The following is a 72,089-nucleotide window of genomic DNA, read 5'->3' on the forward strand; positions in this document are numbered from 1 at the left end:
AAAAGTCTATATTCTTTAAAAGGCCAGGCCTAGGCTTTTGAAATAGCATGTTGGGCCTGTCAGGCCGGCCTGAGCCTGCAAATATATATAGAGAGTTTTATTATACTAGTAAAAATGCTATTGGAAGGCCGCGACGGATTAGTCCTTGACCTGCCGGGTTGGGGGATACCGTGGGAAACCAAAAAAAAAAAAAAATGCTATTGGAAGGATTTGAACTTGGGTCTTCTATCTTATGAAAATACCTTTATCCACTCAGCCATTTGTCTCTTTAATTATATATGTGTATTTTGTTTCAATATTATTCATAAATTTATTATTTTATATTTTATAATTTTAAAAATTAAATTATATCTTAAATTTAATTATTATTAAAAAAAAAAACAGGCCTATTGACAGGCTTCAGGCCAGGCCAGATTTAACAACAAGCCAGGCTCAGTACTCATTAAAAAGTCTATACCAGGCTACAGGCTAGGCTAAGGCCAATAAACTCTATTACATGCCTGGCCTGTTAAGAGTAAAGCCTGGCCTGGCCTGGCCTGTTTCCACCCCTAATGGTTACCAAAAGGCTAAGGAGGATATGAGATTTATGAGGTTTGATTGGGACGCAGTGAAGCGGACTATAGCTCTTGATCCTACTGTCCCATGGGTCATGGGCAAGTCAACAGTGGCCCCAAAGGGAATAAAGATTATCTATTTGAATGATGAGGCTCGGCTTTGGCAACAAATTCTGAGTAACTACGTGATGCCGAGCACTCATGAGACTGAGGTGCCAGCCGCCATGATCACTCTTATCTGGTGTGTGACGGAGGGCAAGGACCTATATCTTCTCTGCTTTATCTGGTACTACATGGCCAGGGTCCATGTCAGAGGCACTCTGCCCTTCCCATATTTGATCACTCAGCTAGGCCGCCGAGCTAAGGAGCCCTGGGAGCTTGCAGATGAGAAGCCAACCGCCGCCGATTGCAAGAAGATTATCCCACACAGCAGGAAGTTCCAGGCTTTAGGCTACAGACCTCCCTTTCTTACTGCCTCCGCTGATGTAGCCACATCTTCTGCTGCTCCTTCAGCATCTGCTGGACCAGCCACCACCACAGCACCCTCCCCTGCTTTCGAGCCCGTTTACCACTTAGTGCACCGCCTCTTCAAACGACTCGACCAGATGGAGCACCGCAACCAGCGACGATATGAGAGGACTGAGCGTCGCAGCAAGCGGCGCTATGAGCATTTAAAGTTGATGATCCGATCCGGCCACCATGACATTTTCTCCGAGCCTGACACACCATCAGAGCCATCTGAGGAGGAGGCGGATGACCAGGAGGAGCAGGCACGAGCCGAGGCTGAGCAGGCAGGATCCCAGCAGGCAGAGCCCCAGCATGAGGAGCCTCCGCAGACACAGCCATCAGACTCACAGGCACCGATACATGCAGAGCCGCAGGCACTATCACTCCCAGAGCCCACAGAGACACCAGCAGCACATCCTTCCGGAGATGCCACTTCTTCACACCTAGCTTGATTGAGCATCGAGAACGATGCTATTATTTAAGTGTGGGGAGGTCGCCATCTCCGGCGAACTTTATTTTTGGTGAACTACTTTCAGACTCTTTTTATCCTATTTTGTTTATTTTCTGTATTTTTATTTTATTTTATCTTATTTGTCTTTCAGTACTTGTGCATTTTCTTTTGCTGTATTTCTGTTTATTTCTACTTTATTTCTACATTTTGCACTTTGATTTATATATATCTTAGACATTTAGTTTAATTTGCACTTTTAGCTTATTAGTTGTGATATAGAATATATGGATTAATTAGTTTAGTTTACCCTTTTAGCATATAATAATTTGGTTTAATTGAAAATAAAAGAGTAAACTAAAAATTTTTTATTTTTCAAGAATCATAACAATCCACACACTATATATATAGCAATAAATGTTGGTAAATTGACAACATTTTTCAAAGAATATACTTATTTTTATTTGAGCCATTCAAAGGTTCACATTGAGTTGAATGGAAACTCTTAATTTCTACTTGCATGATATACATAACTGATATATGGTTTTTGAGCCAAAGAACACACAACCCGTGAGTTTTTGAGCTTAATTGTATGGTTACATTTAACCATAATTTTCATTCCTGTGTGTTTCGCCCTTCTTTTCTATGCTTGCAATCTTTACTTTGTTTCAGTCTATATGTCCAATATAGAATGTATTTACATACTTGCATGTGATTGAGGCCATTACTTGTTTTTACTCACTCATCCCAAATAAGCCTACCTTTTTATGTCACCCTTGTTAGTCCCCTTGAGCTTTTTTAATCCCCTTCTGTTCTATAACCACATCACTAGCCTTAAGCAGAAAAATAAATTGAAAATCCCAAATTGAATCTTTGGTTAGCTTAAGATAGAGATTATGTATCAACTTAGTGTGGGAAAACTGTGGGAACTTGGGTTGATAAGAAGGTAGTAACTCTATAAATCATTTGAAATTTGGGAGCAGGCTCATGTGAAACCAAAATAATTAAAATACCATGTGCATTGATATATTATATTTATGTTTCAAAAAAAATAATAAAAAAAATAAAAAATAATATTTCCTTTTAATAAGTAAATAAATAAGGGGACAAAATTATCCCAGTATTGAGTTTAGTAAAGAAATCAATGCACATAGGATAAAATTAAAAATAAAATTGGTACATGAGTATGTGATACAAAAGTGGAAAAATTGGGTAGCTAGGCAAATTTTTAAATTGTATAGAGTATGTATATGTTAGGTGAGATCTTATACTAATCAAGGATTCAATTTATAGCTCACTTAGCCTTATATATATACCCTCACCTTTACCTTAGCCCCATTACAACCTTGAAAAAGATCTCATGATGTTTGCATGTATACATTAAATAATTGTTGATTGGTTAGATAAAAACAAAGTTTTAGAAAGCATGACTAGAAAAGAATAGAGTGATTAACCCCAAACACTGAGTGATTAGAGAGTAAACACAAATCTAGTGAGGGTTCAATAGCTCAATTCCATATATCCATGTTTAATTATTAATTGTCTTGCAAGTTTGTGAAATCTTTTAACTCAACTCAATTGTGAATGTGTTTTAATATGGTTTGGCCTTGGTTGTACATATATGATTCGTTGAAAATATGAATCAATTTAACCACATATAAGTTTTATATATATAAGTGGATAGTAATTAAGATTGCATGATTCATTCAGGTAGCTTGCATTTAGAATTGGTTGCATTGCATAAGATTCCACCATTCTACCTTCACTCTTTTCTCTTGCATTTAGCATGAGGACATGCTAATGTTTAAGTGTGGGGAGGTTGATAAACCCCTATTTTATGATTCATCTTGTGCTCAATTAAGTGTTTTTATCAATTCTTCACCCACTTATTCATAAGATTTGCATGGTTTTATAATTCCTTCCTTATTCTATGATATATGTGAAAACATGTTTTCTATGTTTTAAAAATATTTATTTTAAAATTATCCTTTATTACCATTCGATGCCTTGATCTATGTGTTAAGTAATTTCAGGCTTCATAGGGCAGGAATGGCTTAGAGGACAGAAAGGAAACATGCAAAAATGGAAGGAACGCATAAAAATGGAGTTTTGAAGAAAATGGCAGCGACGCGCATGCATGGACGATGCGGCTGCGTGCCTAGGTGCAGAGCATAAACGACGCGAACGCGTGACTGACGCGTACGCGTGGCAAGGAAAATCTCCAATTGACGCGTAAGCGTGACCCACGCGCACGCGTGACGGACGCCACGTGCAGAAAATTGCAGAAGTCGTCCCAGCGATTTCTGGACCCTTTTTCGGCCCAAATCCAAGGCCAGAAACACAGAATAGAAGCCAGAAAATGGGGGAATCAAGGGAGAATGGATACAACATTCATAATTCACAAATTTTAGGTTTTAGATGTAGTTTTAGAGAGAGAGAGAGAGGTTCTCTGCTCTCTCTTAGGTTTTAGAATTAGGATTTCTCTTAGTTTATGGTTATTTCTTCAATCCAGGTTCAATGTTCCTTTAAATTATTTTCTCTTCTACTTTTATTCTATTACTTTAGTTGATTACTTGATGTTGCCAATTTGGTTTATGGATTCCTATGTTTAATTTTATTTCCTATTTAATGCAATTTGAGGTATTTCAGATTTAAGATTGTTCCTTTTATTTATGATATAAGTAATTTAGATTTTTTCCTTTTGGCTTTGATTGAGTAATTGGTGACACCTGAGTTGTCAAACTCAGTGATTGATTGAAAATTGGGAATTGCTGATTGATTTGGATCCCTCTAAAGCTAGTCTTTCCACAGGAGTTGACTAGGATTTGAGGAATCAAGTTAATTGGTCCACTTGACTTTCCTTTATTTAGTAAGGGTTATCTAAGTGGGAGCAATAACAATTCTCATCACACCTGGTAAGGATAACTAGGATGGGATTTCCAGTTCTCATACCTTACCAAGAGTCTTTATAATTATTAATTTATTTTTTCTGCCATTTAAATTACTTGTTCTCTATTTCAAGAACCCAAAAACACACCTTATTCCATAATCAATAATAAATCACACCTCCCTGCAATTCCTTGAGAAGACGACCCGAGATTTAAATACTTCGGTTATAAATTTTATTGGGTTTTGTTACTTGTGACAACTAAAGTTTTTTTGTACGAAAGAATTCTTTGCTGGTTTAGAAACTATACTTGCAACGAGACTTTATCTGTAAAATTCTTTACTAGCAAGAATCTAATCGACACTCTGCTTCTTTATTTGTTTATTTTACCTTGTTCAATATAAATTTGTCACTAGTAACTTTGATACAAGTCACTTCAACATTATAGTTAAGTAATTTTCGAGTAAAGCTCACTCTTTTTCAGAAGAATCATATGTGCTCCCTAAATTAAGATCGTAATACAAGCTTGATTTGACACTCTGTCAAACAATACCAAAAATTGAGTGAAACAGTCTCATAATATAGTGATGATGCATTTGGATCTTTGAATTGTTTGAAGACTCTAGAGGCGATATAATAAGGATTGACGGTGGAGGTAACGGCACCAAAAATGACGAAGTAAATGGGATAATAGATAGGTTTGGGGAGAAGAAGAAGATGACATTATTCCAAGGAGGTGTGGCATCGAAGAGAGCAGTTTAGGTAACGACGGAAAGCTTTGGGTTATTTGAAATTATGAAGGATGATGAGTGAAAAGTTTGTAAATAAAGAAAAAAGTTGGCTTGGCGACAATTTACAAATAAGCAAACTAGTTTTGGTGCAGATTTTTAAATATTTCTGAAAGCTCCATTCATAAAGAGGACCATGAAAAAAAAATATCAATTACTCTATTCTCTTTTTTCATGTGTTGGTGAGAGGATATTAAAAAAAATAATATAGACTACACTCGCTTAAATATTAAACTATTTTTTCACATTAAATATTAAACTACTTTTTTCTATTTGAGATAAATTGGATGGACTCCACTCGCTTATGATAAAATTAGACTGACTTGTTTTGCAATACAAAAACTTGATTCTAATATTATATAAGTTTAAAATTATAATCATTAAAATAGGTTAAATTCGTTAGACTAATTCATTTATCTGCTTAAACGTATAAATTTTTATTTTTAAAATGGCACCTGTTTAAATTTTGACATAAGGAGACAATCCATTTATTTATTCTTTTTGTATTTTTCAAAAACTTTTCTAGCATTTTTTCAATATTTTCCTTGATTCAACCTAAAGATCCAATTCACGTACTAATAATATTTTATTTAAGATTTCTAGTCCAAAAGTGAAATTTTTATGTTCAAGTTTTTTTATTAAATTTAAGACTAAAATTGTTATTCAAAACTTTTTAAAAAATAAACATCTAATACATATAATTTCGTCGAGCTTATCATAAATAGTTCGGACCTAAAATTTCAGATCTATAAACAAATAAAAAATAAACAAATCAACTCATAATATTCAATTTTAAACGAATTGGGTCCAAACGAGTGATATTAACTTATTTGACAAACCTACTTAAAGTTGAGAATTGATCTATGATATATTAATACTGCACGGACACGGGACATGATACGATATAGTATACATCGTCCTACGAATTTTAAAATCTTACACATACATACATATAATATAAAGTATTTTTTAAATAAATTATAATGATATTTTAATATTTTATTAAAATTAAAATATAAATTAAAATTTTAATTAATTTTAATATTTTATTTTAATTATATAAAATATTTAAAATATTTTTTATTTTAATAAATAATAAATTTATAATATATACACATATCAAATGAGTGTTGATGAATATTGTGTCTGAAATATATTGGACACATAAACACGACAACAAAGTGTTTTATAGAAATTGATAATAGCATTCGATGATGTCTGACAAACGATTAGTCATTCCGATTTTTAGTAGTCATGTGCTTATAGGTCTGCAATTTTTTTCTCTTTCTTAATATTTTACATTTGTTATTTATTTTTTTTATATTAATTTTTACTAGTAAAATTTTTATGATTAGGAGAACCTTTTTCACTTAAAGTAGTTTAATTTAATTTTTGCGGTTTATGAAATATGAATAACTTCTTTTGAAATAATTTATAAGCAACATTTCATATGTTTCACATTCCTTTACTGTAAACATTGTTGTTCCAAGTATGGTGTTTGCAATTTTCTAAAAATAAAATAGAATTGATGACAAAGTTAGTATTATTTTTTTTTTTTTACAGTATTTTTTAACTAGGTAAGTTAAGAATTAATTTGTTGAAGATTAAAATTTTATTTAAGAATTTATTATTAACTAATAAATTATTACATATATAAAAATAAGATTTAAATTATTTATTCTATCAACCCAAGTGGATTGACCAAGTTAGCACTATCTCAAGTGAGAAAATATTGTTTGGACAGTTTGTAGCTGAGCCCAAAAGGGTAGCTGGACACTTGCTTATTTCTTAATGGGCTTTATGGGCCTTGTGTAGTGGACTAAGTAGACCATATCAATTCCTCATATTTTAGGGCTCTTTTCATAAATTGTCTAAAATTTATAAAAATAAAAGATTAAGTTATTTTTTATTTTATTATCGATTAATTTACTTATAATTCTTTAATATGCTAATTTGTCAATTTTTTTCGTTAGAGATCAGTTTGTCCAAAACAAAAATTATTAGAGAATAATTTGAAATATATCACTAAAAAAGCATTTAACAGCATATAAATAAAATAGTTGCATTACGAAATTCCAAATAACAAGATCATATTTGAAGATTACATAAGGAAATAATAAAGGAAAGATGCATCCTACATTTAGGGTTAATTTGGTTAACTTTATACTTTTCAAAAAAGTTACTTATTTTTGTTAACTATTTAAAGATAATTTTTCAAAAGTTATAACAGTTACATTTGGCTAAAAGAAAATCAAAGTGACTTTCAATAAACATGATTTAATACAATAATTATTTGGAGAAATTAATTTTATAATTTAAAATGAATTTAAAAGATATAAATGTAATAAAGAATTTTTAATATTTTATCTAAATCAAGCATTTTTCAAAACTTTTGTTTATAAATCAATTGCTAACATGTTCTACATCTTATAAACATTTTTAGTGTGTGTAAGAGAGATATATCTAAGCTCAACTTCTTAACAAGAATTTATCTAAGTCCTAGAACACTAAACTTTTTTATAGTCTTAGCTTGGACTTAACTTTTTTGTTTCCATGTATTAGTTTCATCATTGTCACACATATTTTCAAGTTATATTGTTGTCATTTATAAAAAAAAAAAATCAAACACTTTAGTAATGTTTGTTTTCATAGACTAGAACTAAGATTGGGAGATTAAGATTCACGATTGTATTTGGCATAAGAAACTGAAACTAAAATTTTAGTCATGAGATACAAAATTTCAATCCTTATTACTTTTAGAAAGTAAGGACAGAGGAAACTGAAAAATTTCTGGGACTGAAGACTGAAATTTTAATAATATTTTTTTTTAATTTTCTTATTTAACTTTTAAAATTCTAAATCTACTACTCCTCGATCTTTATATTTTTCTTAAACCAAACATAGTATTTAGACATAACTCAGTACAGTATATTTTATACTAAACATAATACATAGACTTAATTTACTCTTAATCTCTTAGTCTCTTTTTATTTATCTCTATCTCACAGTTTAAGTCTCTATTTTAATTAAATACAGTCTTTGAATTTATATGTAAATATTTGGTTACATAAATTATTACTTGAAATTTTGTGGCACTAAATCACTAATAAAAAGGACTGGTAAGTAAAACAAAATTTAAAAAAAAAAAGTCCCTAAAGATAATAAGTATTTGGTAAAAGGTTTTAGTTATCTTTATACTCTAAAAGTAGTAAGATATATATTAAGATTATAAATTAAAATTTTTTTAAAATATAAAAAAAATTAAATTTTAATACATTTATTTTATATTTATAAAAAAACTTTAAATATTTTATTAATAATAATTTTATTATATATTCTTAAAATATATGTTAGCTAAATTCTTTAACAAAAATCTCAAACCATCAAGTCGGTTAAAAAAAATGTGTCATTGTAACATCCTAATACACAGAGCCTTACGCTTAAGTCGTAAAGCAGAAGTGGCGAGGTATTACGACTTCTAAAAAAAACTAAAATATATACTTATAGTAGTAGAAAGAAGATATTAGACTAGGAGCCTTAAAAAAATGGGTAAAACAAAATCACAAAATGAAAAGCGCCATGCTCCGGAAACGGAACAACTTACGTGTGAGTCAAAATATAACTATCAAACGTAAGATAATAAAAGTAGGAATAGAAAGCCAAAGGTACAAAATAACAAGCTCCTAACTCAGTCTGCGAAGTCAAGACTGGCCAGAGAATATTTACATATATATATATACATATCCAAAACCCAAGATGTACATAAACAAAATCCTGCCTCTCCATAAACCCCTAAGAGGATAAAAAAGAATAAGTTATGTGGAGAGAAAGCTAAGTACGTGTATAGACATCTCTGCACAACAAAATAACACAGTAACCACTTCGCTTCAGGTGTCCAGACGCCTAATGAGATACCTTTCGACCTGCATCTGAAAAACAACAACATAGTATGGAATGAGAACCGGAGATTCTCAGTATGGTAAAGGTGCCCACATAGTTAATATAAAAGATCTCGGGAAAGCCAGAGGCATTCCTAGAACTTCGACACTCAGAATCATTCTTAAGGAAAATAAACTAAACCAAAAGTTAGGTAAGTTATCTAAGGTATTCAAGTTCTGAATCTAAATTTAACTTAATACTTCACTTTCTGTCGCCTCCAATCCTCCGAATCACTGGTGGAACAACCCTCTCCCCTCACACCTTCATCAAGAGGGATTTCTCAGAAAACATACACATACAGTTCAAGCAAGAAAAGCACAGATAGAGAAACATTTACAGCAAGTAGAACAAGTAGCGGATAAGCAGAATTAAACAGTTAAGCAAACCAAAACAATGCACACTCAAGCAAACAAACAAATGCATATGATGTATGCCTGTCCTATGGCTGATGAGTCTCATCTGTCGGTTATACAGCCAACCCGACATGTCCTGGTAGTTAACCATTGGACAGTCCCTCTGTGCGTGCATCCCCAAGCTCAATAATATTCCATGGAGTCACACTCCAAGCTCAATAATATAGTATTCCATGGAGTCGAACTCATAGTATTCCATGGAGTCGAACTCCAAGCTCAACAATATAGTATTCCATGAAGTCGAACTCCAAGCTCAAATATAATATTCAATATTCATATATATGCATGCCTATGGGGGAGTCCGGGGAGTTAAAGTGTCCGGTCACATCTTGCGACAGAGGGTCAACAAATAGTCTCAAATACACAAGCCACATAATAATCTCTTTCTTCTTAAAATACCATCTCAAATCAAAACTCCAATTCTCATAGAAGTTTTGGTAGTAACTCCTCTAAAACTCGAATTTCTGCCACCCTTCAAGGGTTCCAACTATCAAATCAAACACCTCTCAGTCCTTCAAATCATTTCCGGTAACAAATTATTTCAAAATCAAACAAATACCAATATTAAATCTTTTCCAAACCGACCAACTTCAACAACAAATTATTAACAACAGCTAAACCACACATTTTATCCAATATGCACAATCCATCAATTATACATTCAATTCATTCCTATCTTAAGGTCTTTTAGCCTAAATTTTCACGTGACATTAAACATTAACTACGAGAAACCAAAACCATACCTTCGTACGAAATCAAGATATTCAAAGCTCAGGAGAAGCTTTCTGAGTGAGCTATCGAAGAAGAAAATGTCCAGAATCGTCTGTGCCTCCTAAAACTCCCGTTGGCCAAACCCAAAAGAAAGAGGAGTTATGTCATTGTCAACTTCTACTATTCAAAAATGATTGTTGAGTTAAGAAATTAACTAAATTAATTAATGATGACAAACATTATTTTTGAGCAAAATAAATAATTAGTGTTGATTAATTTATATCTACCTATTAACTAATTGTTTATTGTTGCAGGCCAAATGTTAATAGCCCAAATGGAATAAAAGGCATTCAGCAAAGAATATTGGGCTGAAAGCAAAATAAAGAGCCCAAGCAAAAGCAAAGGAAGAAACCAAAGAAATTAAATCGGGCCATGCATACTAATATCCGATCCAAGCCCGAACTGATTTCAGAATTGAAATTCCCTCTCTCCTGCTTAACCAAAAGCAACGATCCTCTTCCTTCTAATCAAGTCACATCAAGATTTCAGAAAAAGCAAGAAAGAGAAAGAGAAGAAAAGCTTCTTCCATAAGCCATTAACCAAAGAAGCAAGAGAGAGAGAGTTGAAGCTTGAAGCACAGAAGCTAAAACAGAAATCCCAAGCTAAATCAAGCTTAAGAAAGGTAATCCATCTCATCTTGCATGCATCAAGATCCTCATCCCTTCTTCCCAACTCTCTGCACTACCTGAAAATGGCTTTGAAGGGAAAGTTGTTTTCTGCCCCATTCTGCTGTGTATCTACGGACCTAATCAAAACTTGGGGACCAAGTTGCATCTCTATGGTTCAGATTTGGTTGACCAGTGAAAAACAATTCCGGTTACTTCTTCATGGCTTTCGGTCAAGTTGGAAAAGTCAGAAGCAAAGGTTCTACTTTGATGCTTGAGAAGAAAAAGTAAGCTTGTGGGTTGGTGAAGCTCAAGGCTCAAGGTGTTGATCTTGGAAGAAGAACTCAGGCACATGCAAGGAGATATAAGAAGTTTGCTGTTCATTCAGAAACGAAGGAGAAAAAACCAGCGAGTAGAGGTTTTGTTCTGAGAGATAGCTCTTTGAAGAAGTTCATCTAACTGGACAGTGCTTCCTAATCAAAGGTGCATTCCGCCAGTATGAAGAACTAAATCAGAGGCTTGCTAATCTGGTTTTTCGCATAGCACAGAGGCTGTTGATGAAGTCAATCTCCTTCATGTTTTACTGATTGTAATGTACTTTTCTAAGCTTATCTTTCTGTAATTTCTTGAGAGAAAAGGCATTGTGAGAAAGTTTGAGAAAAAGCCATGAGTGGAAAAAGGCCGAGAGATACACTTGAGAGAAAAGCCTATAGTTATTTTCTGATTTCTTTAGGTTGATTAAGTGTCTTGTATCTAGTATCTGAATGGTATCCCTTTCTTAGTTGGGTTAGCACTAAGAGGTATAGTTAGGTATTAGCATAGCCAATGTCAAGTTAGGTTAGAACTTGAGTGTGAAAGGATTGGGTCAATCCTGTGTTATTGGTGTATGTAATACTGTTTACTATAGTGAAATTCTTCTACAGTTGTAGAGGAGACTGGATGTAGGTTGCATAGCACAAGGCAACCGAACCAGGATACATGCTGGTGTTAGCTTTTCTCTTCTCTGCTGTGTTCTGTTTTCTGATATTCATGAGACAAAAATAAATTGTCTCATAAATTTCCGCTGCTAAGTTAAAACAGAATCAGAATTGCAAATCTGTTTTAAAAGGATAACAACAGTAATTAAAAAGGAAGGCATAGATTCAACCCCCTTCTCTAAGCCTATCACAACCTTTAATGATACCAACGTGTAGAGGAGGAGGTTACGAATACTCTTACCGGATTAAATTTTTGATTGAAGTTACGGATTTCAAGAAATCTAAGGCGGAGGTTTAGAAGGATTTACGTTCTCTCTCGGTCTTCTCTCTCCGTTTTCTTTCTTTTCTTTTTCTCTCGTATACGTTAATGATATATATATGATTAATACGCCGCCTTAGCTTTCTTTATATCATATATACACTTTATGAAAGGAAATTATAGTAATAGATTATACTTATAATAGAAGAAAGCTAAGAATGAATTATAATAGCATAATATTATATTACAAAACTTGATATTATATGTATATGTATACATAACGATAATGATAATATATATATGTATATATATACACGTAACCTAATGCATAATGATAATAATAGTATATATGTAACCTAATGCAAAGTATAAACCACCTCTTATTTTCTATGCTTTATAGTTAATAATAGTAATAATAATACTAGGAATAGTAATGATGGTCACGTAATAATAATAATAAACGTAATAATAGTAATAATAATAGTAATGCAATGAATATAATATATATAAATTTATAATGCAATTTAATACTTACAGTAATTATATACAATAATAATAATAATAATAATAATAATAATAATATGGATTTGATTAAATTTAAATTATTATAAAATTGGTTCAATTATTGATAATAAAAATAATTTTCTAAAAATAAGGAACTCTAATTTTGTAAAATAAATTATAACTTATTTATATTTATATTTTTAAAACTAAGGGTTGCTACATTCTATCTACCTTATAAAAATTTTTGCCCTCGAAAATTGATATAAAATATAAAAGATTCATACTAACATAACTTCCCTTCTTGAACATGTCAAAGAAAAACAGAAAGATTTGATATGCTTTGTTTGTAAATTCAGGATATGGCTTAAAAGTCTACGCAAAGCGGAAGATACAAGATTGACTCAATGCAGAAAGGTTATAAGGCAGGTTGGTATTAGAACGACAGGTTTACTGTCCCTAATACTCGCTTCATCTAGCTCCCAAATTCTGCCGATTCTAATGGTGTCACCTTACGTAATACAATCGAAACTGGTTCAGCCTCTGACACTGAATTTATCACAACTTACTCTTTCTCTCGACACCTAACCGGTTATCAAACAGATATTTCTATCGGCCTAAACTCCTAGTCCGTATCCAAATTCAAAACTACGTCCAGTCTTTTCAATCCTAAACTTCCATATCCGGTTATGCAACCTAAACAAAAGCGGGGTCCTAGCTCTACACAGAACAAATCTGTCCTATGCATTCTGTATCATACTTACCTCGATCCTGTCGTGGCCAACCCGCATCTACGGCTCTCCCACGCGAACAATCCCTAGACATGTGTCCCGGTGCTCCACATCGAAAGCACATTCCCAGTCCGTACCTGTGTGGCTCCTCTGGAGTAGTTTCACCAAAGCCTTCCTGTAGCAGTGTCCACTTCATGGAGCAATCCTCTGCGAGCTGGCTCTTCTTAACCAACTCAGTAAAATTTGTTAGCTTTTGAGGATACACGTAATTAAAGATATCCCTCCTTAGTCCTTTATCATACAGAGCACACTTCCATTCCTCATAATCGGCTGGATTTCCTTGACAAGTTTTTGAGAAACGGCACAGATTATCGAATTCACGGGTATAGTCAGCAACGGACATATCATTTTGCTTCATCTGCATTAACTCAAATTCCTTTGCAGTGCGAAACGCATGCAAGAAATATTTACCGTAAAACTCTGTCTTGAATCTATTCCAAGGGACATCTGTTAACTCCATCTGCAAGGTATGACACAACTCTTGCCACCAATTCTGAGCATCTCCCTCCAACATATGAGTCACTATCTCCACTGACTGTACTTCAGGAACGTGCTGAGTGTACAAAAACCTCTCCACTTCTCAGAACCACTGATCAGCCTCCAGGGCATTGGCGTTTCCGTTAAACCGAGGTGGACCACTCTTGAGGAAGTCAGTAAGGGTCATAGACCTATAGTATCGACTTACGTTACTCGTACTAGCACTAGGGTTTCCACCTCGACGTCCTTGCACTAGTGCAACCTCAGAATTTCCTCTCTGTATACCTCGTTCGGATCCACGAGACGACATTTGGTCCCTGTTCACACCAAACAAGTGATATTAAGTTGATCAGTCTCAATATCGCAAGTCTAATGCTTCAAGTTCCAAATGCATGCTCATGAACGTTTATGCCACATATATCAATCAGATATCCTAATAGCACATACACACACCCAGAGTATGCCCAGAAGCATAATCAGTCCATCCCTCAGGCTCTATAGGAACGAACTGCTCTGATACCATAATGTAACACCCTACCACACAGAGCCTCTTTACGACTTCTAAAAAAAGCTAAAATATATACTTATAGTAGTAGAAAGAAGATATTAGACTATGAGCCTTAAAAAATGGGTAAAACAAAATCGCAAAATGAAAAGCGCCATGCTCCGAAAACGGAATAACTTACGTGTGAGTCAAAATATAACTATCAAACGTAAGATAATAAAAGTAGGAATAGAAAGCCAAAGGTACAAAATAACAAGCTCCTAACTCAGTCTGTGAAGTCAAGGCTGGCCGGAGAATATTTACATATATATATACATATCCAAAACCCAAGATGTATATAAACAAAATCCTGCCTCTCCATAAACCTCTAAGAGGATCAAAAAGAATAAGTTATGTGGAGAGAAAGCTAAGTACGTGTATATACATCTCTGCACAACAAAATAACACAGTAACCACTTCGCTTCAGGTGTCCAGACACCTAATGAGATACCTTTCGACCTGCATCTGAAAAACAACAACATAGTATGGAATGAGAACCGGAGGTTCTCAGTATGGTAAAGGTGCCCACGTAGTTAATATAAAAGGTCTCGGGAAAGCCAGAGGCATTCCTAGAACTTCGACACTCAGAATCATTCTTAAGGAAAATAAACTAAACCAAAAGTTAGGTAAGTTATCTAAGGTATTCAAGTTCTGAATCTAAATTTAACTTAATACTTCACTTTCTATCGCCTCCAATCCTCCGAATCACTGGTGGAACAACCCTCTCCCCTCACACCTTCATCAAGAGGGATTTCTCAGAAAACATACACATACAGTTCAAGCAAGGAAAGCACAGATAGAGAAGCATTTACAGCAAGTAGAACAAGTAGCGGATAAGCAGAATTAAACAGTTAAGCAAACCAAAACAATGCACACTCAAGCAAACAAACAAATGCATATGATGCCTGTCCTATGGCTGATGAGTCTCATCTGTCGGTTATACATCCAACCCGACATGTCCTGGTAGTTAACCATTGGACAGTCCCTCTGTGCGCGCATCTCCAAGCTCAATAATATTCCATGGAGTCACACTCCAAGCTCAATAATATAGTATTCCATGGAGTCGAACTCCAAGCTCAATAATATAGTATTCCATGGAGTCGAACTCCAAGCTCAAATATAATATTCAATATTCATATATATGCATGCCCATGGGGAAATCCGGGGAGTTAAAGTGCCCAGTCACATCTTGCGATAGAGGGTCAACAAATAGTCTCAAATACACAAGCCACATAATAATCTCTTTCTTTTTAAAATACCATCTCAAATCAAAACTCCAATTCTCATAGAAGTTTTAGTAGTAACTCCTCTAAAACTCGAATTTCTGCTACCCTTCAAGGGTCCCAACTATCAAATCAAACACCTCTCAGTCCTTCAAATCATTTCCGGTAACAAATTATTTCAAAATCAAACAAATACCAATATTAAATCTTTTCCAAACCGACCAACTTCAACAGCAAATTGTTAACAACAGCTAAACTGCACATTTTATCCAATATGCACAATCCATCAATTATACATTCAATTCATTTCTATCTTAAGGTCTTCTAGCCTAAATTTTTACGTGACATTAAACATTAACTACGAGAAACCAAAACCATACCTTCGTACGAAATCAATATATTCAAAGCTCAGGAGAAGCTTTCTGAGTGAGCTATCGAAGAAAAAAATGTCCAGAATCGTCTGCGCCTCCTAAAATTCCCGTTGGCCAAACCCAAAGGAAAGAGGAGCTATGTCATTGTCAACTTCTACTATTCAAAAATGGTACTAACGTGTAGAGAAAGATGTTACGAATACTTTTACCGGATTAGATTTTTTATTGGAGTTACGGATTTCAAAAAATCGAACCCGGAGGTTTAGAAGGATTTACGTTCTCTCTCGGTCTTCTCTCTCCGTTTTCTTTCTTTTCTTTTCCTCTCATATACGTTAATGATATATATATATATATACGCCGCCTTAGCTTTCTTTATATCATATATACACTTTATGAAAGGAAATTATAGTAATAGATTATACTTATACTAAAAAAAAGCTAAGAATGAATTATAATAGCATAATATTATATTACAAAACTTAATATTATATGTATATGTATACATAACGATAATGATAATATATATATGTATATATATTCACGAAACCTAATGCATAATGATAATAATAGTATATATGTAACCTAATGCAAAGTATAAACCACCTCTTATTTTCTATGCTTTATAGTTAATAATAGTAATAATAATACTAGGAATAGTAATGTTGGTCACGTAATAATAATAATAAACGTAATAATAGTAATGCAATGAATATAATATATATAAACTTATAATGTAATTTAATACTTACGGTAATTATATACAATAATAATAATAATAATAATAATAATAATAATAATAATAATATGGATTTGATTAAATTTAAATTATTATAAAATTAGTTCAATTACCGATAATAAAAATAATTTTTTAAAAATAAGAAACTCTAATTTTATAAAATAAATTATAACTTATTTATATTTATATTTTTAAAATTGAAGGTTACTACCGTCATCATTTATATGTGACTCATTACGATTTTTGTCAATGCAAACAAAGTAGTTTCACGGCTTTACCTTTTGTTAAACATTCATTATCTGTGGAGAGCTTTTTCATCTTTTTCTTTTTTGATTTTTTTTGTTATCATATACTTAATTTTAAGTATTATTTTAGTAGTTTATCGAAAAGAAAGAGATATTTTTTTTTTTGAAAATATCTATACTATGGATATAATAAATAGGGTTTGTCGTCTAATTATCCATTTTGACTTGTGTAATGTTTTTTTTTTTTTTTCTTGTTAACAGAGGATACCTGTATGATGGAGATGTATGGTGCAATTTGATAAATTCAGTGGCTTAGAGTTTGTTTGAGTTGGTAGCCGCACAACATGGAGATATAAAAGATAATACTGAGTCTTAGAATAAAAATTTCAATGAAAGACTTTTTGAGAAATTACTATGGTTTTGAATATGATTTTTTTTTTAATAAAAGTTGCAGCAATAGTTGTTGGATTCACATCAACTGTTGCATTTATCTTTACCATTTTTATCAATATTTTTAGATTTCAAAGACGATAAGATTTTCAGCCACAGGCGAAGCTACATACATTAAAAGGGGGGCAATCGCTCCCCCTAATTTTAATTTTTTACATATAAATTATATGTAAATTTCAGTTTAGCCCCTTCTTAGAATTTTATTTTAATCTTATTTTATTGTGTAAATATTTTTGGCCCCTCTCTAATATTTCATCTAGCTCCGCCGCTGCCCAATAATTAAAATACCTCATTTAGGATGTTAATTTAGTGTACTAATTAATTAAAGCACTAGAGTTTCTTATTTGATTTTAACTTTAGCTATTCGTTTAAATTTTCAACAGATTTCGTACATTTTTTTGGACAATTTATGTGTGACTCATGTGAAATTTCAGTTTAATTTATATTTTTGTAAGATATTTTTAAATTTATTTATTTTTCTATCAATTCAATCTGTATATATTTTATTACTCAATACATGTTATATTTTTGTATAATTATTAAAAAATATTATTCTTTCTATAAACGTTTGATAATAGTTTTAGGATAAAACCAAACAAGATTCTCCTTAATATAATTATGAGGAGAAAAAGTTGGAAAATAGATTTAATTAGCAGCATACTACTTATAGAAATATTTGATGTCTCTTGATTTTATAAAATGTTTGGAGACCGATTCATCATATCCACCTTTTGTATATAATCAGTGAATAAACACTTCTTTCACTGCACAAAGAAACACATTTAATCTTTCAAAACTAAAACCCATTGGTAGAATAGGAGACCGAAAGCTACTGGATTTGCTATTGATAACAGTTATTACAGCCTCCCTCATAGCTAGCGGTGTTCAAATTTAAACCGATCTAAATTAAACTGCTCATCCAATTCAATTCAAACTAAAAACCGATTAAAACCGTATTAATTCAGATTTAATTAGATTATATCTTTTGCAAACCGCTGGATCGGATCGGATCGGATCAGATTTCGGATCTCATTTTCATAACCGATCCAATCCAAACCGCACAATGTGCTATAATATTATTATTTTATTATTATATTTACAATTATACTTATAACATGTTCAATTTTTTTATATACTTTTATACTATTCATATATTATTATTATTTAATAAATATTTTATGTTCAAAATATTATTTATTTATTTATTTTAACTAACCTGTAATTTTATTTCTATTGTGATGTTATTGTTGGCTTTTTAAGATATTGTTGAGACTTTTTACGTCATTGTTGATTATTTAAAATTTGATGTTGAGACTTGTTATATGTATTTAATTTTTTTAATTTATAAACCGCAAATCAAATCCAATCTAAACCGCTTGAAACTGGATCGGATCGGATCGGATTTTTTTAAAAAGCATCTAATCCAAACCGCACCGCAAGTAAAATTAGTGTTCGGATTGGATGAGTTTTTGACTCAAAATCGATCCAAACCGCACCACGAACACCCCTAATCATAGCTAGTATCAATTCGTCAAGATAACTAACCTTTCATTTTTCAACTAATTAACAATTTCATTCTTTTATTTTTTCTTGTTAACAGATGATACCAATATGGTGGAGATGCATAGTGCAATTTGATAAATCCAGTGATTTGGAGTTTGTATGAGTTGGTAATTTCACAGTATGAAGATATAAAAGACAACACTGAATCTAATAGAATAAAAGTTCAAGCAAAAGACTTCTTAAAAAATTACTTCGTTTTAAACATGAATTTTTAGAAAAGGTTATAGCTATGGTTGTTGGATTCATACCAACTTTTGCATTTATCATCCATCAATATTTTTTTATTTTCAAAGACGATAAGACTTTCGCCCAATAGTTAAAATTTCTCATTTAGGATGTTAATTTTGTAACAGCCTACCACACAGAGCTTTACGCTTAAGTCGTAAAAAAGAGGTAGTGTGGTATTACGACTTCTAAAATAAAATATTTATTCATATAATAATAGAAAGAATATAGTATACGAGGAGCCTTGAAGAATAAGTAAAGCAAAGTCGCAAAATTAAAAGCGCACCGCTCAGAAACAACGTAACTTGCGAATGAAGAAAACTAAGGTTCACTAACATGCATATAACGAGAGTAGAGGATCAAGAATACAAAATAACAAGCTCTTGAATCAACCTACGAAACTAAGGCTGGCCGGAGAATATTTACATGCATATATATATATATAACCCAAGTCCAAAATACATATAGAAAACCCTAGTTCTCCATAAACTTCTAAGAGGTACAAAATAAAACAAGTATATACATGAGGAGATTCTATACATATATAACAAAAGATCAAAAGTAAAGTCCCAAAATATCCACTTTGAATGCAGAACTCCAGACGCCTAGCGAGGTGCCTTTCGACCTGCATTTGGAAAACAACATATCGTATGGGGTGAGAACCGGGGGTTCTCAGCATAGTGAAGGTGCCACGTACATAAGATATAAGGTCCTCGGAATGTCAGAGGCAATCCTAGAATGCTGACACTCAGATTATAAAACTTAAAGAATTAAAATAGAAACCATGAATCAGGGTGGTTCTCTAAGGCTTTCTAAACTTAACCAATTCCTTAAATCTAGCTAAAACTTAACTAGAACCCTAAATCTCTTCGTCTTTCCTCCGTTCCTCCATCTCCGATGAAATTACAAAGACAAACAAGCAAAAAATCACAAACACAGGTAGGATGCAAGTAATACAAATAGCAAGTATAACAATTAGCATATTATAATCACTTAGGCAATCCCAATTAATGCACAATAAAAAAATCATACAAATGCATATGATGAATGTCTATCCTACTGGCCGTGAGCTCACGTGTCGGTTAACTGCCAGAACCCAACACACCCGGTAGCTAACCCATATACCATCTCTCGACTGCGCATCTCTAGGAGGCATAAGATCGGGGGATTAGTGCCCCACCACCTACTCCTGGAGGCATACACTAGGGGAAAATAAATCGGGGGATTAGTGCCCTACCACCTTACAGACAGAGAGAAAAAGAATGTGAGGGAATATGTCAGGGGATTAGTACCCTACCACCTTCCTCACATCCGACAAAACACAATCACAATGAATGCACATAAATGAATCGAGGGATTAGCACCCTACCGCCTTCCCCACATCTCACAAAACACAATCATAAGGAATGCAGGGGAATGAATCGAGGGATTAGCACCCTACCGCCTTCCCCACATCTCACAAAATACAATCACAAGAAATGTAGGGGAATGAATCGAGGGATTAGCGCCCTACCACCTTCCCCGTATCCAACACATCAACATTATCATTATGTCCATTTATTCTCAAAATTCATCATCATTATTCCTTTACATTCGTTCATTTCAAATCTTACTTCATCCCTAAGTTATCCCCTTTTCCTAACTTCATCTTGTTACTAGACATACCACTAAGGTCTAAGGGCTAAAACACTAAAAATAGAGGTTTAGAAATTCGAAATTAGGTTTTAAAACAAAAAATCATTTTTGCTGAAAACAGGGTCGTCACGTACACAAGCACCTTGCTCGCGTATGCAAGGGCTCATTTTACCATGCTCGCGTACGCGAGATGCCAGACCCGGAAGGGTTGGTCGCGTCGCGTGCAGGTGGTCGCATACGCAACCCCTCAAAAACTACTACTCATGTACGCAAGCACCTTGCTCGCGTACACAAGATGCCAAACCCGTAAGGCTTGTTCGTGTCGCGTGCAATGGTCGCGTATGCAAGATCTACAGATTGGCAAAAATGCTGATTGCTGCAGAATTTTTAGTTTTGCACTCCAAACTTCCGACGCACATAACTTTTTTGTTTAAAAACACTTTTTATCCGTTCTTCGAACGGCGTAAACTTCATGGACTCAATTTTCATATGAAACAGATTTGAAATAATTTGGAGGTCCGGAAGCCGAGTTATGGCTCGCCAAAGTTCGGCCAAAATCTATTTTATACTAAAACCTCAAACCTCAATTTTTATTAAAAACCAAACTCAAATCCAACTTCTATACCTATATTCAGCTCAGCAACATTTCATAGCACACCAACACAGCATCAAATTCCCCACATCATACCACATTAAATCGTATTTCAATATTACACAATTTCGAACCTAAATTTCTCATTTTAAATCAACAAGATTATCATCCACCTACTCAATATATATATATTCATATCATCATGTCATTCATCAATAAAATCATCATGCATCAATACATTCTTACCACAACATCAATTGCCAAAATTCATACTCAAACCAAATCAACAATCCACCCCCAATATGTCATTATACATCAATGAAACATCAACAATAATTCATATTCATAATTTTCACTACATCATCAACTAACAATCATAAGCAACAATCATCAACCCATTACCATGCTAATTCAACATCCTTCATAAAATTCACTAAGCTTTTAACATAATCCTACAATTTCAACCTATCATATAGTCATCTAACCTAAGTTTTCACAAGACATTATATATTAAATACAAGAAACCAAAACCATATCTTGGCCGATTTCTCCCCTAAGCCAAAAACACCTAAATTGACGAGGTCACAAGCCTCCAACACCGAAATCTCAGCACCCAAGGCTTAAACAAGCTTCCAATCTCTTTAATTGAGTTACAATCTCACATATACACTACCTAACATATATTATCACATTCACATGCACCAACTTAATGCTTATTTATAATTAACCAAGGAATTCACTAGGATTTATGGATCCTTACCTTGTATGTGCATTAATCAAACAAAAGCCCGCTAATTCCTCAAGTTAACTTGACCCTAAACATCAAATTAACCAAAGATCTCAACACCCACAACACACAATATATAAAAGTTGGAGAAGAGAGCATTGGAATTAAGAATGTGACTTCCTTAACAAATTTCTTACCGGGCTTTGTAGAGCTCAACACTGCGGTCGCGTGGCCACAAACGGTGCGGCGATCGGAGCTCAGTAGGAAGATATCTTGGTTTGAAAGTGGTGTTAGGGTTTGAGCTTCATATTCATCTCCTCCCTTCTTGGTTCAATGTTCCTCATGTAATGAGGAAGGAAGATGGCTGAATGCTTTATATAATGAGGCTTGGGTTGGGTCTTGGGCCCAATGCGGGCTTGGTTCAGTTCGTTCGGCTCAATCTTTGGCCAATTTCTTTAAAATTGGTGTTAAAATTCATATTTTAATTAATTCTACCACATTAAACTCTAAAATTTTATTTTATAATTCTTTGGATTTATAATTAATTATTAGCTAATTATTCACTAATTACTCGAGGTTTACAAATTTTGTATACTAATTAATTAGAGCACAAGGGTTTCTTACTTGTTTTTAACTTTAACTTTTAGTTTAAATTTCCAAGCGATTCCATGCATCTTCCGTGCGATTTCTGTGCGACTCACGTGAAGTTTCAGTTTAATTCATATTTTTGTAAGATATTCTTAAATTTATTTTTTACTATCTATTTAATCTGTATATATTTTATTACTCAATAATATTATATTTTTGTATAAATATTTTTTTATAATTGTTAGAAAATATTATTCTTTTCATAAATGTTTGATAATAGTTTTAGGATGAAACCAAATAAGATTCTCCTTAATATAGTTATGAGAAGAAAAAAATGGATAATAAGTTTAATTAGCAGCAAACTATTTACAATAACATTTGATGTCTATTGATTTTATGGGATGTTTGAGGACCGATTTATCATATCCACCTTTTGTATATACTTAGTGAATAAACAATTTTTTTCACTTCACAAAGGAAAAATACTTAATCTTTCAAAATCAAAACCCATTAGTGGAATGGAGCCCGGAAGCTGCTTGCTATGCTATTGGTAGCAGTTATGACAGCTTCCATCATAGTTGGTATCAATTCGTCGAGATAACTAATTTTTTTATTTTTCTACTAATTAACAATTTTATTCTTTTATTTTTCTTGTTAATAGAGGATACTAGTATGGTGGAGATGTGATGACCCAAAATTGATATGCTCAGATAATGGCAAGTGCACCAAATTGTATAAAGTAATACCACGGTGAGTGGATATCATTCCTACAAGGACTAACGGATTGAATCAAGTAACGTCTAATTGAATCTCTAATTAACGGATTGTGAATCTTGAAGTAGAGCAAAGAACAGTGAAGAGAGAATTATTGTGATCGAAAGGAGGTTTAGAGATTTAAGAAAGTTGTCAAAGAATGGGAATGTCAAAGGCTTCTGAGATGTGAAATTCTTAGAAAAAACGATACTTGTGATTTTCTAATTTGACTCATGAAAAAAAATTTTCACAGCAATCATTTATAAATAAATTCCAATTCCTTAACAAATTAATTTTTCTTAACTCAATTAATCGTCAATCCCTTGGTCAACTAATTAAGAAAAGAGGTGAAGAATGGTTTCAATTTTAAGCCACACAATATTTAAAAACTATCTCTATTTGAATTAAATGTCACGTATTCAAAGACTAGTTCTAAATAATTGAAGATTATGAGATGAGTTTCAAACTAATTCTGATATTAAATTTTCCAAAGTAATAACAGAATCCAAAATAGAATTAGAATATTTTCTAATACTTTTAACCATTAATGATGAAAACGAAACTCAATCTTGAAAAAGTAAAAAAGCATAAATCAAAATAAAGAAAATATTTATATTACTAATCCATCAAATCAAACAAAACTCCTAACTAATCATTTAAATCTTGAATCTTGAATTGAGTTTAGAGCTTCATGGGAGTTGGATTGGTACTTGACGCTGGGCTTCCTTTGTTGGGCGCTGGTCTTGAAGGACTTGGCGCTGGGCCTGATGTAGGGGCGCTAGGCGCCCAGTGCTTGTGATTTGGGTGGCACTGGGTGCCAGTCTACTTTGCCTTCTCCCAGACACGAAGGCGCTGGGCTTGGAGATAGGGCGCTAGGCACCACCTCCTTGGAGTTGGGCTTGGAAGTTGGGCGGCAGCTTGGAGCAGGGGCGCTGGACGCCAGTCTTTAGAGTCGGGCTCTGGATTTTGGGTGCCTAGCTTGGAGTTTGGGTACTAGGCTTGGCCTCCTTAAGTTTGGCGCCAGCTTCTCTTGAAGTGTACTTGTGTTTTCTCTTGAATTTCATTCTGATTTGCTTAATTATATCCTGAAAATACAATCATTCTAACACAACTCCAAACATATGATTAATCATCAAAATTTACTAAAAATATAATAACTTTGATTTAAATCTAAAAAAATTAATGAAAAAGATATCTAAAAACTACTAAAAATGCCTAAGCATCAAGATGCATAGTGCAGTTTGATAAATCAGTGGCTTGGAGTTTGTATGGGTTGATAGCTTCACAATATGGAGATATAAAGGACAATACTGAATCTAATGGAATAAAAGTTTCAATACTTCTTGAGAAATTACTATGACTTTGAACATGATTTTTTGAAAAAGGTTGTAGCTATAGTTGTGAAATTCAGACCAATTTTTGCATTTATTTTTGCCATAAAAGATTATAAAAGTGATCTATTTATTTTTTTTTCTCTTTTTCCTGCTTGGTCTTGTCTTAGTTTTTTTTCTTGGAGATTAAGACAATGAATTTTGGCATGTGATGTATTAGATAAAGGGAAAAAAAACCAATTTTATGAAAAGAAAAGAGTGAGAATATAATATTTTTATATGATGTAATATTAGTGACATAAGCATTCTTGTTACCAAGTTAATTCACCATTAACATGTGGTAAAGAATGAATGAAAAATGAGAGATGAATATATGAGCGATAAAACATGTGGTTAGGATTAATTTTTGAAAGGTAATTATAAAAATGGTAATTACTTAATCACTAGTTTTTCCTATATTAAATAAAGTAGATAATTATACTAGTATCATATATTATCTCAACTCCAAAATATTTTGGTGAAGCTAAATTGATCAAGAAATACCAGTAAAAAATTTTTACCGAATAAATTTTGACCCGATAATTAAAGGTCACTAAGGAGTACTTTTTTGCCTTATATAAACATTATTATTTTAATAGGAACTTTTTTATCGGGCCCGCTTTGTTAATATGAAGTGAATCGTGATTCTTGGATTTTGCAAATTCCAGTTGTAGAAAGTTCGAAAAATGGTTCTACGAAACATCAGATTCTTACATGGACTATGGAAGAAAAAATCTCTCGAAAATAATCCTCACTACAAGAGACACGCCGAATAGCGGCAGTTTTTTAGGATTGTGCGGTGGTTTTTAACCGCTGCGAAACAAAATTCCATCGGTTCCACAAGCGTTGCCTATTAAGGGGTAGAGATTTGATTTTACAGCGGTTTTGAAAAACCGCTAGCACAACCATAGCAAATTAGATAATTGATTTTGCGGCGGTTGCAGAACCGCCGCTATCCTACACGCTAATTTAAAAAAATTTGTGGCAGTAAACTGCCACAATCTGCTATATAAGATTATAAAAAAAATTATGAAAGTCAAAGTACTTTGAAATAAGCCCTTTTTTATAGGTGAAATACCTACATACACTAGAAAGGTTGTGAATTTTATCTATATTGCAACAATCTGCAATAGAAAGACAAAATGCTAACTTAACACATCAACAAAACATCTATATAAACATAATCTTCAAAACTCAATGGATTACAAAAATCTAAAGAAAGCACTGCTGAATTCTTCACTTTCCACCTCATACTTCTTAATATCTGGATATAAAACAACAATAAAGGAGATCATATTTCGAATCATCTCTTAAAGAATGACGACTGGCACAATGTGTTCGGCAAGTAGGGTATTCATTGTTTCTGAGATAATACATGAACGATGAGTTTGCATACAGAGATTATATCCTGAAAAACAAAGAATGAATTCTTAAATCTCTACTTTAATTTATTTTTCAAACAAAACACTCCTTGAACCTTCAAAACATTTTGTCTTTGTGTAAACATTTAAGTTTCGTTTATTTTCCAAATTTTCTTTTATTTTTTATATATTCAAGTGAGGTCTGCTTTTGGCATGACGCATCTCACACAAAACAAAGCAACATAACCATTTTACCACTACTACATTCATGAAATATATATAATCCACACGATCTCCAAAAAGATCTTTGTATATCATCAGTAAATGTGTACTTCACTATAACAAACCAACTTATCATCCTAGCACACTTACTATGATTAAATGTGTACGGCAATTTTTTGCTGTGATATTTAAAAGAGACACACACACCTCCCGTAAATAGATCTAAGTTAGTATTGCCTGAGCACACAACCTGAAGGATGTTGATGAATGATAATAGAAATTTTATCATACTTATATGTTATCTTTTTTGTACAAAGCACCTATTTTCAGTTCTGAAAATAGTGTATTGCTTTTCCATGTGACCACACATGGAGTACTTGAAAATTTTTAGGGTTATGCCTTTCCAACGTCAATATTGGGATTTTCTTTGATTGGGTCTGAGTCTATAAAACAGATTATTCAATGAAACTATGGCAGAGAGATTAAAGTAAAAGATAAATTAAAAAAATAGTATTCTAAATCTTTTAGTACCAACATAGGTTCACTAAGACAAGTCTTAATACACACCAAGTATCTTCTCAACTTTGGCTCAAGCACACCAAATTCCTCGGGTCTAACTAATAGTATTGGTAGTAGATGTTTATAACTCTTATGTCTCTGTCAATCAATTGAGCAAATTTGAAAAATCTTGAAAAAAGGAAAAAGCTGTTTACATACCTGGGCTAATTGGATCATCTAACTTCTCAATTCTCTTGCAATTCTGTAGAGCTACAGAAGCATCATTTTCTAGTGATTTAAGCATGACAACACCAGGACAGTCCAGCAACTTAATGTTTTTGTCCAATTGAACCTCTTGTATCGATCTTGTTAATCCAGGAATAGCACCAACATTAACAACATGAGCTCTCTTCTAGCTATTAATAAGAATACTCTTGCCAACATTAGGCAGCCCAATTACACCCACTGTAATAGTCTTCTTGATCTGCAAAGGCAAAGAAGCAACAATTAAATAAGTACTATAAGTAAAGCAAACAATAAAACTGACTCAGAAAGTTACAAAAACTATTTAAATCTACCACAAGTTTAAAAAAGTAGCAGAAGAATTAGCAGGTAAAACACCATATACTATAGGGAGGGAAGAGGGGGTACAGGCACAAGCTATAGGAAAATAGACACGAGTTAAGTTATAGAACCTCATGACTTCTTGTGTAATTCTTCAAGACTTTGATGAGTGTATCAGCTCTAAGACAATCACTTATTTATAAAATATTACTTGCTTTTGCTGCCTTTGATGACTTCCACCCTAATTTTGATCTCTGCTCTTGGGTGCTGCACTTGAAGGCCACAGTAGACAGTTCTTCTCTAAGGTACTTAAGCCACTTCTTAACTGCTTCTTAGGGAACAAGATCTGAGATAATATGGTGGTTGACACCATGGTTAAACCACACAAAACACCACAAATTAGCAAAGAAGTATCAGTATAACTGTTGATGGTTGGGTCTTGCTTAAAGTACAAATTTCAGTCTTACCATCAAACCTATTGGGATTGTTTCATTTGTCAACATTTCCTAATATGAGGAGAGGAAGGTGGGAAGAAGAAAATTACCAATTTTATTCAATAGTAATACTAGGCGCTTATCCGGGCCAGCACTCATCACCATCTTTTCCATATTAGTGCAGCGAGTACCTAAAGGATGCCGGGCATCAAGGACTTCTAAAATAACATCAGAAGCTTCAACAACTTTTACCAATTCCTTGTAGAAGGGTTTATCTGCGTTATCTGTGTATGTACAGGATTATGGACATGTTAGAATAATGAAATTTAATAAAGTAGTTAAGACAGGAAACAAGCAAATATTAGGCTATAATACCAAATTGTTAAACAATTGTTGAGCAAAATGAAATACCTCAGTTCTTCCCAGATGCGGCACCCATTGCCTGAGCTTGCCCTTATGTTTCATTCATTTGAGACACGCCATCATCTTCTAGTAAACCTAACTTCCTCTTTCGAGCCTGAACAATTGTTAACCATAGTAAGAATACTTTAATGCAATAGAACATCTTCAACTCTATCTAGACTAACATCAAGTCCATAACTGAAACAAAAACAGATGAAATTACAAGTGTTCCCAATAATCTCTAAATAACCATATTTCTTAATAACCTCTTTTAGCATATATAATAAAAGTATATATCGCTTACACTGAATCAAATGATTTGATCTGCATCATCATTGTCATCAAAATATTCATCTTCACTATCATGAATACCATTTTGGGGGCCATTAAATTTAGCCTCCCCATTAAGAGAAGAGCCAGACTCTGAAGTCTTGCGCTTCTTCTTCTCTGGTTTAGGGGAAGATCGGGGCGGAGAAAAAGGAAGAGAAGAAGCAGAAGAAGAGGATATCATAATAGGATGAGAGGAGCTCCCTAAGTTGCGAGGAGGAGGAGGAGGAGGGGGAGGAAGAGTGCCAGCAGCCCTGGCAGCGTCAACTCGGGCCCGAAACCTCTTCTTGGCATCTTGGACCTTTTAGTAGGAGGAACTGAAATTCTTCTTCACCATTTCTGTAAAAAGGAAAAATAAAAGAATCAGTCTGCAAGTTGGAAATAACAGCTCGAAGAGATTTCAAAGTCGGAAGCAACAAAATCAAGACGGGAATTATTGAAAATCAACAACGAATCTACCTATTTGGGTCCGAACAAAGCTCGGAGACCCTTAAAGGAACTTCTTTGTGTCCAGATAAGGGGTCCTTCCCCAAACTTCTCGGAAAAACTCCACAATAGCCTCCTCGGCCTCGTCCAGGTCATCCAGGCCATACTTCTCTACAGGAGAGGCCTTTAACCAATAAAGGGGAAACCGAGGAGAAGAATTTTGGTCCAGAAAAAAGGGGTGGTGACCCTCTACGACTTGAACTTTAAAGAAGAAGTTTTTAAAGTCATGAAAGGATTCATGAAAAAGGTTGAAAACTTTCCGACCTTGAATGGCCCGGAAAGAAATCTACTGTTGCTTATTATTTTGCCCACTGAAGGGCTTAGTCATGTGAAAAAGATAAAAGAAAATCTTCAAAGAGGTTAGAAAGTTCAGCTCTCGACTGATGAGCTGATAGATTTTCATAAAACCCCAAGAATTGGGATGGAGTTGAGTTGGAGCAACTTGGCAATGGTTTAAAACCTCCACCTCAAAATCAGAGAAAGGCAGAAACACCCCCAGGCGAGTAAAAAGGCTCTCATACATAAAAAGAAAATGGGGGTCAGCATCGGCAGCCTTCCCGAAACAAACCCGGTCTCCAGGACTCAGGGCAATCAATTCATATTTGGGTTCATCCTCATCAAGAACACAAATCCTATAGTGGGTACGGAGGTCAGTAATATAGTCAGTATCTACGAAAGGTTCTTCCCCTAGAACAGTAACATCCACCCATTGTGAAAGAGACTCGAGAGAAGACATCTTTGCAGTAAAAAGAAGTAGGTAAAAGGACACAGCGAGACCTACAGAGAAAAATGAAAAGGAGATCAAACACAGAGCCTCTAAAAGGATAAAACAAGCCCCTCAACAAAACAGAACCGCTACGACTACGGACAGACTCTATATGAACATGCCAAATTCCTCTAAAAATACAAAGTAAAGTACCCAAGAATAAAGAAGAGAAAGAAAAGGCTAACCTTTGTTAATAAGCGTGGAAGAAAGCAGAAACAGCGGCAGCAATGCACTCCAAGAAGAAAGAAGCTTTCTTTCATAACAGAGTGTGTAGGCAAAAAGTTTTCAGAAAGAAAATAAAGAAAGAGAGGAAAAATCATTTATAAACATGCTAGGGGTATAGTGGTAAATTGACGCGATCATTAAAGAAACGCACCGTTACCAATGTAACTGCCACCCCCACGTGTAAATGTAAAAAGCCCTAACGGACGCGACGTTTTATTAGATGCGACTGTTGGAAATATTTTGAATCACGTCGGTTAAAAAGTCACGCCGTTCCCATTTCACGTCGGCTACGAGCCCGAGTTAAAATACTCGAATCCAACTCTTAAAGAAAAGAGATTGTACTCGAGTAGGGGCACTGTTTATACCCTGGACCAACACTAAGGCCCAGGTCTAAATAAAAGGCCCAATCGAAAGATTGACCTTCACTCGACACCGACCTTCTCTCAAGAAGTCGGCTCCAACGATGACTTTCTCTAAGGAAGTCGGGAGTGAAGATTAGCTAGCAGATAATCCTTATTCAAATAAATAACTGCCCTTAAAATCTCTCAACCCACTTCCAGGAGCCATATCCCAACTTTCCTAAGATAAAGGGACGGTTATCCTCCTTAAAAGGTGGAACTATTTCAACAGTGGTTATTGGTTCACCACTATAAATACACTGACGCCCCTCAGGTATCTCTAAGTTCCAATACTCTTTAAAACTTGCTTAGACCCTTGCTGACTTAGGCATCAGAGTGTTTTTGCAGGTACCACCCTTCATTCCTTCATACATACAAGTCGGACGGAGGCTCCTAGAAGCAAACTTAGCCCGAGGCTCCTTCCTTCAGACGATTGGACCAAACCAACGAATTCAACCCACTAATCTCTGGTTACCCATCGTAACACTCACCTACCTTATTATATGAGTTTTTATATTTTATTATATAGATTAAACTCATGTTTCTAATCTGAATACAACAGTAAAAAGGTTAATAAATTTATTATTTGTGTCAAGTCACATCACATGGTCACTATCTATCTATAATTTTTTTTTTTTTTTGGATGGTTAGATGAATTGGGTAACTCTCAATTTTAAGTATCATAACACAACCATACTATACATTTACTCATACAACACTTAAAAAGATTTTTTTTTTTTCAATATTTGATGTATTCACCAAAATTTGAATCCTAATACAGCGTATTAAGAAACGTATGAATTACCGTATGAACTAAGCTTTAACTGCATTTTCTACCCATAATATTGATAAGGGTCTTCATCACCTGCAACCCTTGAGTGGCCCATAACTCTAAGGACCTTAGTGCTTGTCTTAAATAGTTAACAGCGAAAATTGCTATGACTTGTTTTTGTCCTTACTCCTAAGCCCTCCAAAAGTGGCAAATTGCTTGTTCCAACTCTCCCCGGATTTTGCTTAAAAAGAAGATGCCATTTCATTGACACGAAATCATAATGTCAAGTTGCATAATTTTTGGTTGGGCCATCATGTACCAAGCAATCAGAATTTCATAATGAAAGAAAATTAGAAAGTTATCAGAATTTATTATTTTGACTATTAATTAATTATTAATATTTAAAAATATAAATTAAAATATATTATTAAATTAAAAAATTGAATTGATAATTAAAAATAATAATAAAAAATAATAAATTATGATAATCTTTTAAATTTATTTTTTTTAGAATTATTAGAGAATGTACTAAGGTGACCCAATCCTCTGTAGAAACATAGTCTTTTGTTGTCGTGATGCCAACAGATTTTTCTTAAATGGGATAACAATAGGTTTTATAAGTACGTGCTTATTAATAGATCTCTTGAGATACTTAGGGTTAGGAGGGTTAGGTTAGAATAATTAGTATTACTCAACTTTAATGTGATATCAAAGCAATAAAGTATATTTAATTAAATTCTTAAAAAAAATATAAATTGTACAAAAAAAATTTAAATATTTTTTTTATTATAAAATAATCAATCTTTTCACAAATTTTATATACAAAAATATTCATCTTTTACAAGTGTGTGCCGAATTAGAGTAGCAGTAGATCGAATAATGGGTCAGATAGGGGTAAATTTTTGCCCTATCCAACTCCGTCTTTCTATTCTTCAATTTAAATACTACTTATCTCACTTCTACTTACAAATTTTAAATTATTGTATTCTAACTTGTCTCTACTCAATCTTATAATAATTAAATAACATTTTAAAATTTATATATTCATACATAAATTAAAATAAAAACATAAGATTCACTTTATATATTTTTTTAAAATTTATTAATTTTTATATATTTATATTATATTATATATTATATATTTTATTATTATTATATGCTATATATTTGGGAGCGGTTCACTCCAAACTTAATCCCGCCCTGCTACCCTCAAACATCCGTCACGACAAAAAAAAAACCACCCGCCTCCGAGTTGGGTAATTATTTGCGATGGTTTGGAACGGGACGGACCTGCGAATTTGAATACTGCTGTCAAGCCTACGCCAGATCTGAGTTTCATCTCTTAAGCAACTTAATCTATAATGCCAACACACTACACCAATAAGATCTTCTCTAATTGGAAAAGTCTAGGGAGCCAACAACTTTTATGTTTTTTGGTCAGCACTTAACCATCAAAATAAAAGTGAGTGATCTCCCACCATTAGATGTAATCTCACACCATTAAAAACACTATTAATGGTCAATTGATAATTACAAAACACCAAAGTTACTGGTCTTCTAGCATTCCTCTCTCTAATTATCACATGTTGCTCTTGAGATAGGTCCCACGAATATTTTACAATTCTCATCTTCTCCTCCTTAAAGTTTAATCAGTTTCATTTCATTTTTTTAAAGGTAAACTATAGGTATCGAAAAAAGAAAAAAGAAAAAAAAAAGGTAAAAGACCAGATGCCTGAAACAGTGAGTTAATAAGCAAAGTATTCTAAATGCAGTATATTAAGACATCCTATATGCATAGTCTTATATATTATTACACATATATCATATACTCACCAAAATGGCACACAAGGCCACCTCTATGAAGAAATCGAAAAGAAATATATCATCAATATAAATATCTCCACTAAAAGAAGCAAAAATATAGATCAATTCCTAAAGAATTCATACATTGAGTTACTGCTGCTACTACTCTTTTCTTTCATCATATATATGTAACCTGGATACGGAGTAGTCTTGAAAAAAAGGGTAGAAAAAAATTTCCTAATAAAATCTAAATCTATCTTGTTTGATACTTCTACAAAATCCAAGTTGATTCCTTGCCTTATAAAAATAAAAAATATTATTCGTACACTAAAATTAAATATTAAAGTCAGCCTCTAATATATTTATATATAAATATATATGTAGTTTAATTTAAATTTAATATGTATATATTTATATTTCAATATATTTTATACTAGTGACTAATTTTAGTGGCTAATTTTAATGTACACGTAATATAGTCGTATAAAAATAATTTTAGGATTGTATTAGAATTACTCAACTTTACACCGTATATATCAAACTAACCTATTTTATTTCTATTTAGTATTGAATCGGGACCAAAACTTAAAAAAGAAAAACTAACTACAAACTAATCGAGGTAAAGAAATATTTAATTTGTTTATATCATACACTCAACTAAAATTCTAACTATTTTTTTTAGGAGGAGTATCCTACAACTGAAACCCTAATTTTAGCTTCAAAATTTTTTCAACCTAGATAATCAACACATCTTCATTATATACGGTAATACTATGGATACAATAATTTAAAATTATTTTATTTAACTTAATATTTATAATTATATATTTATTACATCTAAAATTACCAAATTATTCTAACAGTAATTAAAAAATGCAAAGTAAAAGAAATTAATACAAAATAAGATAATTTTAAACTGATTTTCTATTATCTTCTAAATTTTTTTTTATTATATTACTCGATTTTGTACACTAGTTATCATATATATTCAGTCTTACAAAGTTTATATTCTAATATAGTAATGAATTTAGCTAATTTGTGCGCCTAAGAATATAAATTAAAAAAGTATTAAAAATACAAAAATAATTATATTTTAATATATTTATTTTATATTTATTAAAAAATATATCTAAAAACTTTTACTAATAATAATCTTATCATATTTTTTTTTTGTTTATGGTATTTTTTAACCCGATAGGTTAAGTACTAATCTGTCGCGGATCTGAGCTTTATTTAAGAGTTTGTCGTTGGAAAATAAGTTACTATATGTATGCATACTTATTTAAACGAACTAGTGAACTGACCACGACCAATTTAAATTCGTTATAATATTTTTTTTTTTGTTGGTGAACCGTTATAATATATTTTAAAGACACGTATTAGTGAAAATCTATAGTAATAAATCTGTGGGCTACTAGACCCAATGGGAAGAGGCCCACCTTGCATGGTGTGGTTGCTGGTCCACTACTTCTTGCAAAAGAACACAGAGAATACCGGTCATGTTTCAACAACTTGACTTAGAAAACGTTCAAGCATGAAATGCTAAATGAGATCTCCGAAGATAAGCAACTCTTTTATATTCCCAAGGAGCAGGTAAGCATATGACAAACAAATGCAGTTATTAGATACTACATAAGCTATATATAGTATTTTTAAGATACTTATTGTTAAGGAAATAAGAAAAAAAAAATGAAAAACCAAATTTTGGAAGTGTTTTATATATTATATATATGGTAAGCATTAAAACTAAAAAAGATAAAAAAGAAATTCATGCATGTATAATGAATTTACTGTAGACATAATACATCCTAGAGTATAATAGCATTGTTTAATTTTTATATGGTTAATCTCATCACTTAATTAGCATATGAAGTTTCATTATTGTTAATGTTGTTGTTAAAGAATAACTTTCGAATTAATAGTAGCTAAACTTGTTGGCAATACTAATTAAGATATTGTTGGAACATACAGCGCAGCTTTATCAACAGGAGGCTGCACTAACTTTATTACTAATAATTCAGCTCCAGCAGATTGATCGCATTTTGTACAGAATCAATCTAGATAGACATCAATTTCGGGTAGAGCCAAAGGTTGTTGGAATTGGATCAGTTGATTAATTAAAAATGTATCTTTAGTTAAGGGGATTTTTTTTAAATAAATAAAATAAATATTTTATTTATCAAAATATGCATTTTAGAGCGTTTTTACTAAAAAATATCACATCTCTTATCTCGTTTACAGTGTAAACGAGATAAATAAGAGAAGCGAAGGTCTATATATATGTATCTCGTCCACGGCCTCTTCAAACCCATTGACTTTTCTTATTTTGACATTTTCTCTCACTTTTACTCATTTCTAATCATAGTTTTGAGTTACTTGAAGAATATGTCACACGCTGATAATCAGGATGGAGACATTAACAGAATAAACGTGACTTGGCATATTGCAGGGGTAGTTGACTTTGAGGTTGATGTTGTTTCGTGTTTTATGGATATGTTAAATCATAGATGTGTTACTACAGTTAGAAACTTAGGATACTTTTGTGTAGGTAATATGCAGTATATGTTAGGCGAATGAATATATGGTTAGGAATGGTTTAAATGCTAGGAGATGATGTTAGGTATACTGTAAAATGGATGTTATTGATTTAGTTAGTAATTAAGGTTATTAACTAAGTTTAGGATTGCTTTAAATTCTAGGATATGATGTTAGGTTTGAATGTTAGGTATACCTTAAAATGGTCGGGGCGAGGACGTCTGGTGGCCGACCAAGCTTCGTGAGTAGTACGATCAGTGAAGTGCTCGGTTTGAGAAGGGACACCGCATATCCATTCAGCCACCGCATATCCATTTAGCCGTGCGTCAACTATCGGCCGACGTGGAAGTATTGGGATTGGTATAGGGTGGCATGCCGTGTCGGACACTTGTCGGGGCAGGATGTCCTAGATGACCCCAGGCTGGTAGATTAACCGGGAGACATGCAACCTTCTGCCAACCAGTGTCCAACTGTCGGTGGTCTTGCGGCATTATGGGTGCTAAATACGTTTGCGCTCCTCCCACCCTACGCACCTCCCCAGCGAAGTAGAACAACAGTAATAAATAGGTTCAACAAGCATAACAACTACAACTGACAATATAGAAGACAATGAATTTTTAACTTACCAGTATTTGAGATTCTGTCGGAGAGCAACACGGAGACTCCAAGGGCAGTCTGCTGCATGTTGTCGGCAATGCACATGGTACTTTAATCGATCCGACTCTACTGCTCGATATTCAACACTTCTGCAAATGCTGTAACTTTTAACACCCTCCATTACTGCATCTCTGCTTTTAAATCTGTGGCCAATCCTAAACTCCACTCCACCATCCAAGTTGTGATCTTCCTCACCCGTTTTGAAAAATGGGTTCTTCTCTTGCATCGCGTCCAGATCCAACATACCATAGTGACTGGGTACAAATGACAAGGCCGGAACTAGACGCGGGGGAGGCAAAAGATACCTACGTGATGCCTCAACCGGGGTCTCCGGTACAAACTCTTCCTCATCATCATCCTCGGAGGAATGACTCTCGTTACTATCTGCAACATACTCCTTGTCAGAGTCCTCACTATCGACCTCCATGTCTATCACTGGACTAGCAACATGAATCGGTGGTGGTGCGAGAGGTAGGTCATTCTGGACGAAGTCAAACGACCCAGATCCACTGCCACCGACGTCGCCAACTTCCGCAAAAAGTTCCATCACTTGCTCCGCTATGATTCTCCCATTGATGTCAAACACCTGGCACACATGCTCGTCGCCATGGAGCCAAAACAGACGAAACCAAAAAACTATGTTTTTCATCGGTGCTAGCAACTTATACCCCACCCTTCCGATCTCTTTTCTCCCACTACCACCGACGCTACCAATATCAAACTCTTCAGTTCCGCCAATGAACTTAATGGTCGGGTACGCAACAAAATGGGATTCTCACACTCAAATGTCACCCCATTATCTCTATTTATCATACAGCAATTCGGATATATACTTACAACCAAGAAACCACTACTACTAGACATTTTGACTTATTTTCGGAAGGAATATGTAGCAAAGAAGTAGTGAAATATTTGTGGAGAATACAAAGGGTTCCACATTATTTTATAGCCGCTGAAAATTTGTCTTAACGTATTTCGTTTACAGTGTAAACGTCATAATTACCCTCTTATATCATTTATAGTGTAAACAAAAAATAGGCTATATTTCTTCTTGGCCTTATCTCGTTTACAGTGTAAACGAGATACGTGTTAACTTATTTCGTTTACACTATAAACAATATAAGAGATGTGATGCTTTTAGTAAAACGCTCTAACATGCATATTTCGATAATTAGAACATTTATTTTATTTATTTAAAAAAAAAAATCCTAGTTAAGAAGATCAGACATATATTTCTGATTGATTAATTAAATTATTACCTCCTACATAATGGAGAAGTAAGGCTTCACATTCAAGTATTTTTATAGACCAAGTCTAATCAAGTTAAATAATAAAATTTGGAACAATACTAATCATAACTAATTATTGTTATGTTAGATCAATTTAGTTGAACTTTGTTAACAAAAAAAATTGGATATGTAGCATTATTTTTTTAAAAAATACAACCTTTATTTGTTATATCATCACCAAATTTTAAATTAAAGGAGGTTATTATAAGGGATAAGTATTGTTTTGGTCCCTCACGTTGAGGGTCGGAATCGAAACCGTCCCTAGTGTATATTTTGATTTAAAATCATCCTTAAAGTCGTATTTAAATTTAAAATCGTCCTTTCTAATAAAATTTTTTAATTTATTCCTAAACTGCCCTTATAAAAAAATTATAAAATTAAAAAAAAAAAACAAAAGAAAACGCGTGGGGGTGGGGGGAGGATATTCGAAGGGGGAGGGGAGGGAAAGGGGGAAGGGGAAGGGGGGAGGGGGACAGCGCCGACGTCGAAGAGAGAGGAGGGGAAGTGGAAGAAGCTGGAGAAGAAGAGGAAGAAAATGAAGGGGACGCGGGTTCGGAGTGGGGGGAAGGGGAAAAGACGTGGGGTGGGGGTGGGGGGAAGGGGAGATCAGAGGGGGAGGGGGAGGGGGAGGGGGAAAGGGGGGAGGGGGACGGCGGCGGAAAGGACGCGGGGTGGGGATGGGGGTGGGGGAAGGGGAGAGGGGGAGGAGGAGGGGGAAGGGGAAAGGGGAGGGGACGGCGGCAGTGAAGCTTGGAGCCGCCGTCGCCGTGGTGGTCCCGTCGTCGTTGGAGATCGCCGCCTCGCCGCCTCTGCCTCGCCTCTGCTTTCTTGCTTCTGTTTGGTGTTCTTTCTATTTCTGTTTGGTGTTGTTTCTGTTTCTGTTTGGTGGTGGTGGTTGTGGTTGTGGTTGAGGTGGTGTTGGTGGTGGTGGTGGTGGTAGTGGTGGTTGTGGTGTTAGTGTTGGTGTTGGTGTTGGTTGTGGTGGTGCTGTTGGTGTTGGTGATGGTGGTGGAGGAGGTAATTGTGTTGGTAGTGGTGAAGGTATTTTTGTCCAAAAAAATTAAAAGGACGATTTTAATATGAAAAAAAACGTTAAGGATGATTCTAAATCGAAAACTATGATGGGGACCAAAACAATACTTATCCCTTATTATAATTATAATATGAGAAAATTTTAAAAGCTAATATTACCAACATTGCAACCGACGTTTAAGACGAGAAAAAAAAAACATTTGAAATTCTTAAAAATAATAATATCAACTCAATTGAAAAAAATATCTGAAATTCAAACTCGACAAAAACTCATTTTTGGTGGACTTTTTTATAATAAGTTTATTTAACAACATGTTATAGTGTTAGTTGAAAATTGAAATCGACTGTCATTGTAGTATTGATTTTCTAGTATATATTACTCTTTCACTTGTAATAAACAGAAACAATGGATTTCCTTTTCTTCCCTTTCCAAATCTACTATTTCTAGTGCATTCGGATAATAAAAGAGAACCCCCTTTCATTTGACATTAAACGATATGTTGAAAATTAGATATTTTGTTGACTTATCTATTATTTATTATAAAAAAGAACATAAAATCTTATTATTAGAACCCAATCTGTTAGAAGACAAAAAATATAATATGAGTTGATTCAATTTAAATAGTGTAAAATTATTTTATTTTATATTTTTTAATTATTATTGAAATATAATTAAGTAATATTAAATATAAAATAAGATAATTTTAATTTATTGTTTTCCCAGTATTATGGAGATAAAATACATGTGATCATATTAAATGGCATCGCTTTCATTTAACCAAAAAGTGCAATGCTATTGCTATGATGGGTGTCTGATAAATAAAGGAGATATTCATCATCCACGCTCATGACAGCACAAATTCTTGTATCACTATCATCAGAAAAATGCATTGCAAGTTTGCAACACTTTAGTATACAGGGCAAGATAAGAATCAACGTAAAATTATTTATAAAAATGTTTTCAAAAGCTGATTCATAATTTTCATCGCACTTTTACACCACAGTGGTTTTCATGTCTAACCTTAATACTACATTTACCAAGCAAAATTACTCATCCTTTCGCTTTCTTGTTTTCATGTTTCATGTTATTATGGCGGAATGAAAAGTCATCTTTCTTTATGAGAAATTTCAAGATACAGCTATCTACTTAGTCAACTTATAGGATTAACTACCATGCATTCAAATAAGAGTTGCCTATCAATTTGGTACTCGAAAGATTAAGAATAAGGCGCGGACAAAAAAATCTTTAGAGAATATAATCGACAAAGAATGATTTAAAAAGGTGACAAAAATAACTAATAAATATTATATTTTTTATGTGTGAAAAAAACTTTTGTATTTAGGAAATGACTTATCTATTTAATCTGAATTTTTTTGTTAATGTTTGAATAAATATTTAAAAAATGTAAAAAAAAAATTTAGAACAAAATTTAATGTAAATTTTTCTATTTATTTTCCAAAAAAACTTGTCATTCAGAATGAAAAATTTTTTTAAAACAATTTATTTGACATAAAATTATAAATTTTTTAGGATGAAAAAATGTTATTTCTCTAATGATTGCAAAAGTGCATTAAATTTAAAATATGATCTCTAAAATCTTTTTTTATAATATATATTTAATATTTAGTTATTTTGTTGTATTTTTAAATTTTTTGGAAACTTATTTGTCGTTAACATCTTTTGGGATTATTTTTGTTAGCGATGTAAACTTTCGGATACTATTTTGGTAGTTTACTCTTTAAATAAAGAGCAAATTAAAGATTTAAGTACTAACAAAAATAATCTTAAAAGATAAAAATAATTAAAAAATTAAAATTAAAAATTTAAAAATTTAATAAAAATAACCAATCAATTGAATATTATAAAAAATAAATTTCATCAAATATAAAAATTAAGTTAAAAAAACATTTTATTACATAGGTTGTATAATAATGTTTATAATATTTAAAAAGATATGATACACTTCTTACTTTCTTTTGATAGATAATAGTTTTAAAATACAAATATGCTACAGGTGAAAATAAATCAACGTGTATAAAATATATGTTAGAATATAAAATATATATTAAAAATAAATTAAATAATATGTATATTTATATATAAATATATGACTAATTTAATTATTAATTTTTAGTGTACATATAATATTTTTATTAAAAATATAAGTAAAATATTGATTGTTACTATTCACAACTATTTAACCATTAAATTAATACAATTCAAAGAACAAAATATTACAGAGTGGTATAAGTATACAAGACTTAGTTTTGAAGTAAATAAATCTTCACTTTATACTAAGTATTTTTTAGGCTGCGTTTGTTTTCTAAGATTGAGATTCAGAAATTAGGATCGAATATTATTTTGGGGAATGAAATTTCAGTTTTGGAATATAAAATTATATAAAATTTTCACCCTTTCAGTATTTTTATAAAGTGGGCATGAGATAAAAGATACTAAAATTTTTAAAAACGAAAACTAAAATTTTAATTTTTTTTAAAAAAAATACTCATTTAACTTTTTAAATTTATTCTCTCAATTTCGATATTTATCTAAAGTCAAATATAATACTGAAACATGACTTAATTCAGTATATTATTTTACACCAAATACAATACAGAGACTTAATTTAATCTCTATCTCTCAATCTCTATATCTCAGTCTCTGTCTTTCAGTTTTATCTCCCTTCCAAACACATCCCTAAGGCTATATTTGGTTCTAAGAATTGGACAAAATAAGACACTGAAAATAAAATACAAAAGACAAAAACACAAAAATTAGTATTTTTGTATTTTGTTTGGTGATAAACTAAAACAAATTATAAAAGTCCAATTTATTCTATCTTTTTATTAAAAAAATTTGGAAAGAAAAATATAATAATAGAAATTATAATTATAAAAAATTAACAAGAATAATAAAAGAAAAAATAAAATAAGTTGTGTCTCTGTGTCCTTCTTGTCAGGATAGACACCAAATACACTAATTCAGTATTTTTAGACACATAATCTCCATTCATATTTCATCTGTCAAACACGATTTTATGCCTTTGTATTCCTGTTTCAGTGTCTCGTACCTGTAAATTAAACAAACAGCCTAAAATATCCTAAAATATCTCAGCATTAAACCTTAATCTTTAATTTAAAGGGTTTTAAAATATTATAAAAGAAACACAAACATGAAAGCATGGATGGCATCTCATGTAGGCCTCATGGATTTGAAAAGATGCACCAAATCAAGTCAAATCAAATCAGCTACACGATTAAAGAATGGAAAACTAGAGCCAGGATCTCAAAATCACATAAGCAAGCCATTTAGAAATTAGTTCTGAAAGAGAGAAATCTTATATCATATAAAGTAATTATTCGGAAAGAAAATAATAACATCTCTTTTCACGAATATCTAATTATAAGCTAAAGCTATTCTATCATATTCAAAATAAACTAACCTATGCACACAATGCACATTTTAGTCCCCGTTCAAGGGCTGTGCATTGGTTACCATCGTTATGACACCACGAACATCATTTTTATCAAGAGTTTAATTATGATATATATATATATATATATCACATAAACTTCAATTAAAGGTTTGTTGTTAGTCAATGGGTTGCTACAAACAAATATAAGACGGGAGTCGAACCCTCTTAACTTGATCTACAAGTAGAAGCTCCACAAACACAAAATCAACCGTAGATGCATCAATACATTTATTTATCATTCTCCTTAGTTTTATAGAAAATATTCCATTTAAATTGTAAGTAAAATAATAAATAAATGTATTGATACATCCATTGTTGATTTTATATCTCTGGAGCTTGTACTTGTTCTCCAGATTATCGACCTTGTTCTTGTACTGCTGTCATGCAAGACATTCTATTAATTATTTAACTTTAACCTCACGGTGGAACTACATTGAAGATAAATGAAATTTTTTTGAACTTAAATAAGACACTTTAAACTTTAAAGACCAAATCAGGATTACACCTAAACGTACCCATTATTTTCTATTTGTACAACAGACTTAACACCTAATCAAATATAAAAATATACACGTCAAATTTTAGATAACGAATGTTAAAATTAATTATTAACAAAAAATTAAACTCTTTCATATAAAAATAATAACTAAAAAACTTATTATTTAATTTTTTTATCTACAGAGACCCTGGTCTTCTTAGGCGATGGAGACTTTTGTCTCTTACGACCTTTTTGTAAAAATTGTTTTTTTTTTTGGTGACTTTTGTAAAAATTGTTTAATGCTATAAATTTTTTATGCCGTAATCTATAATGTCAGGACCGACATAATTTTAGAAAATTTATATTTTCATAATGTTATTACGGATAAAAATACTAGTATATGTATAAATACTTTCTCCGTTTTGTGTAGGCTCTTGTAGCTTGAAAGGAAGCTTGACACCACCAACCCGAGTACTCCAGTACTAGACAGAGGCAAAGGCAAGCGGTTTCTGGTCTGGTGTAAACTAGGGAAACTAAGGAATTGCTTTTATAGTTACTTTAGAATGAGTTACCACGGATAGTTTTTCCTTTTGGAAGGCTATCGAATCTTAAGCCTAGATTCATATGTTAGATGACTTTTTGAATGGTAAATTTAAATATTAGTTACTTTTACAAATAAGAGAAAAATATTATATATATATATATATATATATATATATGTTTTTATATTTTCAGTATGTGAAAATTAAATTTTTAACAAAACCAAAATACAATAATTAAGCAAAGGGGGGCTTTTACTTCAGTCAGTGTAGTATTCACACCAAAGGTCATGTATATTACCCATTTGGGGTCATATTCAATTATTCATTTATGACCATATATGCCCCCCCTCCTTTTTTCACTAGTGTTTGCGGCTCCTACAATAATTAATAAATAAATGATAGCCTAATCCATGCAGATGAATCATGACAAATTGTTCTCATAATGTTTGAACTTTGAAGCATCATCCAAAATCTAAGCAACTACCACTAAAGTGCGCAACCCTGTATAAGGAGCTAACTGAACAATTGGGGGGTGTAAAGTTTGCAAAACCACACAATTGTTACTCAGGTTTTCATAATCCTATCACAACTTGACAAATTGTATGAAATTTTAGCCTAGTGTTATAACTAACTGTCGGACAATGGAATTTATAATCCAAACCTCTGGAAAATGTAACTGGATGCATCTAGAAGCAATAACTGAGACATAGTACTTTACTATTTTGTAGAGTGGTCAGTTTAAGTGGGGCTTCTTAATCAAACAGCCATCAATCAAACAATTTTAGTAAATTTTATGTGCAGAGCATCATTCTCTGAAATTGACAGTGCTTCAGCATTTAAGAACCAGCGTGCTTCGTTGGGGGGTTATCAACTTGTTTACGTGTGTGATCCACTTAAAGAAATATCGTACTGAGACAAAAGCATAGACAAATGGCAAAATGGTAGACATTCCACCTTCAATTTGCCCACCTGATTAGATTTTGAAATGAATACCCAACCAAACTGTTGTTTCTACCTATATGTTTTTATCTATGTAAACTTATATCTGAGACTCCTAGTATCTACTTATTCCCAACCCATTTAGATTCAGACTGGAAAGTCCTCTGAGCTTTTTACTTAATCAATCATACCCTACCAATCCTAAATACCTTTCCGATTTGGACATTTATATATACCACCAGCATAATCTCAGTCAAGAAAACCTTAGTCATCACATATCAACAAAAGAGAGAGATCAAAATGAAGGTATGTGTCTAACCTATGTCAAATTAGCATGGAACATTTCCTTCAATCCTTCAGCTTCATCATCATCATCATTTTCCTTGTTGCAGATATTCCAGTGGGTGCATCGAAAGCTTCGGCAGAATAGTATTGATCCTTTCAAGGATTTCACACTTGGTATTCATTCACCTGTGCTTATTTTCTCTTTTCCACTACTTTTTTCTCTTGCAATTATGATATTACTGAGCTGCATTAATATATATGAACCACAAAGGTAAACATCAGGTGTTTTGCAGATTAGGCATTTTAACCAGATCAGGAACACTAATGTACTTGAAAATATGCATCTCTTTTCAACATGTTAGATGCATTCACTAACCAACTGCAGATAAAATTTTCCTGTACATCACTAACCACTATCTCTTGTTGACATTTAATTCAACTTATTATACTTTTCCTTTTCCCATGTTTGGTATTCCTCTTTCAAGAGAACAAGAGCAATGGGAAGTATTGAGATTATCTTCATTAATAATTTCACCAGCTCACTAATTTTCTTTTGGAAATTATATTTCAGCAAACCCTTGTAGTTGTCTTACACCACAGCCAACATGTGACAACCAATACTCCCACATGATGCCAAGCTTTGGCTCCATGAATCAACCCGGCTTCTTAAAGCCACACCATCAAGAAAGTCTGACATCTTATTCGGGGCTTGATGTTGAAGGGGAGTCCAAACAAGAAACACCTGCAGCCATCTCCGAGCTCTTTGAAGGCTTTCTAACAATTGGAACTCTTGGCATAGAAACAGTCAACAATGAACCAGCAACACCAACATTTCCCATGCCTATTGAAGACATAACTATGAACAATGCAGAGGTGACGGAAAATGATCTGAAGCTCATTAGTTATGAGCTTGAGAAATTTCTTGAGGCTGAAAAGGAAGAAAGTTTCTACGAATCTTCAGGAAGAAACAGCCAAGTAAGCACTATCACACTTAGTAGCAAGCAAATAGATGGATCTGAAGCTGAAGACAATGCAAACAAAGCTGTGTGTCCACTGCAAGGATATTTATTGGGGTCATCACTTGAACTTCCAGAGACAACAGAAGTGAAGAAAGAGAGGGCATCACTTGCCGAGCTATTTCGTAGGACAAAGACAAGTCAAGAATCTATAGAGACAGGAGAAAAAGGAGAAACACAAATCAAGCAAACACAAAAGTCTGCCATGCATATTATGAGAAAGATGTTGAAAAAAGTCCATGTCTCTTCAAAAAGCTGTAATACTGCTGCAAGGGATGATGCCGCCTCTACTTCAACCAATAAAAAGCTCCATAAGGTAGGTCTTTACCAGATCTTCTGCACTTAACATCAAATTCAATGGTTGTCCCCATCTCCATTGCCTATGATTATTGCCTTGGCATCTAAAAGTTAGCTAATGAAAATTTTAATGCATGTTTGTTTCTTGGTCACCCGGAATACAATGAGAGTAGGAATCAAACACATATAGAAACCAGATTGTGCAAATAATTTATTACTCAAATTTATTAGCCAAGAAAAAACAACAAACAAAAAATTTGCTAGTTAATTCTTTCATAGAGAATCTATAGAACTCGCCGTAGAAGATAATCAAAGCAACTTAAAGAATTAAAATTCGTAACAAGACTGAAGAAAATTAGCCAAAGGGATTTGGGTCAGACTCAACATATCTAACAACACTGAAGGTCATATGTTAAATATCATTCCAAGTTGAACAGTTTTAGCATCTGGCAGAATAGTTTCAGGTACCAAAATAATCTGCAAACCTCTGAATCCAACATATATGTCTTCAATATATGCTGAAAGCAATCTATCATATCATAATTTCATTGCTTCATTTGGATATCTAGGTTCTACGAATGTTTCACAGAAAAGTCTATCCTGAGAACACCGTAACTGCAAAGGATTTTGCTAAACCCAACAAAGATAAGATTAAGGATGCTTCTCATGACTGCTGCCATGAATATCAGAACAGAGACCCCACAAACCCAGACAAAGGCAGAAGAGTTAATTCGGACACCAAGTCAACAAAGTCTTCCCGAAACTGTGAGCCCATCTGGAACCCGCCACAAGATGGGCTTAGTTGCAGTACTTCAACTGCAAACAATGAGCACTGGATCAAAACAGATGCAGAGTGTAAGTACTTATCTCTCTAGCATACAGTTCCTCATACACATTTAAGTGCACACATCAAACTTTTACACAAATCTTTCATCAGCATATATATATGAATTAGGATCAAATGATGCATGTATCAATTTAATAAAGTTATACAGCTTATAACCTTTTATAGGATATATATTTTAATTACCCAACCATTGTGAATTTATATTAAATTTTACCGAAATCGAACATCAATAAGCACCATAATATATGTGAAATTGCATTATAATTAGTTCATATATCTGTATTTTAACCCATTTACAATTTTTGGCATTATAGACTTGGTGCTGGAGCTGTAGCTACCTAAGCTGTGAGAAAGTGCAAGGCATTGACATTGAGCCTCTATAATAGACTTGTAAAATCTACTCTTTCATAATACTATGATGATCTTATATGTGTACTTCCAAGTGGAAGTGATGCTGCATTAAGGTTGTGAGTTTCATGTATGCATACTTTATATGTAGACATCAGTTACTTCTACTATTTTCTTATTGGTTCTCATGAATCATTCTTCCATCAAATTCAAGAAAGGCAACTCATAATTACAAAGTTTGTTCAGTGCCTATTATGTCTGCATTTTATCCCAGCTTTAGTATCGAAGTGGTCAATCTCGGATAGTGGTGCAGAGTGGCTGGCCCCAAAATGCCACCATGGGATAGTAAATTCTGGGATAGCCACTATTTCAAGAAAAACAGAAAATAATGTGTATGCTCACAATTGATACATTCTTTGTTATAAATCATAAGTCATAGTCTGTGCTTTAAACTCATAATAAACAATTAATCCAATGTACAAGTATAAACAACAATCCAATAAAATAAAAGTCAACCATCATAGGGGAAAAGGAGAAGTACAGAACCAAACCCTAATCAAACATCAACAACTAAGAACCAGGAGAGAAGGGAAGCAACCGAGAGGCAGTAGAAACGTTTAAGATAGGATCAAATGATACCAGTGCAAGTTTAAGAAAATGTTACACTATTCAATAACTTTGTCTCAAAGTAAATTTTTACAAAACCTACCAACAATCAGAAGTTTATTCATTGTAAATCAAATCTATAAAATTTCATAACAATCTAAAATCATTTGATATATTTTTTTATAGATCAAAATTGATGGTAACACTCAAGATTGACATATGCATGAATTAGATTTAGGCTTCTGATATTCAATTTTCACAAAATTTGGTACAATGATCTCCATGATAGGTGACTATAAATCAACGGTTTGATTGATTCAAATTATTATAGATAGATAAAAACAGTGTAACTTTAAAGATAACATTGATGTCATTTAATCTTAACTCATTGAATTGGATTCAATTGACATTAATGTCATTTAATAAAATATTAAAAAAAGAAACTAAACTAAACTAAATCTGACCCCTCAATTTTACAATAGATCAATGGTTGGAACTTATTATAAGGGACATGCAAGCAAGGATAAGACAGGAAGGACCGAAGGAATATCATGGGGATAAAAAGAGAGAGATGAGAAAGAAAAATATGAAAAAGAAGATGGGATATGTCATGTTCCCTGACATGACTACTATGATTAATATCCTGTATTAATTGTGTCATTAAAACAAATGCCTGTTAAGCACTTATTCATCTCTTTCTCCCTTGAGCTGATACTTAGTCATAATGTTTTGCTTCTATCCTCTATAGGCCTCTATTCTACCTTAATTTCAATATTTTGTAGTCAAGAAAAATCCATGTCTACTTTGTAAAAAGCAGCCTTGCCTAACCTCAGAATAGCTTTTGTATCACGAATTAGAACTCAATATGTCACAGGCCTTTTCAGACTTTCAAACTCCCAATCACCAATTTTTGTCAATTCATGGCTGCTTTTTGCATATGACCTTAGTTTCCAATGCAATTCTTTGCCAACGACTTCTTTTGGTAACAACTGCATCATCATCATCAACCTCAACAAACCAAATGCACAACTACTCTCTTCTTTTTCCAAGTCAAAAGGATACTATTTTCATCACACTGGTGTCTTTTTCCAGCATCCTTCTGGTTGGAAACCACAACACTCCGCTCATCTCCCTCCATGCAGCCTACCCCAATGTCCTTTTAATTCCAACCAGTGTTAATACCACCTGTCATTGCCAGTGTTTACAACAATATTCATCTGCCACTGCTTCCCCCATTCTCGATAGAGTATCCAGCATCATGATGAATAGGAGCTACGATGATTTTGTATGATGATTGAGCCTCCTAGTTGTTTCCAGCTAACCATGTTGTGACTCCAGTTGGTCCATAGTGGTGTTGTGACATCACTTCAACAATCTCTCATTAATATCAATCGTATAGTCATCTCCGACAGTCCCATCTAGAGAACATGTATTGTTGCTGAATAGAGAAATAAAAAGGTCAGGGATATTTGAGATATCCCTTGTTCTCCTAGACTCGTGACTAATTTCCTATATCACCTTTACTCCTCTCTAACTCTCTCTTTATAGCCGTCAATCAACTAACGGATTGTTATTCTTAAATACTAAGGCCCATAACTTAGGCCTGGTCCCTAACAGAACCCTAGACCACTACTCCATCAATGACCTTAACACATGGTCAACAAGCAAATATCCCACAAAATTAAGCTATTTTGAGATATCCGAATAGTTAAATTTCCTTTTCCTTTATTCTTTTAACATATGTCATCATGTTGCAAGTAGAAAATACATCAAGCACTTGAAGCTTATGGTTCAAACCTCAGAATCTGGTGCTAATAAAAAGGCAGCGAGTATGAACTACAAATCTACAATGGAATTAACTCCTCTCTGAGGTTGCCACCCATCTCCATCTTCCATGATCGATCAACAAGACTTGCAAACTCTCTGAAATACATACAGGAAGCTCGATAAGTAAAATAAGTGGTTCTCACAGTAATATGCAATAGAACATTGGCAATAAAAACTTCAGCCAATATGCAATGGTAAACAATGTGAAATGATTAACGGAGAAACCACCGATCTACTACACATATGCAGCACTGTAAAGTGTGTATATATTATATTTTGGCAATGCCAATAACTTCGTTTGTTATTTAGATATTCCAAAAGGGACTGTCCATTTGGGTCTCTTTATTTAGGGATTCTTCCACCATGGATGCATAGATAGGACAAAAGTCCCCTTCACATGGATTTAGGAACAGCAGTTGTGAGTGGGCACAAGGTCCTGTATAGTTGAATTGCCTAAGATATCCTTAATATAACATTATATACAAAAAGATGTACATTTAAGTAATTTTATAATTATTGTAATAATCTAAAGAAACTAAAACTAGTTTGCAAAAAAAAAAAATCTTTTTGGACAAAGATTTAAATACTATTGCAACACTATTGGATGCATACCGACTCATCGAAAAAGAAAACTGAACTTGTTCCCACATCAATCAGCCTATAGCCATTCCTACCACACCCTAGGATTGACTATTCATTGCCTTGCTTCCTCACTTCATATGCCGGTTCCCTCTGATATCCACTCCAATCTTTGCTGCCAACCACTCTTTACAACTGCTGCTCAATGACGGCCTTCCTTCACTAGTTGCCACCATAACCCTGCCTCAACTTCATTCTTTAGATTACTGATTTGTGCTCAACATCATTTTCTTCCTGTTGTTTAAAGCACGAGCAAAACATTGTTGTATTAGTTAACTAAAGCATTGATGACCGCATGATCCTTTTGGTCCCTTATTACAGTTGTTGATCCAGGAGTCACCATTTCTTTTTGCGAATAAAAGGCACATGTGCAAGACATAATTAAACAACAACGAGCAACCCATGTCCTACTCAAGGCTATATGAATGATGTGATACCCGTGTTCTGTCAGAAATCAAGTTGGCAATAAGAAAATTTTAAATGTAAATCTCTTTCAATACCCCCCCCTTTTTTTTCTTTTTCTTCCCTCTTGTTGGATAGAAAAAAAAAAAAAAAAAAAAAAAAAAAAAAAAAAAAAAAAAAAACTTGTTGCAATAGTTTCAACGTGTAGTTATTATATGTAACCAAAAGACCTATTTCAACATGAGCACCTTAATCTTAGCATGGAATATAAAACCTGGCAAGAGTAACCCTATTTTGTTGCCTACTCGATTTTGTTCTCTTGTCCTTAGTCTAAGTCAAAGCTAATTTGAATTTTGAGTTCTGAGTAACCATTTATGGTTTTTCTTATTTATTTATTTTTTATGAACATTTACTAGAGGTTTCGGCATGATCTTCTCTATCTTAGCATGTTACCTAGAAGGCTAGAATCTAGCAAGAGAATGTATCTCTATATAGCCACATGATTTGTATCACTCTACTATGTGGTAGCATGCATTCCAGCTTCCACTAACCCCATCATTCTCATTGCTTGGAGTAAAGGTCCCAAATGGCCCCAAAACTTTGTATCGTGCCTTAAAATGACTCCCTGAAATTTCAATTAACCCAATCTATGCTCCCAAATTTTGATTCGTAACTCACATTAGTCTATAGGTTCATCTCGTTAATTCAACCCCAACAGAATGATACAGAACGCTTTGGGTACAGGAAGGTTGCAGCAACAAGCTCGCTTATGATGTCGCCATAAAAGAAAGGAAAGAAAGAGTCAATGGTTTTGGCTGAGAAAGATAATTTGTTTTGGGGAAAAGACGTATTTTAACATTACATTAACTTGCATCCACCACATAACAGTGTCGTTTTTTATTGGACCCCCATGACAACTTAACTGCCAACTCAGAACACTATTAACGGAGATGAACCTAGGAGTTAATGTGAGTCACGAATTGAAATCTGCAGGTCCATATTAGGTTAATTGAAATTTTGAGGGCCATTTTGAGGCACGGTGCGAATTTCAAGAGTCATTTTGGACCTTTACTCCATTGCTAGTGTAAGGATAACTGTCGTAAGAGAGGACACATGCCCTATTCACCTTCGACCACTACCGACCACCTTCAAGCTGCTATGCCGTGGATCCCCATTTTCATCCAAAACAGAACTTGAAAACTCCAAAATAGCCCTTCATAGCTAACCCACACCCAGTTTAAACTGCAAAGCTAAATGACATTCCAGTCCTACACCCTAACTATGGCTATCACCTTAATAGGAAATATTAATTGTTGTGGGCGCAGGTCAGCTAAACAGTATCAAAGATTTTATGAAGTTAAAGCACATTGAGGGAACTGATCCTACAAAGGGTGATCCATAATTTGATGTATGGGGTTGGGATGATGAGGGCTACTTTCTTTGGTTGAACAACTTAGAAAGAAAGTGGATTTAATTAGGGATGCCATGTTGCTTTTATCCTTGAAGTCCTTAAAACCATCAACAGCGTATAAATTATAGGATCCCCATCCAAAGGAATTATGAAATCAATCAATATAATCTGCGGTGTGCATAAATCATTAAATCCTCCATTTTTCACTAATTACTTTATCACTCCACTTCTTGTTATTGGTTCACGTAACCTCTCAACATTTGTACCATTTTTGTAGTGCTCAGCACATTGCCATAATTGTAGCCAGGTGGAATAAATAGAACATTAGAGATGTTTATGACAAATTGTTATAAAATAAAAAACTAAAGATTTCACAAAACACTGAGGATCAACTGGAAAAATTACAACACCTAAACAATGGACCACTAGGTCATAATAGAGGCACTGAGTGACTGTTATGAGTTCACAGCACGCACAAACTCCTATATAGTATCGATAGGTTTGAATTTGTCACTTAGCCACTAACCAAGATACAGAAAAACAGAAGTTACAGAAATCTCAGCATCATGCTCTTTCCATCAACACATCAACTTTAATACAAAATTCAAATTTATTTAATGTCTTTGTATCAATTGAAGTTAGAATTTCAAAATGAGATACACAAATTATGAGCCAATGCAGCAATATACAAACTCTTATATACATATGCAGGATATAATATAAAATGATTGAGTTATAATAAAAAAATGTACGATGATTCAAAATTAATTGAGAAATTAGTAAAAACCTCAAGTCATGGCTGACAACAAGAACAGTTAACTCCCTTTTTAGATGCTTTAAAAGCTTCACAACATCTGCGCGTGCTTTCCAATCTGCTCAGTGGGAAATTATCAGATACAACTTTAAAAGATATACTTTATTTCATTTTAACTGAAAGATAATCATTGAAGAAGTAAAGGTTCACGTATAAAATAATAAGACACCTAAAATAAGAATGCTCATATTCTAAAAATTACAAAATATAAAAAGTTGGTAAAACAATATTAACTGAAAACTAGATTTTAGTAAGATTTATTTGATTCAATCCTTGAGAGGAAATCGGAAAGCTCCTTAAGTGGAATAACAACAGAAAAGCACAATAAAGAAGTCACAGGTTGCATTATTTACCAAGTCCAGCAAGAGGCTCATCCAATATCAATAGATCAGGGATTTGCACCTGCAAAATACATTTGGAAAAGACCATGAAGCTCATTAATGCTACTGACACCTATAACTTCGTAACCGAGATTGCATCAATCACTCCATGGCTGGTCAGGTGAAGAGATGAAGCAATAACTAGCAGACATCTCAGTATCAGGATTTCTAAGTTTTTAAAAAGAGGAAAAAATTCTTACTAATTGAATTGCCAAAGCAAGGCGCCGTTTGTAACCGCCGCTAAGGGAATGAGGATTTTTGTCCAATGATATCCCATTCAATCCAACCTACAGTAAGAGCAGTAGATATGAATATAAAGATAAAATGATAACAAAGGCTTGGAAAGACACCCTGTAATATACAGAGGCATAGCTACCCAGTTAATTGCCCTTTGAAGCCCTAAAGCAAGATTTTCTCTCAATTGATAGCTACCCTTTTGCCTTGGCCACCCAAAAGTGACTTCATCAAGCACAGTTTCAGCTAAAAAATACCTAGCTTGCAACACATATGTAGAACAAGTGAAAAATGATCAAACAAGATTTACATATAAACAAATAAACTATGACAGATGAAAAGCCCTCTGCAATCTTATAATGCTAGACTGTCTGAAACAGAAACTGCATAACAGTCTTATTTATGTCAGACTATATATGCATTTTTATGTATATAAAATATATAATACTAGAAAGTTTTTATTTTATTTTATTTTTGCCAATACAACACATAACACACAACCCACTCTACTCACACACCCATTAGATACTCTCTTTTTCATCAAGAGAGATTCGAACCCATGTGGCACTTTTAGGAGGCAAATGTATTTACCATTGGGAGAAGCCTCAGCCACATAATACTAGAAAGTTTAAATGACCATAGTAAGCATGAGGGCTAGTCATCTTGTAAATTGATGGTTAAATGTTCGAGTAGCTAAGATTCAACATAGACAGCAGTAAGGTGCAGAAAATAATCAAAGCCTCCACTAGCTACCATAATGGTTGGAGCCTTGTACATAGTGGTGTCCATTTAGAAAGGCTAATGACTAAATAATAAATTGTATTGGTTATTATTGTTATAATGTTACATGTTTGTCCTCAGTCCTAACCACGTCCACAGCAATGCTTTTCTTTCCTAGTATTTCTATGTGTAGGTTTCTTGGGCTGTACAAATCCCAACAATTAATTATGTATATGATACAAGGTTTACAACATCAAATTTTAATCAAAGCAATACAACAAAAAATGCGTTATTTATATTCAAATCAATTAATATTCATAGTTTCATACCTCTCAGGAAACTGGAAGACAATACCAACTCTTTCTGGTGACAAAGGCTCAGGAGGCTGGATAGGATTTCCATCATTTCCATACTTTTGGCTGTAAATGGATCCAGTGGTCGATTTGCTTATTCCTGCAAGAAGCTACATGAAGAGAAGGAAGACCGTTGGAGGAACAATAATACTTACCCAAACATGAAACTAACATGAATATTCATGCAATTAAATTCCCCGAACAGGGAAAAAAAAAGAGAGAAAAAGAAGTACCTGCAAGAGTGTTGTTTTCCCACTTCCACTTTGTCCGAAAATTAGACCAAAACTGCAGCAATTGACAAAAATTCAGCAGGGATTAAGTACAAGCACCTAACACCTAAAAGCTAAATCATGTCAATAGGAACTCAATGATAAACATAATAAAGATCTACCTCTTTTAATTTAAACACACAAATTTTAAAAGGAGAAAAGTTATTGCTAAAAAGTACCTTTTCTCCGGAAGTGAGAAACTAACTGAATTCAGTAGCTTAAGCTGAGTCCCCGGAGGCTGATAGCTAACATCTCTAACCTTAAGCCAAAAAAAAAATATATCGCATTCATATAATATTAATTAGTCTTAGTCTTATATAAATACGATCACAAATGTGAAATTCATCAACATCGAAACAGCAATGGATATGACATGAAAATTACTATTCTATATCTAGTCCTAAAAACTATACTAACTAAAGCTAAATCATTTTCATTCAACATAAAAAGAAAAAGGATTACATTCTAGAAGCTACTACATACTTCAAAAGCAGTGTAATCGCAGTTGATGGTGGGGAGGTTGGTTGTTGGTGCAGGGAAGTTGAACCTGGAAGAACTCAGGCGATTATGGTTGAGTGAGGGTGAAATTGGGGTTAAATTAGAAAGGGGGAATGGGGGTGGTGAGCCTGAGAGGAAGCGGAAGGGAAGAGGAGTGTTTAAAGAGATGGCCATTGAGAGAGTGGGGTGGGGGACAGGGCGCCGGGGTCTTCAGGGTATGACACCTGCGTTCTTCACTCTTGTCTTTTTCTTTCCCTCTGGGGCTACCTGTCACAATTTAAAGCTAGTGTTTGGAACGGATGTATAGAGACAGACGGATAAAGAAAGTGTTTTGCACTTTTGCATATATTTCCTAATCGATGTTAAACAGTGTTTTTGTAAAGAAGCTTAAGTGTCCTATTATTATTGAACGTATTAATTAACCGGTTATTTTTAAATTTTTTAACAAATTAAAATAAAATCGATTTTTTTATAACAATAATAATAAACTCAATTTTTTTAGGAATTTAATTGTATTTTTAAATTTTTAGGAATTTAAATGTCTGCAAAATAAAAAGTCAGTGATATATTTATCTTTTTATCAAAAAATTTAAAGATAGTTGGTTTAGATTGTGTAATTCGATCGGATTAAATCGGATCTAATAATTATAATGCAGACAATTAGGTTTATTATTGTTACTATAATAAACTGATTTTGTTCTGATTTATTAAAAAATAAATTATTAATCGATTTAATAAAGATGTCCAATAATAACATGACACATATAAATGTCTTTTAAAAAAATATTTTTTGGTGTCTTTATTAAAGTGGTCTCCTTCCTAATTTCGCATGCTATACATCCACATGGTTCACCAATATTTTCTACCACAATTTCATATTCAGTAATTATGAGATTGCATATGGATAAGCTATCTGAGTTAATATTTAAATTAGTCTCTAAACTTATATTCAAACCTTAAATTTATTTTTGAAATTATATTCCAAGACTCGTAATAATTCTTAAAATATTTTTCGTCATCAGAAAATTGAGCTGGATCTATCACGTTGGCAAACATTCTCTCTCCTCTAAAACGATATATATATAAACTCTAATAGCTTTTACGTCTTCTCTCTCCAAACTTAGTCTCGGTGCCTCTCTGTCTCTCCAAACGCCCTTCTCTATCGCTGTCTCTCGCTAGTCGCCGTCTCGGCGCCGCGCCGCTCACTCTCTTTCCCAATCTAGTCTATGACACTCACAGTATTCAAACACGATAGATATAGAGCTCAAAATCTCAACCTTCTCTGTTATTGTCTCTTGCCAGCTTCCATTTCGTTGTTGCGCCACTCGCCGGCCTCCATCTCGTCACCGCACCACTCGCCGGCCTATATCTCGTCGGCACGCCACTCGCCGACTCCTCTGTGTCACTACATCGTCTTGTTTCTCACCCTCACTGCTCGCTGCTGCCTTCCTCTCTATTTGTTGCCATCACTGCTCGTCGTCTATGCTCTTCTCTTGTCTCATATTTGTCTCCCTCTACCTCCCTCTTCTCTTCCTTGGCCCAGTTCTCTTCCTCTGCATGTGGCGGCCAAGATGAGTTTTTATAATTTTTTTAGGTACTCAATCATTATTGTGTAATATTTTGGGTGATTGTTCCTACTGATCCTGTTTTAATATAAATGCAATTAGGGGTGGCAAACGAGGAAGCCCACCCCACCCCGCCTAATGAGCGCGTCCTAAATTCTTCTCTCGCCCCGCCTAACAGCAGGCTGGCGGGCCAAACCCGTCAAATCTCTTTTTTTTTTTAAATCATAAATATTAAACAACATATATAATTTCACAACTATTTCAATAAATTTATAATTTCTAAAGACATAAAAAATTATAATTTCTAAATTCACAAACAATAAAGTCTTTATAATTATAAACATGTAATAAACATAATCATAAACTAAGTTTTTTGAAACAAAATAATAAAACTAACATTGTCCAAAGCAAAAACAAACATTATCCAAAACATATAATTAAACATCTTCAAGTTTATAATCAATCAAACATAAAACATAATCCAAAGTATACCTTAGAACATCTTCATTATCATCTTCATCCTCTTGTAAACCAATAACTTCATAAAAATTTGTAAAAAAATGGCCTTGACAAAAAAAATATTTGGCTTGTCAAGAAGCTTGCCCCACCCCACTGAAGCCAGCCAAAGTCCACGAATTAGGTAGTGAGGGTTAGGCAGGCTTTTTAAATTTGGCGATTTCAAATTTTCAACCCAACCCATCTTTTTTAGCGGACTACGCGGGTCAGCTTGATAGATTTTGACCCGTTTGCCACCCCTAAGTGCAAAGGTTCCTTTTTTGTTATTTTTTATTCTGTAATTGATGTTTATTTTTATTTGGGTTGATTATACTTGCTTATTAGATTGATTGATCTTTTCTGATTATTGCTAAATTTTTTTGTGATTGTCATAACCCTAAAACAACAATCTTTGATCTTTTCTGATGATGTTATTGTTATTGCTGATGATTGAATTTCAAAGAGTGAAAATAGAGAATGGAGTTGAAGAAGAAGAAAAAGAAAATTCGATTGTTGCTGGATTTTTTTTTTGGTGATCTTTTCTTATTGTCATAGCCTTAAAACAATAATCTTTAATCTTTTCTAATAATGTTATTGTTGATGATGATTGAATTTGAAATAGTAAAAATAGAGAATGGAGAAGAAGAATAGAGTAAGAAAGAGAATCTGGTAAAGATAATTTGTGATTAGGGTTTTTAACCTAATAATAGGGATCAAATTGAGTTAAAAACTTGTATGTGTCACATATATATAGTCATTGTAGTCCATTGTGGCATCTCCGATACACGTCATCACTCATTTTGCAAATATTCGCTAGAATATATCTCAAGGACAACCATTGTTAAGTTCAGGGACAAATTTAGAGCAATTTTAAGTTTAAGGACGAGTTAGAGTTTCGATTGCAAGTTCAAGGACCACTTTAAAATTTAACTGTAAGTTTTTTAGATCAAGATTATCTAAAGCAAAAAATTGATAAAATAATAAAGTAAGAAATTAATTACTTTTAAATTAAAATAGTGAGCTACATATTTTATAAAAATTACAAAGTCAATACAATTAATTCTTTTCTTTATTACTTTATCAAATTTTTCACTTCAAAAAATTCAAATTCAAATTATTTTGCAATTTCATATCCATGGCAAGCAAAATTTTACACGGATGTGAATAGCTACATTTTTACTTATTCATTCCAACCATTTAAATAAAAAAAGAGGCCCACTACAAGATTCTTGTTATTTTGTGGCGGTTTTTTCAGATTGTGGTGGTTTTAAACCCCACGAAAAGGGTTGTGCTAATTTTTAAAACTCTCAAAATTTGAGGTGCCACAAGCTTATTTGTGGCGGTTTTATAAAACTCCAAGACATCATTTAGTGGCAGTTTGTTGTCTATTCAGTAAGGGTTTTAAACTAATTTTTGTGGCGTTTTTTCACTATTTTGTGGCGGTTTAAAACTTCCACAAATTAAATTTTTAATTAAAAAAATTGGTCATTTATTGGTTTTAAACACCCCCACAAACCTGTTAATATTTAATAGTTGCTAATATAAATTAATTAACTACTTTTGTAAGAGTATCAACACATATTAGGTAACATGATAATGAATTTAAATAATAATAAACACATCATAACATTTTAAAAAAATAACATACCAAAGATAATCTTTATACAAGAATACGTCAACTAAAATTTGTTTAGAAACACATGAAATTGATCAAGCTAGCAATGCAAAAAGAAAAATAATTAACTAAAATCGGATGAGGCTATTTGTGTGCAAGAAAATTGTATGGTGAGCAACATCACCTATCTTAACACTTTGTACTCTCCTTATAAGCTACAACAACATTCCTAACTCTCACATACACGCTTAGCAGAAGAGACTGAATATTCAAACCAAACAATTAATTGAGCAAAAGAAAAATTCAACAATTGCAAAAAGAATTACAAGAATAGACAATGTACAAATTACAAACAAAATACAGTTAATTTCAATTACAATTACAATAAAAAGGATAAATTATGAATTAGTTATAATTACAAGTACAAATAAAAAGAAAAAGAGGCCGAAAGAGAGAAGTAGCGATCGTTACCTACTTCAAATGGCGGCGATGGGGAGCAAGCTGTGCAATGAGTAATGGGAAGTAAATAAACAAGATTGGATAGATAGCTGGCAGAATACCTAAGAAATACAGCATGCCTTTGGGTGCAGTATATAAAGCTTACAGTGCCAAGGAATCAAAGATTGATATTAATAAATCGCAAATGAAAAGAAGAAGGGATTTAGCATGACAAGAATATATGTTGTATTTATTAAAAGCTTCAGAACATAACGAGTTTATAATATTCTAGTCGTATAATTATTCAACATTTTTATAGTGAAATTCATATTAACTTAACCACATTAAAAGCACTACTGATTCATGCTTTGGTTTACCAAAATAACGATTAATATCATGACTATCATTATTTAACAAATACAATAATCGTACCTGAATCTTTCCTTTACCAAATGTTTTATGCCCCACGAGAATATCTCAACCATTATCGTGTAATGCACCAGCTAAAATCTCGCTAGTCTTGCACTTTTCTCATTGACCTATTATACAAAGAACATTTCAATTTACTAACAGAAGCAACAAAATTGAGACTCAGTTTTAGAGACAAAGTAAAAGATTGCAAATAGGAAAGAAGGTGGTCGAAAAAAATCAAAACAAAGGAATGAGAATGATTCCTTGAGCCCGAACCTCGCTGACACAAGAATGGGCGCGGTAGCGAATAAAGAACTATAAAATAAAACTAAAATAGAATAATCTTAGTCTTAAGTAATAACGGGTAACTACCAACAAATTTCTATTGAAATGTAGACATCCATATACCATCCCAGTTTTAGAAGCACCGGAAGCAAAAACAACACAAAAACAAATAGCAAGCATGCTTAGAACTAAAAATAGAAACTCAAAAGTTCTGAAATTCTCAAAGAGTAACGGAATCAAAATTGACAATAGTTAATGTATAGTAGAATTTCAGCTTATTACAAATAAATTTATAAGAAACCTAAAGATATATATGGCATGACTAGAGGTTTAAAACTTTTAAATTATTGGAATTGAAAATTGAGATTGATACTAACTATGAGCAAAGAACAAAGAGGAAAAGGTAAACCAAAGAGCAGTGCTGACCTGGCTCTTCCAATTGTCATGAAACTCTAGATTAGGTTCTTTCTCAAGTAGCCAACACTACAAGAAATAGTGTAATTATCGACGCAAAAAATCGACGGCCAAATTTTTTGTCGATATTTTTCGACGGTTTGTCGTCGATAAAATAAAAAAGAAATTATTAAAAATAAAATATTAAAATCGACGACAATGTCGTCTATTATTTTAGCAATTTTCTAACATCTTAACATTATCGTCACATTGCCGACGAGATAGTGGGTGATAATTGTTTTTCTTTAAAATTGACAAACTAGTTGTCCATTTTAATAATTATAATATCGACAATTTTAGTCGTCGATAAATTTAAACGATGAAGATCTTCTTTTGAAACTAAATAAATAGTGTAAATTTATTATATAAAATAAACGGCTAAGATGTTGATTTTTGTTTTAACTAAAATCGATGAAATTACCGTCTATTTTTATCAACAAAAAATTATCCTGCGTCCCTCGTTTTGCTCAATTCCCCAAACATTAACCCCAAACTTTTAGAGAATTAGAGTTCAGAGTGAGGCTGCTGCTTCTTCTTCTTCTCCAACGCCTGAGAGTAGAGACCAGAGACGGGGTCACTGTCATGAAGAGAGGCAGAAAGCAGATCAACAGAGCTTCTTCTTCTCTGACGCCTGAGAAAACCCGCCATCCTCTGCCGGAGAGTAGAGCTTCTTCTTCTCTTTCTCCGCCGAGCCCGCTACTGCGCCATTCTCTTCGTGTAAGTTCCTCTCTGTCTCTCTGATTATTGTATTTATTTTTGCAGTTGTTGTATCTACTATTTTCACCATAAAATTCTGAATTTGCGTTTGTTAATAACAATCTTATTAATATTCCTGAAACCTAGTTGTTATAAGTCTTCAATTCAAATATTGATGAAGGAAGAAAGGCATGTAACTTCCCCTTCAGGTACAGCTGCTTCTCCCACCGCAGCAAAAGCAGGGTCAACAGCAAGCACATTCACAACATATTCCCGGCCACCACCACCAGCAACCTTCGGAAAGCGAGGAGTGTAGAAGTGTCGGTCCATCTTGTTGATTCCCAATTTTGACACATCTTACGCCTTCCTCCTTTTTTGCTTTAACAATTTTCAGATTAGGTATGTTCTTCAACATTTTTTTGAGTCCACTAATAATAGTTGTTGGTGTACTTGACAAACCCCATTTGTAGGGTTTATCTTGTATTGATTTTTGGAAATTTTATCAACTTTTACCCACATTTATTCAATGAAATAGCATGGTTTTATAACTTCTCCCTTAATTGTGCTTAAGAGTGAAAACATGCTTTTTAGGACTTAAAATAGCTAAATTTAATTCACCTTGATTCTATTAGATGCCTCAATATGTTTGTTAAGTGATTTCAGATTTAGGAGGCAAAGATTGGATTAAGGGAATGAAGAAAAAGCATGTAAAGTTTGAGAACTCATGAAGAAATGATGGAACCAAAAAGCTGTCAAGCCTGACCTCTTCGCACTTAATTGACCATAACTTGAGCTACAGAGGTCCAAATGATGCGGTTCCAGTTGGGTTAGAAAGCTGACATCTGGGGCTTCGAAACGATATAAGATTTGCCATAGTTGCATCGCGCATAGGGGCGCGCACGCGCACGGTACGCGGACGCGCCGATGGTGGCACATGACCCACTTAATGCAAACGTGGCCAGCGATTTTAGAAGCCTTGTGGGCCCAATCCAACTCATTTCTGATGCTATTTAAGCCAAGGATTGAAGGGGAATCAACATACTTTTCATACTTTACTTTTACTTTTAATCATTAGTCATAGTTTAGTTTTAGAAGTAGTTAGAGTTAGAGAGAGAAGCTCTCTCTTCTCTCTAGAATTAGGATTAGGAATTAGGGTTAGATTAGGATCTCATAGTTCTAGGTTTAATTCAAGTCTCCTTCTACTTCTACCTTCAACTGATGATTGCTACACTTTGGTTCTTCTCTCTATCCCTATTCTCTTGTTGTAATTTCTCTTATTTTGTTTCTAGGTTTTGTAATCATGATACTCTTGTTCTCTTTATTTTCTTTCAATAATGCAATTTGAGGTAATTCATGATAATTGTGATTTCCTTGATTGTTGTTGTTAATTCTTTACACTCAATTGTAGTTAGAATTCATTCTTGTTGTGATTGACTATACTTTTCTTTTGTGCCTTCCAAGTGTTTGATTAAATGCTTGGAAGAATGTTAGACTAGAATTTTATGTTCTTGGCTTGAGAAGGTAACTTAGGATTTATTGAGTCACTAGTGTCCAATTGATTGATAGTTGATAGCCATTAACTCTAGCCTTCATTAATCCAATTAGTGGAAAGCTAGGACTTATGGACTAGGATTGATATAACTCACTTGACTTTCCTTTGTTAATCGATTTAAGGATGACTAAGTGGGATTAATCCTTGCAACTACCATACTTGTGGCTAGTGATAATGATGAAGACCCTTGACAACCAAACCTTGCCAAGACCATTTTGTGAATAAAGTTTTCCTACCATTTACTATTCACATTCCTCATCCAAAACCCCAAAATAAACAAGTCCATAACCAATAACAAGAACACTACCCTGCAAGTCCTTTGAGAGACGACCCGAGGTTTAAATACTTCGGTTTATAGATTTTAGGGGTTTGTACTTGTGACAAACAAATTTTTGCATGAAAGGATTATTGTTGGTTTAGAGACTATACTTCAACGAGATTTTATTTGTGAAATTCTAAACCGTCAAAAATCTGTTCATCAAAATGGCGCCGTTGCCGGGGATTTGCAATGGTGTTGTGTTATTGGTTATTGTACATATGTGAATATTGTGAATAGGTTTATCTTTTGTTGTTTCTTAATTTTTGTTAGTTTTATTTTTTTCTCTCATTATGAATTCTCACCACTTTGGCTTTGAGTTTGGTTCTAAGTGTGTTGTAGGAAATGTGGACTTTAATGGCAACATGTACCATGGATGGAACCAACAAAGATGGGAAGAGCCTCAAGGAATTGATCACTCCTATTGGCAACAACCTCCGGATACTTATAGGTATAATTTCCATCCTAATGCATGCCAACTTAGCGGCTATGATGATTCTTTTTGTGACACTCAACAACCACCATCATATGCCTATGAATCTCATCCTCAACATGAACCTCAACCATTCTCACAAGCCTTTCATCACCAAGCACCACCCTATGATCCATATCCATCATATAACCAATCATCCATACCATATTTTTATGGCCATTATGAGCAAGAACCTCTAGAATCACCACAACCATATCAAGATTACTCCCAAGAACCACCTCAATACTCATTATCTCCATACCTTTACCAAGAAGAACCACCTTCCTACCATGAACCCTCCCTCCAAAATAATGAACCTTCCTATTCACCCCAAGCCCCAATAGACGATCCTCTCACTTTGTTACTCCAAGGACAAGAAGCCATGAAGCGGGATACACTTGAGTTTGTGACCAATTTGACCAAGGTGGTGCACACTTTAGCCCACCAATGCTTGAATACCCAAGGTACTTCCGTGACCACATGTGAAAAGTCAAAAGAAGAGCAAAGTATGAAGGTGAAATTGGAAAATTCGGTGGAGAAAGAGGAGTCAAATTTTGTATTGGAGCAACTAGAGGAACCTATAATCATTAAAGAAAAGGAAGAAGTGGTTGAAGATTTAGGAGATGTTGAAAGTCCAAGGGAATGTAGTCTCATGGAGCACTCTTCCAAGGAGCTTGATATTGAAGTTGAAGAAGGTGCGCAACCCCCAAGGCATATCATCGTTGGAGACTTGGAAGTGGCTTATCAAGAGATGGATTCAATCATGGATGAATTTCTCTCTACAATGGAATCCTCTTCCATTGGACATGGAGTTGAAAGTATAAAAGAGTGTGCACAACCTCCCATACCCTTGGTGAGCAATGAGAAAGAGAGCTACCAAGAGGAAAATGTTGGCATGGTGTATATCGAAATTGAAGAATATGAAGAGGTTGACCAAGAAATGGATTTATTCATCAATGAATTTCTATCCAAAATTGAACCACCTCCCATTAGGCAAGAAATCAAAGTTCTTGAAGACAACACCAAGCTATGTGATAAAAGGGGAAAGGTTGAAATCAAGGAAGCTCGCAAAGAGGTGGAAATACACAAAGAAGAGCACAAGGAAGTAGACCTTGCATTATCTAAGTGTGGGGAGGTCTCCCTTCCCGAGTCACCATCCAACACAACATTCAAGTGGGTAAAATTCCTATCCATAAGCTTTACTTTCTCGCTTGAATATGGTTTGATTGAAACAGATGGACAACTTAGAGCTCGTTGTGGAATTAAAAGCAAGAATGAGTTGTGTAGTGGTTGCGAGTTGGGAATTAGGCTCATTAAGGTCAAAGCTTCAAGGTATAGGAACGATGATTGGAAGAATACCACTTTGCATGGGTCTCGACGGAAGGCTAGGTGTGCTAAAGAGAATTCTATATGTCAACCACCCGGAAAGAAAAAGTATAAAGATCAAATTGAAGAGGGGTGCGAAGATAAGATATGGGACCCCGGCTCGCTAGGTGAAGACCAACTATGGGGACTCATATCTTGGGTAGAACTTTGCCCAAGCTTGACGAAAATGGTTGGAAATTCTGTCAACCAATTGAGAAGCAAGGATCCTTGGAGATTCAAGGATGAGTACAAACATAAGCCACCATGACAATAAGCTCCTCAAAATGTCCAACTTAAGGACTTAAACTAAAAGTGCTAGGTGGGAGACACCCCACCATGGTAAACTCTTTCCTTCCTCTTTTAGTTTTGTTTAATAAGTGATTTGAGTTGCCATTGAAGGTAGATTTTCATTTCATATTGATTTGTTTGTAAAGATTGGTTGTTAGTATGTTGTATTCATTAGTAGTAGATGAATAAATCCTAAAATCAAATTGCATTTTTGTGAATTGTTTGATATTTGATTGAATAAAGAAGAGTTTTGGACATTATAGGGAGCTCTTGGCCATTTTTTCTGCTTTTTGGGCAAAAAAAAAAAAAAAGGGGCATCGGCGCGCTAGCACGCTGTGCGCGCGCGCGCGGATTGCACTTCTGCAACTTCTAGTACAAAAACCAGAGAGTTGTGCGCGCTTTGTGCTAACATTGTGCTGGGAGCACAACCTCATCCACGCGTAAGCGCGCTGTGCGCGCGCGCGCGGATTTGCACCCTGCTTTTCTCCTCCCTCCTTTCTCCTTCTTTCCTCTTCTCTTCTTCTTTCTTTCTCATTTTTTTTTCTGCTTCCTCTCTTGAAAAATTTTTTTTTTCTTTTCTCTTTTAACGTAAATAAAAAAAATTAATAAAAAATATATATATATATATATATATAATAATAAATAAATAAATAAATAAATAAATAAAATACTAAAAAAAAATTAAAAAAAAAATTTTTTTTCTCTTCTCCCATTTCCTTTTGTCTATTACATTTGCATATTTTTATTCTTTGCATTTTAATTCTATTTGTTCTCATTTTCTTTTCTAAATTTCTCATTTTAATAATGGTGTTGAATTCTCTCACTCAATTGTTGAGAATTTCTTGCATTTGTTTTGGTGCTTCATGACTTGTTACATTAATTGTAATATTTGTCAACACACAAGATTAGTGCTTTAGTCCTTCCTAATTCATTACCCTTTGTTTTTTTTTCTTGTACCGCTTCATCATTGAGTTAGGATAGAATCAAATGCTTTCATGCGTATCACTAATCTTGTTTGTGTCAATTCTTATTTGATCTTGATGCTCAATATACTCGCCATGCTTTAACTTTACTCTTGCATCAAGTATCAGTTGATATGCCTTTTGCTTATATTGATTTCTCACTCACATGTTGTAGCTACCATGTGGTAGAGAATCATACTCTTATTTGGCATTAGCCCCCGCCTATGTTCTATTTACTTTGATATCTTTTTTGTAGGCTTAATTTTCTTTCTTTTTCTCTCCTTTTAGGCTGGCCACCAAGAAAGGAGGAAACGGCAAAGCTTTTAAATGGGGCAACGAACAAGTCATCCGCACAACCTTTCGAAGAAGCTCATCAATTGTAGCAACCCACCCACCTTGCTCTTCTTTGCATGCACCGAGGACGGTGCAATCTTCAAGTGTGGGGAGGTCGTCTGACCGATCTCCATGGGTAAAAAAAAAAAAAATTTCCTTTTCAACACCAAATTTTTTATTTTCTTTAATTAGATTAGCTATTGCATTGCATGAGAGGTTGCATGTTAGTTAGAATTTGTACATATTTTTACCACTTCTTTGTTATTAGGACTACTTGGTTAGGGTGATGATTTTCTTTCCAAGAAACCGTTTTAGGGTAACCTACCAATTTGAAAATTTTTGTTGAACTTGCTTGAAAGAATTTATTTTGGAACATGGTTCTGAGCTAAGAACACAAGCTTGTGATATTTGAGCCTAATGGTGTGGTTACATCTTATAACCACTTATTTTCCTTCTTGCGTGTAATTGTTCTCTTTCTATGATTGTAATCTTTGATTTGTTTGAATCTATATGTCCCATTATTCCTTGTATTCATGCATTCATATGATTGAGGCCATCATTTCATTAGCTCACTTATCCAAATAGCCTTACCTTTTACTCTCCTTTGTTAGCCGATTTTGAGCCTACGCTTAACCCACTTGTTCTTATTTTAGCACATTACAAGCCTTAAAGCGGAAAACAAAGAATGTCCTTTATTTGGATCTTTGATTGGCTTAGGCTAGTGAGTGTGAGTGTCATCCAAGAGTGGGAAAACTTTGGGACATTGGTTGGGATAAAAGGGTGTTTGTGTTTTGTATTTTTATATTGGGGAATTGGTACATACTCATGTATTGATTAAATGTATAGACCTTATGCATTAATGTTCTTGTATATAGTTTGAAAGAAAAAGAAATAAAAGTGAAAAAGAAAAAAAGAAAAGAAAAGAAAAAAAATGTATATAGAAAAAGAAAGAAAAAAAAAAGAAAAGCAATAAAGGGGACAAAATGCCCCAAAGTGAAGCTCAATAAGAATCAATGCATAAGTGTTATGAAATGAAAAGAAAATGCATGAGTATGTGAAAAAGTGAGGAATGGGTAGTTAGATTAGTACTTAATTGTATAGGTCATTATATAGGTTAGGTGGGAAAGTTTAAGTTAATCAAAGATTCAAATCCTAAGTCCACTAGCCATATATGATCCTACCTTGACCCTAGCCCCATTACAACCTAAAGAAAAGACCTCATGATACATGTATGCATGCATTGAATAATTGTTGATTGTTAGAAGAAAATCAAATCTTGGAAAGCATGATTAGGGGAGAATTGAGAGAATCAACCCCAAACACCGAGCAACTAGAGTGCAAACACTTCCGGTGAGGGTTCGATGCTCAATTCCTTGATTCCCGGCTTTCATGAGCGTTCTTCTCGCAAGTCTACTTGAACTTCATTTTGATATTCGAATTGGTAGGATTCATGAATCGTTCTATGATCTTGGCCCCACTTGTGCACGTATGACTTGGAGGATTGATTTATTTTTAACCAAGTAGGTAAAACTATTTTGCATTTAGTTGCATATAGTTTAGGTTGCATATAGTTCATTTACATGGAATAAATGTTGATACTCTTTGTTTCTCTCTTGGCTTAAGCATGAGGACATGCTTGGATTAAGTGTGGGGAGGTTGACAAACCCCATTTGTAGGGTTTATCTTGTATTGATTTTTGGGGATTTTATCAACTTTTACCCACATTTATTCAATGAAATAGCATGGTTTTATAACTTCTCCCTTAATTGTGCTTAAGAGTGAAAACATGCTTTTTAGGACTTAAAATAGCTAAATTTAATTCACCTTGATTCTATTAGATGCCTCGATATGTTTGTTAAGTGATTTCAGATTTAGGAAGCAAAGATTGGATTAAGGGAATGAAAAAAAAGCATGTAAAGTTTGAGAACTCATGAAGAAATGATGGAACCAAAAAGCTGTCAAGCCTGACCTCTTCGCACTTAATTGACCATAACTTGAGCTACAGAGGTCCAAATGATGCAGTTTCAGTTGGGTTGGAAAGCTGACATCCGGGGCTTCGAAATGATATAAGATTTGCCATAGTTGCATCGCGCATAGGGGCGCGCACGCGCACGGTACGCGGACGCGCCGATGGTGGCACATGACCCACTTAATGCAAACGTGGCCAGCGATTTTAGAAGCCTTGTGGGCCCAATCCAACTCATTTCTGATGCTATTTAAGCCAAGGATTGAAGGGGAATCAACATACTTTTCATACTTTACTTTTACTTTTAATCATTAGTCATAGTTTAGTTTTAGAAGTAGTTAGAGTTAGAGAGAGAAGCTCTCTCTTCTCTCTAGAATTAGGATTAGGAATTAGGGTTAGATTAGGATCTCATAGTTCTAGGTTTAATTCAAGTCTCCTTCTACTTCTACCTTCAACTGATGATTGCTACACTTTGGTTCTTCTCTCTATCCCTATTCTCTTGTTGTAATTTCTCTTATTTTGTTTCTAGGTTTTGTAATCATGATACTCTTGTTCTCTTTATTTTCTTTCAATAATGCAATTTGAGGTAATTCATGATAATTGTGATTTCCTTGATTGTTGTTGTTAATTCTTTACACTCAATTGTAGTTAGAATTCATTCTTGTTGTGATTGACTATACTTTTCTTTTGTGCCTTCCAAGTGTTTGATTAAATGCTTGGAAGAATGTTAGACTAGAATTTTATGTTCTTGGCTTGAGAAGGTAACTTAGGATTTATTGAGTCACTAGTGTCCAATTGATTGATAGTTGATAGCCATTAACTCTAGCCTTCATTAATCCAATTAGTGGAAAGCTAGGACTTATGGACTAGGATTGATATAACTCACTTGACTTTCCTTTGTTAATCGATTTAAGGATGACTAAGTGGGATTAATCCTTGCAACTACCATACTTGTGGCTAGTGATAATGATGAAGACCCTTGACAACCAAACCTTGCCAAGACCATTTTGTGAATAAAGTTTTCCTACCATTTACTATTCACATTCCTCATCCAAAACCCCAAAATAAACAAGTCCATAACCAATAACAAGAACACTACCCTGCAAGTCCTTTGAGAGACGACCCGAGGTTTAAATACTTCGGTTTATAGATTTTAGGGGTTTGTACTTGTGACAAACAAATTTTTGCATGAAAGGATTATTGTTGGTTTAGAGACTATACTTCAACGAGATTTTATTTGTGAAATTCTAAACCGTCAAAAATCTGTTCATCAGTACTCATCACACATTCACAATCTATCTTATAACTATGAAGTAATAAAAAAATAATTAAGCCTTCATAGATTATTATTCCTTGGTTAAAGTTAAACAACGGATGGTAATGTGCATTTATTTGCGAATGATTTCCATGCTATTATTTTATGTGTGTATGTGATCGTAAATATTTGTTTGCTATAAGGTTTTTAAGATGTGCGGGGTCAAGTCTAGTTTGGTGGGAGTAAAAAGGAACAAATGTGAGTGTTGATGGTAGTAAGCAGAAGGGTAGGTTCAAGGGAATGGCCTTTTCAAAATGAGAGGAAATAAAGGCTTCTATTCATCAATTATGAGAACATGAACAGTTAATTTCCGCTTTGGGGTTGCCAGCAAATTAAAGCATATTTATTTATTTGTTTTCTGTGAAGGAGAAGTCTCATGCTTGTTGGTTTACTGAAACCTAGTTAGCATAATCAATATTCATGCCTTGCACGTGTTTGATATATTGAAAAACACAACTTTTGTCCCACTCTTCAATTTTTACATGTGTATTTTACCCCCAACTTGCACCTGCTTCATCCTAACCTTGATCGCCAAATTAATGATTTCATTTCATAATTTCATTCATCATGTAATTGGAAAATTCTCAACCTATATTAGTTTGGCCTTAACTCTTTATGATATTGAACTAGCATCAGATTATATCCTGTTCCACATAAAAGAACATAAGCATAACTCATTGCAACAGTTAATGTTCTGAAAATTATTTAGATGGATGCCTTAATTTTATGACTAACATCTCGCTTTAGTTCATGGATCACATTCTGCTTTGTTGCTCCATGATATGTATTCCCGGCAGCTTATACATTTTCCAGAGTGCAATTGCAAGAGTTGAAGGGGAATCATGGAAGGAAAGCACATAGATTGCACAAGGGCAGAGCAAGTTCTGAAGTCCCTCAGGATCCTATCACAGCTTCAGTGGTTTGGAATTACGACGATCTATTGGTCCCTGCCACGACGCCTGTGGCAGTGCGCAATCCTCTCCTTGAGGAACAACAACATGAAGTACTCTTGTGGATGCTGCAAGAGAAAAGAAAAATGAAACCTAGGGACCAGGCAGAGAAGAAACAAATCGATAAGGAAAAAGCCATTCTCAAAAGGTTCCTGCGTGCAAAGTCCATACCAAAGGTTTAATGTTTCAAGGCTAGTTCTATTACATGACCATATTAACAAAGTAGGGTTATTTACTTTGCTTTGAATATTTTGTATTATTAGTAGATTGCAATTTAAACAAATATAAGTCTGAGTTTAGTTATTTATCTTGTCTTGAGTCTTTATGTTAGAGGATTATTTATTATTTTGATAAGTTTATAAATTTATTATCTAATATTTAGTATAAATCATATTTAAAAGTTTGTTTGTCTTGCTATCTAATATTTTGTATAAATTTTATTTTGATATTTAAAATTTTATTTGCATTAATTGTCTGCTATTTTTCAATAGAAAAAATAATTAAAAAATGTGGCTATTAAAATCGACAGTAAAGTTGTCGCTTTTTTAAATTTAAAATAGACAAAAGAAAACAAAATATAGACAACGAATTTGTCGGTATTTTAATAATTAAATCGACGGCTCTTTGTCGATTTTATCGAATCAAATATTGACGAAAACGGTGTCGATTTTATTAAGAAGGTAAAATTCTCAAACTCATATTATAGACGGAAAGATTGTCGATTTTAATGAATTATTATCGACGGCCTGGTAAGCCGTCGATTTTATTAGAATTTTGAAAAATCGGCAAGTTTAATAGCGACCTCATCCACCGTCGATTTTTAATATTATCGACAGCCTACCTGTTGATTTTAATGGTGTTTCTTGTAGTGAAACCACCAACATTGTATAGATCAAGATGGCTCCTGCAACTGTCCAAAGTTGCCAGGTAAATGGCTCGGTGAACATCCATGCTGATTCTTCAGACTTTGCTAGAACTAACATTGATAATCTTGATTCTGCATATGGCACAGTGAAGTCCACATATGACAATCTTTTCTCTAGTATGGTAATATCTCCAATAACAGCATCATAAGTCTTCTAAAAATAAAAAAAATAATAAGATACATGGTTGTAATTAGAACACATTAGAATTGTAACATTTTGATAAGTGAACTTGGACATAATTGTTCATTGTAATAGACTTAGTCATATCAATATTACATCATAACATTTTTACATAGATGAAGGTAGAAATAGAAGAACTATTATTACCTCAATTTCTCTAAAACATTAGCTGGCTCTATTGGAAATGTGCAGAAATTAGAAGTAAAAACAATTAGGTGAAAACCAAAAGGTGAGGATACTTCTCATTTCTTTGTCATTGAGTGACTCCAGTGATTTTTAATAGCATTGTTAGCCCTGATTCAATGAAGATAAAATGAATTAGCAGGTTTGTTAAACATTAGGAAGATATCTATCTAGTTGCTTCAGAAAATGCATATGCATTCATCATTTGTTTTTAATCTCTTATTATTCTTCA

General features: G+C 33.6%; 2 protein-coding genes and 1 long non-coding RNA gene across 8 annotated transcripts in view; 1 reads left to right on the plus strand and 2 right to left on the minus strand.

The window, feature by feature from the left end:
• The first annotated feature begins 43,976 nt into the window (after positions 1-43,976).
• On the plus strand, positions 43,977-47,188 carry LOC112755063 (protein LAZY 1). Of its 2 annotated transcripts, XM_025802960.3 has the most exons (5): positions 43,977-44,451; positions 44,538-44,604; positions 45,002-45,762; positions 46,313-46,598; positions 46,905-47,188. In XM_025802960.3, the coding sequence occupies exons 1-5, from the start codon at positions 44,446-44,448 to the stop codon at positions 46,922-46,924; spliced, it is 1,140 nt and encodes a 379-aa protein (XP_025658745.1). In that variant the 5' UTR covers positions 43,977-44,445; the 3' UTR covers positions 46,925-47,188. The 2 variants fall into 2 exon arrangements, with proteins under 2 accessions (XP_025658745.1, XP_025658744.1); XM_025802959.3 differs by having other exon boundaries at positions 44,267-44,604.
• Positions 46,132-55,408, minus strand: LOC112755064 (ABC transporter I family member 11, chloroplastic). Of its 5 annotated transcripts, none has more exons than XR_011874561.1 (11): positions 55,077-55,384; positions 54,773-54,852; positions 54,558-54,609; positions 54,301-54,434; positions 53,394-53,508; positions 53,218-53,304; positions 52,991-53,039; positions 52,611-52,695; positions 49,984-50,244; positions 49,342-49,467; positions 46,132-46,559 (listed from the first exon to the last, which is right to left on the minus strand). XR_011874561.1 is itself a non-coding variant. In XM_025802962.3 (10 exons), the coding sequence occupies exons 1-9, from the start codon at positions 55,263-55,265 to the stop codon at positions 49,389-49,391; spliced, it is 870 nt and encodes a 289-aa protein (XP_025658747.1). In that variant the 5' UTR covers positions 55,266-55,408; the 3' UTR covers positions 46,132-46,559; positions 49,342-49,388. The 5 variants fall into 5 exon arrangements, 3 of the variants coding, with proteins under 3 accessions (XP_025658747.1, XP_025658746.1, XP_025658748.1); XR_003178888.3 differs by having other exon boundaries at positions 46,132-46,575; XM_025802962.3 differs by lacking the exon at positions 49,984-50,244 and having other exon boundaries at positions 55,077-55,408.
• Positions 55,409-71,680: 16,272 nt separating this feature from the next.
• Positions 71,681-72,089, minus strand: part of LOC112755065 (uncharacterized) — a 20,957-nt gene continuing 20,548 nt past the window's right edge. Inside the window, exon 4 of the long non-coding RNA XR_003178891.3 lies at positions 71,681-71,968. This is a non-coding gene — a long non-coding RNA (uncharacterized lncRNA). The remainder of the gene's footprint in view (positions 71,969-72,089) is intronic.

The sequence above is a fragment of the Arachis hypogaea genome, chromosome 16 (assembly GCF_003086295.3).
Source record: "Arachis hypogaea cultivar Tifrunner chromosome 16, arahy.Tifrunner.gnm2.J5K5, whole genome shotgun sequence".
NCBI lineage: Eukaryota > Viridiplantae > Streptophyta > Magnoliopsida > Fabales > Fabaceae > Arachis > Arachis hypogaea.

Excerpts from the sequence above, each read along its gene's own strand:
- LOC112755063 (XM_025802959.3), top strand. The coding sequence starts at position 44,454 with ATGTGTCTAACCTATGTCAAATTAGCATGGAACATTTCCTTCAATCCT. Across the intron at positions 44,605-45,001 it reads TTTCAAGGATTTCACACTTG|CAAACCCTTGTAGTTGTCTT; the intron begins GTATTCATTCAC and ends ATTATATTTCAG. Across the intron at positions 46,599-46,904 it reads GATCAAAACAGATGCAGAGT|ACTTGGTGCTGGAGCTGTAG; the intron begins GTAAGTACTTAT and ends TTGGCATTATAG.
- LOC112755064 (XM_025802962.3), bottom strand. The coding sequence starts at position 55,265 with ATGGCCATCTCTTTAAACACTCCTCTTCCCTTCCGCTTCCTCTCAGGC. Across the intron at positions 54,610-54,772 it reads TTCTCACTTCCGGAGAAAAG|TTTTGGTCTAATTTTCGGAC; the intron begins GTACTTTTTAGC and ends CAATTGCTGCAG. Across the intron at positions 53,305-53,393 it reads TTCAAAGGGCAATTAACTGG|GTTGGATTGAATGGGATATC; the intron begins GTAGCTATGCCT and ends CTCTTACTGTAG.